General features: G+C 38.8%; 1 protein-coding gene across 1 annotated transcript; it reads right to left on the reverse strand.

The window, feature by feature from the left end:
- Window positions 1–32,009: 32,009 nt before the first annotated feature.
- Window positions 32,010–46,271, reverse strand: LOC115419931 (extensin-like). Its single transcript, XM_030135003.1, has 4 exons — window positions 46,263–46,271; window positions 33,500–33,997; window positions 32,722–33,433; window positions 32,010–32,341 (listed from the first exon to the last, which is right to left on the reverse strand). Exons 1-4 carry the CDS (start codon window positions 46,269–46,271, stop codon window positions 32,010–32,012), a joined length of 1,551 nt encoding a protein of 516 aa, XP_029990863.1.
- Between the last annotated feature and the right edge of the window lie 25,818 nt (window positions 46,272–72,089).

The following is a 72,089-nucleotide window of genomic DNA, read 5'->3' on the forward strand; positions in this document are numbered from 1 at the left end:
TGAGGACAACAATAATCCAGCGCTGCACTTCTGCAGAAACGAGCCTTAGAAGCAGCTCTAATGATGAGGCAGCCGTACAGCAACAGGTGAGTGATGTGAATGTGACAGGAGGGGGAGGGGTCAGAGGCCACGCCAAAGCAGACCATGACAGTGTGCTCGTTCATATTACACATTAAATGCGACTTCTATCAGTTTTGAGTATAAACTGAATGCGACCCTGAAGTGACCTGCATGCGCAAAAAAAGTCCTGATGTAATCCGTGACCATGCCGGCACGCACTGTGTTTACAGTACATATGTTTGTCCTGCCGCTCCTCCTCCTGGGACACAGAATTGTGTCATTTGTCGCATTTAAATGACATAAAGGTCGGATAAATGGGACCTGGCCTGAAGTGAAGTCGCATTACAAAATATCAGATATGTATAGATATTGAAAATATCGTATTTGTGGTGTTCAAACTGTCTGTAACAGATTGGATACAGGTCACATATGGGTTAAAAAATCAGATTTGGGCCATATTTGCCTGCAGTCTGAACATAGCCTTAGTCACAGGTAGTCAGAGTTTACCAACTCTTCCATCATCAAAACAATGTGTCCTGAAGTCTCTGTTTTTATCAGTTCACCCTCATTTTTGTTTCATCTTTTTACCCATCCTAATACACACAGAACCTACACAGAGTGAGCTGCCATTGAAGGTGCTCAGGGATCAACTCCAGGGCCCAGTCCCAATTCATCCCTCGGCCCGATCCCTTGAAATGGAGTTATAAGGGGTAGGGGTTGAAATATTCTACGAAATGAGACAACCCTTTGAGACCTGTTTCATCATCAGCGGTCATGATGCTTCTCTATAAAGATGCAACAACTTTGTTTGCTAAATAATTCCCCATGCCGTCAGCAGCTGTAACTGTCTCTGTTTCATGGGCTTTGGGCATCTTTTTGCGGCTATCAACCACAAACAGCAGAAATGTAATCTATAACACATTGAAACAGCATTAAACGAAAACCAAACCACAGAAAATGCGTACATTTGTGTGTTTCTTTCTTTCATCACATTGCTGCACTTTATTTTGCTGTTTTTACCTCCATCTTGCCGATGATTCAAACAGAATTATGGGAGATTTCTCACACCCCTCCATTTGTAGTGTGGTCCTGAAAAATTTCAGTTTTGAGGGCCAAACAGTCCTCCTCCTTAGCCCTTCCCCTCCAGCTCATCAAGAATTGGGACAACCCTACTCCTTCATGTGAACACGCAAAATGGAGGGGGAGGGGTAAGGGGGAGGGCCAAGGGGTGAATTGGGATTCAGCCCAGGTCTTCATCAGCCTGGTGGTCCAGGACTACAGGAGAACCTGGAGGATATGCTGACTGAATGGAACATGGACTCTTGTGGCTGTGATTATCTCCACAGACACACTGTAAAAATGCCTCTAGTTTGAGTAGTTAAGGATCACTCTAGCCAATCTGTTTCAGAATAAACAGGAAGCTTTAATCAAGTAACAACAGCTGCTGTTCATAAGAGAGAAAATGCACACTGAACCTTTATTTCTACTGGATTTCTTACCCTTCGACTGTGCGATTGTGTATTATCCACAGCTGTCATGTTGTCTGGAGGAGGAACGGTCTCAGCAGTACAAGTGACTTCTCTTGTTAGCGGGAAAAACTTTCCGTTTGGTTGAAAAACAGCTCCTCTTCAAGGCATAGGGTTAGGGGTCTCATCCAACATATGATGTAACTAGCACAGGTTCTAGATCCTGGACTTCATCATTGTCAATACTGAGGGTGCGATGTGAAAATGGGGGGGTGTTTTAAAATCCACACTCCAAACCTGAGGGGCAACATCCTGGTCCCCCAGCATGGATATTTGTTGTGTATTCACACATGCTGTACCGCATTTGTCCAGCAGTCACCGCCAAAGCGTTCACATAATTCTGGCCATAGCAACGTGATTGTAAAGCTATTGTATTCCAAAATTACTAATATCTCCCAAAATATTGGTCCTATCAAATTGCCATTTTGCTAGTCTCTTCCTTGACCAAAAATACATAAGTATGCCAAACTGCAGCAGTCAGCTCTTTCTGGATTTTGTGTGATGCCTGAGAGACACACACACAAACACATAGAGTCCACTTCCCTTTTATAATATTGATTTAATGATACTACTTTTCTCAGCAATTTCGCCTAAACTGGTACAGCCCACACTTTACTGTACTTCATCAAATCACCAGAATCACATGATTGAAAACACCCCACTGATATTGAATCTCAGGTAATTATTGGCCTTTGCTTGTGCACCAGTTTTAATGCAAATTCCCATCTGTACATGGTCCAACCATGGACACTGATATTCACTACTTGGTCTCATTTTATCTTTCCTTTCACTATAAAGGGGCTTTTCTGTAGCATCCTTACATGCACCTTAAAAAGACTGAATTCTTTTTCTTTCCTTTATCAGGCAAGTGAGTATTTTTGGTAATTTCTGACTACATTACAAGACAGTGACAGCAACAGTTCCAGTGAGGACAGTGAGTCAACAGTCTCAGGTCCAGTGTGGTCTCCAGGGTCTGTAAGGTCCACCTCTGCATGAACAGTGAGTGGACCTGCTTTGTTAGCAGAGGCGATTTCTCATAGACTGTGAGGGAAGCTCGGCTTCCCCTAAAATTATGAAAATTAAATGGTCAAATATGTACAGTTGTGTTGACATTTCACTGACTACAAATGTGTTAGAACATGTTCTTCTCACAGACGAATTCGTTCAGAATCAGCTTTATCACAAGTCAACGGACTTGATGTTGTTCACTTCTCATACATTCCCGTTGCGCTGTTTTCTCATACGATCTCTGCTCAGTGTATTTGCCCGTAGACGCTCAGCATCCATACACTTCAATGGGACTGAGTGGAACAGTTTTTTTCATTGCCTCAAAACTGGACAGTAATTGGATAAAAACCACGATGTTGTCCCGCCCCCGGACCCTCGGCGTCTCTGGAGGTGAATGGAGCTGTGGGCGGAGCTCGGCCGGGCTGGATGCCAAGCTTCCACGTCCTGATTGGAGGATCAGTTGAAAGGCTGAATCCCGTTTGATTGACAGCTATTTTCAGATCTACTCCTTCACTTGACAGAGTTCAGTTTAATACTGTCGCGCATTCTGCTGTAAAATCAAGAGAGAAACCACTACGAAATTACTTGTTCATTTCTTGCACTGTAAATAAAACACACTCATTGTACTTCCTTGTTTCATTCATTCATTCATTTTCTGAACCCGATTTATCCTCACTAGGGTCACGGGGGTCGCTTGGAGCCTATCCCAGCTACTTTTTTTTAACGTTTTCTTGTTTACTTGGTACGATAAGGTCAGACCATTTCCTTAAAAAGGAACGGAGGGCCGAATTTATGTTTAAATAACTTGACAATTTTTTTTTTTTTTTTTTAATGTAAGTCGACAATGAGCTTCCCCTCTCTGAAAGACGAGCAGCTGCCACTGTTCATTAGGTACCATGAAGTAATGATACTAATGTAAGGAATGATGTTCAAAGGGATAATGTGGATGTGGACAGGGGTCTGGATCAGCACTTACGTTGGTCTAATGTTAGAAAAGACATGTTCCTATCACCTTACATGTGTTTTTCTTGTATTTTTTTTTAGATGTAGTTCTTGGATTTTTATTTATTTATTTATTTGCTACTTATGGGTAAGGAACCAAATATGGTAACTTCATTGACCTTGATTTTCTACATAACAATAAAAAACTAGAAGCACTCGGAGAGTGCAGACCTCCGCCAAGGCTGATCAGTGGGCCCCCCCATGGGCCCCCCCACCCCCGATCACCACCAAAATTTAATCATTTCTTCCTTATCCCATTTCCAACAAACCCTGAAAATTTCATCCAAATCTGTCCATAACTTTTTGAGTTATGTTGCACACTAACGGACAGACAAACAAACAAACAAACAAACAAACAAACAAACAAACAAACAAACCCTGGCAAAAACATAACCTCCCTGGCGGAGGTAAAAATCGAAACATTTCACAAAAGTAATAACGTCTTGATATGTCCTCTAATAACACATTAAGGTTGAAATGTTGAATTTCAGGGTATTTCTATGAGTGAACTATAAACGGTTAAGATGCTCCAGAATGGTTTTCTCTGATATATTTTACGTCATGCTCTCCTCTTGTAGTAACATGTGAGGTAGAGCTGCAGTGTCAATGGCAGATGTAAGACATAAGGGAGGATATGGAGAATGTTCGACTCTATTTTCTGTTTTTTCTATTTTATAGTATTTTTTGTTGTTCTTTTTTGAAAGTAGAAGCAATAAAAAGTCCTCATCCTCATTTAAATGCTTAAATGTGTCATGTTAGTTTAGGGTGAGAACAAAAAGTACAAGCTGAAAACAACTGCAGTACAACAATACAGTAGTTAAGCCACATTATCTACTCCACATTCTTGTCATTTGTGATAGTAACATAAAGCACTATAATTGTTTATTGCTTTTTTTCTTCAGTCTCGAAGTCAGTTTACCAGCATATAACAAAGAGGCATTTTTCATAACTATTTGCACAACCTGAGGATGATGGGCTGTGTCTGTGAGTGCCTTTGAGGACTGTCCTTTTCATTTGGATGCATCAAATATGATCATCAGAAATGATGCAATGCATGAGCAACGTTGTGATGGAGGAGCTGTCATTGATTGTGAACAGAGTATTCCCTAAAAGACAGGTGACCGTACTTGATCAGCGAGGGTTACATTATTATGCCTGTAGGATTTCAGAGTGTGAAATATATCGAGCATGTCATCCAATCACGTCAGTGCTCCGACACTGTGCCATTCTACAATGAAAAGGAAAATATTCCCATTTAGCTGCACCTTTCAGGAGCCTGCTCTGCTCATCTTTATTATTTTTTCCTTTTATTAGTATAATTCATGTTTTTTATAATCTTTTATTGTTCTAAGTGTTTTATCTTATTATTATATTCTTACTTTTTTAATTGTTTTGACTCACATACAGATACAGAGGGAATTCATTGTTTTTCGAGAAAAAAATAAAAGAGAGCAAAATAAAATTTTAACAAATAATGGATCGTTTACAGAATTTTTAGCCCATCTTCAGTCTGTCTTTCACTGATGGAGGATCTTCTGTAAGGCTTAATCCTGCATCTTAACCATGATATGAGTCCTGTATTCATTTATTTATTTTTTCTAACTTTTAACATCAGTCAACATCTGGTGTCAAACATCATCTGAATCAGTTTTTATTCATTCTTTTTTTTTTTCTTTTTTTTTTTTTTTTTACCTAAATCTAATCTTTCTAACCTTTAAATATTTTATTGTCTCACTCTGGAGCCACTGAATGTCCAAATAAGACATGCAGCAATGTAAGCCTGAAATTTGTATTTACTAAAATGCTTTAATTACGATGTACTTTAATGATTTAATTTTTATTACATTACTATAAAATGTTAAGTTTATTCTACTAATTTGTAGACATAGTTGAAAGTACAAAAAAGTCATGATCACATCTTTTTGTCTCCACAGTGCATTGTGGGTATTCGGCATGTTGAAAATGTGTTATTTTTCTGTGCAGGGGTTCAGCGGGGTTGCGCTGTTAGTGTTAATTTTGACTTAATGTGTGTATGTCAGTGGTTATTGGCCTTTTTGTGTTTGTTTTTATATTTTTGTAGAGCTGCACCATGAGTGAGGGCCATACGCCAAACAATGGCTTTCCTGTTCATCTAAGGTTACTCTTGTACAATGGAAATCCTAATTTCTTTCCAAACTAAAAGCTCTTCCTGTACTGGCAAATTACAATGATCTGATTTCCTGCCCAACTTTTGCCCATACCACAATATATAAAGTTGAATAATTATACAAAGCACTGTATATTACAAAAGATTTTTATTTAAATCAACTTGGAATTGAGTCCAATGAACTGATGATATTATGTCTAATGATTATACAAAGCAACTGACATTGCAACAAATTTTAAGTTAAATTAACTTAAAATTTAGTGTGTTGTACTTAAAATAGCAATTCCATTCAAATCAAGCATTTAAGTTTAATACACTCAAGTTTTCATTACTCATTACTTAATTTTTTTAAGGCAACAAGTTACCTGAGATTTTTTAAGTCAACTCAACTTATCCGGTCTTACAGTGAGGATCACTGGACAAGAAACTGAGAAACTCCATGTTACTTGACTTTTTAAAAGAGTATTAGTTGGATTATTGATTCATTGATTCATTACTAGAACCTCTTGGTCCTCAAGAGGGTTGTGGGGGTGTTGAGCCAAATGAAGGCTACAGTTACCCCGTCAGCTGAAAAACTGTCCACCCGTCTTCATTTTTATTGATTGGATGGCCGGGTTAATTATTTTCTTAATAGTTTGTAGTTGTGTGTAATATTTTATCTTTGCATAGTTTTTTTTGTGGCTATAACATCTGTAAAACCTTTCATTTTGTGCAGGACATTGGGCTTCCACCTAGAATACAGTGCACTTAAAAATGTGCATGAAACATAATGTATTTTAGTAAATTGAACCCAGGTTGAGTTGAAATTGCTGAGGAAAATTTAATTCTGCTTAATTTAGTTGAGTTTTACCAACATACCAAATTCATCTGAAATTATTTACTAAAATAAGTACAACAAACCAAATAAATATATCTGGATTGAGAGAAGTTTATTTCAAGCAACAGCTTGACATAATTAAATTAAGTAGATACAACATAACATTTTTTTAGCGCAGGAACAACAGGAGACATCCTCAACTTGGACCTGTAGTTTTAAATAGAAGTCAGTTAAATGTGTATCAGCTGTATTTATGTCAGCTGAGTGTTCATGCAAATGTATGATTAAACTACAATTCGATTCACTCAACATAACGTCATATGTTAGGAGATGATGTTGGGGTGTAATTCTTTATTTAACCCTTTCATGCATGAATTGTGAGAACCTGAGTCAAGATTTATTTTTTGAGTGTTTTTATTCCTCCTTAGCCATGAAAAAAACAATGTGATTGAGTTTTTTTTTTTCTATGGAGTTACAAAAATATCCATGCATTTCATTTTTGAAGTAAAGAAACATGTGTTTAAAACCAAATATCAGAAAGTGATATGAAAACAATGAAATAAAAACATTTTTAATCCTGCTAATCTGATGTCTTCTCACATTTTAACATATTCTAATGCTAGTAATTACTCACTTCATGGAGATAATATGCAAAAAAAATCCTTTTTGTCTAACAAATAATTGATTTACACTCAAACGTGTTTGTGCAGATCAAGTTTATCAAGAACAGCACAGTTACAGTAATGGTCTGAATGTCAGTGTATGGGATGATGCATAAGTGTCCACTGTGTTGGCTGATATGGAACTAAAACAACAAAACCCATTAATATACAAGAGAACAGCTGTAGAATAACTGTCCACTGTAGTGACCTATGCATGAAAGGGTTACCATATGTTTGACCGGGGGTGTCCTATCCTGGTCCTCGAGGGCCGGTATCCTGCACGTTTTAGATGTATCCCTCTTCCAGCACACCTGACGGTCGTTATCAGGCTTCTGCAGAGCTTGGTGATAGGCTTATCATTTGAATCAGGTGTGTTGGAAGAGGGATACATCTGAAACATGCGGGATATCAGCCCTCGAGGACCAGGATTAGACACCCCTGTGTTAGACTGTTGCCTCACAGCAAGAAGGTCCTGGGCTCGTTTCCAACCAGGGACCTTTCTGTGTGGAGTTTGCATGTTCTCCCCATGTCTGCATGGGTTCTCTCCAGGTACTCCGGCTTCCTCCTTTGGTGGTTCCCAATGTTTTTTGGCTCGTGACCCCATTTTAACATTACTAATTAATGTGTTTTTGATCATGTCATAGTTTGCTATACTATGTTGCAAATAAAGGGTAATTTTAGACGACTTTCAGTCTATATAATGTATATTATTATGGACGGAGGCAGAAAAGCCAGGTGTAGATTACTGCACAAAGGGAGAATTTTATCTTCTTTGATCAGGATATGTGCAGTCAGTCCAGCTTGGATTTACAAGGCTGACAATTAATACTGAACAAACAAGAACTCAAACTATGAATTATGAAAGAGCTGCAGCATCTGAAACTGACCACAATGAACATTTGAAAGATAAACAGTACCACAGTGCTTCAGTTTCAGCTTCACAGTTTGTCATGTCTTTTATGGATTGTGATTCTCTCTCAACTCACCATATATTTTTTATTAGTATGTTTGTTTTTTTTTTGTTTTTTTGTTTTAATCAATTACTAGAAATTTCAGGTGACCCCATTTGAATTCCAGGTGACCCCAAGGCTGAAAAAAAAAGGGTTAATTGGTTAATCTAAATTGTCCATAGGTGTGAATGTGAGAGTGACTGGCTGTTTGTCTCTATATGTCAGTCCTGTGATGAATTGGTGACTCATCCAGGGTGAACCCCACATTTGCCCATAGGTACGTAGCTGGGATAGGCTCCAGCACCCCCCATGATACTAATGAGAATAAAGTGGGTTCAGAAGATGAATGAATGACTGTTAGATTGATCATGCATGTGCTGTTCATTTTAAATGAATACGACGTCTTCATATGAAAGAAAACGTTCATTTTTTTACCCATAAAGACCCAATCACCCACTGCCAATCAAAATAATTTACTGATAAAAAAAGTTAAATAACTGTTGATCCATTAATCCTATCACTATATGTAAATAATTTATGTAAAACACAGTTTGTCATCTTTTCATGGTCATCAGATATGACCCATCTGGACGTTCAGAGGCTCTGTAGTAAACATGGAAACATCGTCATCTTCTACAACACAGGTGTCAAACATACGGCCCAGGGGCCAAATCTGGCCCCCCAAAGGGTCCAGTCTGGCCCGTGGGATGAATTTGTGAAATGCAAAAATTACACTAAGATATTAACAATCGTTTTAGTTCAGGTTCCACATTCAGACCAATTCAATCTCAAATGGGTCAAACCAGTAAAATACTATCATAATAACATGTAAATAATGATGACAACTCCAAATTGTTCTCTTTGTAAATGTAAATATTCTCATGTATTTACACTAAAACAAAGTATAATTTCGCAAAAAAAATGTGAATCACCTGAACAAATATGAACAACCTGAAATGTCTTAAGAGAAGTAAGTGCAATTTTAACAATATTCTGCCTGTTACTAAATGTTTTGTGTGTTTGCAGATCCACTGTGATCTGTAAGTTATACATGTGTAAATGATAAACTGAGGCAGAATATTGTTAAAGTTATACTTATTTTTTCAGTTTGTTCATGTTATTCACATCTCTTGAGAGGACAGTTTGTAGATGTAAACCTTTTCATAACATAAATTTACTTTTTTTGGCTCTAAAACATACAGAAAAGTTTGGAGTTGACATTATTTATATATTATTATGTTATTATTTTACTGGTTTGGACCACTTCAGATCAAATTCAGCTGAATGTGGCCCCTGAACTAAAATGAGTTTGGCACCCCTATTCTACAACATTGATTCACCAGTAAAACCCATGGAGTTTGATAAATGACAGTGGATGGAGACATTTGTTTTTATGTTTAGTTAATGATATATTTTACTGAAAAAGTCACTTTTTCCTCCAATTTCTCTGTTTTTGATATAATAACCCTCAACTTTAATTTGAGCTTTTAGAGATATCAATCATGATCAGTAAATTAAATGTAGAAAAATACCAGATTTTCACCTAAGAATGCAAAATACTGACCATATTATTAGAATAAATGGAGATAAATTACTGAAGAAAAGAGAAAAAAATCATTTGGGAACGGCCACAAAAGTAGCACTGGGTCTTTATGGGTTAATGTCCAGCTCCTGCTTTGGGTTCTGTTTCTGTCCACATGTGTGTCCTCAGTCATAGCTCCTACAAACAGCCTCCTTGGTTCATGATCCTCAATCTGCATTTCAGAGAACTGAGACATCCTTCAAAATGGTGCACCAGCAAACCTGCTTCATGTCTCTGCAACACAACAGTCTTTGTTTGAAGGTCTTTAAAACTGTTAGCTGAATCCATTTACAAAGGCAAAGAATGAAGCTCACAGACAAACCTTTACCACTCACTTCTTTCAAATATAGACCTCTGCAACAATAATTTAGTGTCAGACCGATTTTGTATATAGAGAAGCTGTAGAGTAGGTAACTGAGTCACTGGTGAAGATACTGCTGCAGTGAGAGGTGATAGGAAAAGTTTGAGACCATGACAAGATGTGAGGGCAGTGAATGATTCCACATATGGACTCCCATTATACTCACAACTCCCCAAATCTAACATAAGGTAATGAATTATATGCATACGATTCTGGTGTGAGGCTTCAGGAGGTGGAGAATTAGGGAAATTGAGATTTTTTTTTTTTTTTTTTTTTTTTAAGTACAGTACATTACCAAGAAAAAAGAAGTACATTTAAAGAATAAAACATGATGCCAGTGCACATTTTTCTTTGTTATGCCAATGACATGGACCTAGATTACACAGAGGCGTTTGAAGACATGCCAAAGAAGTGCAAAGGTACAAAGGAGCCAGATTTTCATTCACACACATATGCGCAGATTCACACAGAAAATTGTTGGCAGTCACTCATTTTGGCTTGGATCCTCTTATAGGAGAGGAAATAAGCCAAACCTTTCATCTCAGTAAACATTTGCTATTTTAGAAGTCAGTTATTTGCATACTATGTGTGTGTACGTGTGTGTGTGTGTTAGAGAGCATATTGTGTCAGGAGGTTTAAAGAGAATGATATTCGGGGTGGAAAAGTTAATCCCAACCTCAACTACATTAGTCACACTCTTTGCATTTTACACAAATACACACACACACACACACACACACACACACACACACTGCTCAGGTGACTCTTGGTTGCCCCCTCCTGCTCAGTTCAGTGTTAATTTTACTCCACTGACATTATTATTATTATTATTATTATTATATTTTTATTTTTTGTCCGATTTTGTATTATTAGCTTATATTAAATATCATTCACAGACATTGTCATGATAATAACTGTATGAGCCAAATTATCATGGGACCTACAGCATAATGATAAATAATAATAAATTAAGTTCTAGAGATGATTTGAATTTTATTTTTGGTTGAATCTTCTACAATAAATAAAGGCATTTAGATTGAGCAATTATGAATGAATGAATGAATGAATGAAGTATCTGACCATATATGAAAACAATCCAAAAATGCAAATTCATAAATAATCCCAATTACAAGGACTACATAAAAATATAAAATAAAATACATAAAAATAAATCTGCCAAGGTAGTTTTTTTTCTGACACTTTTAGGTCCTGTTCTAAGTTATTCTAGGAAAAATGTATTGTGTATTTAAACGTTATTCTCCCCAATCTTTTATGTGGTGCTTGTGATTTGTATATAAAATTGTTTTTGACTTTTATACATGTATATACAAAAATATAATAGAAGGACCCCAAGGACGTAATTATACTTACACCAACTGTTTTAAGAGTTTGCAAACAGCGTCCATCAAAAAGACCTAATTAAAAGGACATGTTCTGGTATTTTATCTGTTTTACCCACTTTGGATTTATTTTAAAAATCGGTGTGTCTGGCTCAGTAAAATGCATAATTATGTCTAGAAAATTATTTTGGACCATGTTCACTGATGCATGACTCCGTTGCTGAAGCAAAACAGTATATCAAGCATCTTCAATATAATCCCTTTTAGCGTGATAACATCTGTAATACTAAGAAATAAGACCATGTATGGGAACAAAAAGTAGATGTTATATTTAAGAAACACATACTTATGATGAAAATAACAGACATTTGTAAATCAGACATGTTTAGGTGATCATTTGGGATGTTCCATTCACTTCTGCATGGAATAGATAATGTTTAAACCTTTTTAGTTTGCCTTCAAATTGAACATCTTGCCCTCCTTGTAGATTCTAAAGCTTGATATATTTTATGTATAAATATAGTGTGCTTAACAAATTTCAAGCAATAGAATCTACAATGTGGGCAAGAATGTTATTTTAGATTTTAAGTCAAACCTAATGATTTTGCTGTATTTTCCAACACGATATTCAAATGAGTTCAGGTCAAAGGTCATGCTTGGTCATCATAAGGAGCTGGATACATATTAAAGGCACTACTTAAGTATTATTTGCATGAATGATATGTAAGGTGATAAAACTGCATAAGAGCTTTGATGTGATTTTTAGGAAATATTGCTGGTGCAAGGTGATAGCAAATGGCATCATAAGATGGATCCTTCTAATAGTCAAAAATAGGACCAATGGCCCTGTAACTTACCGGCCAAATTAAAAGCTTTGGGAAATGTATCCAGATCCCATTTATTATCACCCAGTTATGTGTATTTATTATATTACAGAAATAGCCCATGTTTTGGTCATATTCCAATCAGATCTGTAAAAAATTCAAATTCCAAATTGATATCATTGATACTTACTGATTTATTGGATCAATCCACTTCCTATCTGTTATAATGGGGAAATTTCTCAAAGTCGCACCAAATCCAGAAACAGTTCTGGATTGAAATAATTTCAATACCTTGTGTTGACATCATCATAAAGAAGCTGTATGCCAAGTTTGAAGTCAATCAGAACTGCAGTTTTGGAGAAGAAGACGATTGAAATTTTTTCCCCATAAGAGCCCATGTTAAATTTTCCGTAAATTCCCGGATCCAGAAGAAGATCCTGATCAGCATGTGGCCATTATGTTTTGGTCATCTCCCCATCAGGGCTGGACTGTAGAAATTTACACTTGATATCATTTATATTTACTGAGTTATTGCATCGATCCACTTCCTATCTCTTATAATGGGGACATTTTTCAAAGTCGCACCAAATCCAGATTGAAATAATTTCACTGATTTGTTGACATCATCATAAAGAAGCTGCATACCAAGTTTGAAGTCAATCGGAGTTGTAGTTTTGGAGAACAAGACGATTGAAATTTTTGTAATGGACAACAGACGATGCCGGACGCCGCATGACGACAATAGCTTATGGCCTGTCGGCTGGTAAGCTAATAAGAATCCAGCTATTTCTGAGTAAGTCTATGAAAGTGGGCCAGGTAGGGCCAGAAAGGAGACAAACCCTTAGAAATTGTTAAGGCACAACACTCGGCGTGGACCAAAATGCGACGGGACTCTTGGTTCAGTGGTCAAAGGGATTTATTTAACAAAAAATTCAAAGTACAAAAATGGTTGAACAAAAAGAGGAAGTACAACATGCTCTACAAAAAAACTAAAAAAAAGCCTATGAACTAAAAGAGAAAGTGCAAAGTACTCAATAAAGAACTAAAAAGCCTGAGGTAGGTAACACATGGTTCAAGATACTTATCTCTAGAAGGTCTTCACAAGAACACAGAAACAGCGCACTGACAACAGACAAAGGGAGAGGGGAAGAATAGGGGAAGGTAGGGATCACAAACAGGTGTGGGCAATAAAGGAGGAACACCAGGTGCAGGCAATGATGGGATTGGGGAAGACAGAGACAAGACTGACAGCGCAGAAAAAACAGGAAGGAGACCACCATCACCAAAATAAAACCAAAACTCCTAAACTAAATCAACATCAGTATCGACACATGACAGAAATACTGGCATTCATTCATTTTCTGAACCCGCTTTATCCTCACTAGGGTCACGGGGGTCGCTTGGAGCCTATCCAAGCTACACAGGGGCGAAGGCGGGGCACACCCTGGACAAGTCGCCAGTTCATCACAGGGCTGAACATATAGAGACAAACAGTCACTCTCACATTCACACCTATGGGAAATTTAGATTAACCAGTTAACCTATCAGTGCATGTCTTTGGATGGTGGGAGGAAGCCGGAGTACCCGGAGAGAACCCACGCAGACACGGGGAGAACATGCAAACTCCACACAGGAAGGTCCCACCCCCTGTCGACTGGTGTTGGAATCAAACCCAGGACCTTCTTGCTGTGAGGTACGAGTGCTAACCACTGCACCACTGTGTCACCCAAAATATTGGCATTATGTAAGTAATATTCTTTGATATAGCTTGTCTCTTAGTTTTAAGAGGACAAAGTTGTTTTTTTGTTTTTTTTTTACCAACTTATGCTCTTTTTTATTATTTATTTTGTCATGCCACAGGTCATACGTAATACTTGTTTAGATTTGCTTTGCATGACAATGACACATACAAAGATGGAGGAGAGTGAATGTAACACAGAACAGTTATTCCTAACAGGAGGACAGAGCCAAGACCTCAAAGATGGATTTACTTCTGTCACAAAGATTTGGTTTAAGTCTTGAAACCATATTTTGAAAATCATGCATAGATATACAGTAATAATCATAATAGCAACAATGATGAATCACATTGTTACTGGTTCTGAAACATGGCAAATCACCCAACAAAGTAGCTTTCTGTAAAACAGGTAAAGAGTAGTAATGAAGAAATGGAGCACTCAGTTCTCAGTCCAGATCATGTTTGATGAAGAGCAGAGACATACCCCTAAGGAAACAGGAGTTCAAATGTTCAAGTGCCATAGGGTCTGTTAAGACATTACAGGTTGTTCATATTTGTTCAGGTTATTCACATTTTTACAAAGTAGACACACTAAAACAAGAGAGAAAAACCAGGAATTGTCATTATTTATAGCAGGAGTCTCAACTCATTTTCTTTCAGGGGCCACATCCAGCCTGATTTGATCTCCAGTGGGCCGAACAAGTCAAATAATAGCAGAATAACCTTTAAATAATGACAACTCCAAATTTCTGTCTTTTTTTAATGCAAAAAGCACCATTAAATTATAAAAATACTTACTTTTATAAACTATCCAAACACAAAAGATGTGAATAACCTAAAAAAACTGAAATTTATTAAGAAAAATAAGTGCAATTTTAACAATATTATGCCTCAACTTATCATTTATACATGTGTATTATGATCAAATCTACAAAGACACAACACTTTTCTTTAGACCTTTCAGGTTGTTCATATTTATTCAGGTTATTCACATTTTATTTTTACAGGATAGTTTGTAAATGTAAATATTTTAATAATTTAATGTTATTTTTTGCACTAAAACAAAGGCAAAAATTTGAAGTTGTCATTATTTATAGACATAATGTAATATTTTTTTCACATCAAACTGAGAAGAAAATATGGAGTCATTCTTTTTTGTAGGTTTTTATGCTGTTATTATTTGACAGTAGATCATACTGGTCTGTGTGTGGAACTGCAACTAAAATGAGTTCCACAGCTTTGACAGTGGAATTTTTGCACTTTGTAAATTCATCCCATGGGCTGGATTGGAACCTTTGGCAGGCCACATTTGGGCCCCGGGCCGCATGTTTGAGACCCCTGATTTATAGGTTATTATGATTGTATTGTACTGGTTGGACTAACTTGAGATTGAACTGGACTGGATGTGGTCCCTGGACTAAACTAATTCTGACAGTTTACTGTTAATATCTTCATTTCACTAATTCATCTCACAGACCAGCTGATTTTGGTTCATGGTCCATATGTTTGACACCCCTGATGTAGGGTGTGTAGTGGAGACAGTGCCCTCTTCCTGTATTTACATTTTTTCTGTACTTGCCAAATTTTAGATGAAATCAGTGTTTACCTGCTACCTATCATACCACTGTGTAAATAGGACATGATGCAACTGCAGCAGATCCACAGACATCCTCCTTCTGCTTACTGTGCAAATATTTACGTCACATACTAGCGTTTTTTCCATTGACCCTCAAATTGCACAAATATAACTTGTGCTTAAAATTTGTCTAATGGAAAAAAGACAATTTTGCCACAACTCACATTTTTTGATGAAAAGTTTTTGCACTTGCAGGAGGTGTTTTTTTTTTTTTTTTTGGGGGGGGGGGGGGGCTTGCAAAATTGGTATATCGTACAAATCTGCAATGGAAAGACCTTTTTTGTGCAACTACAGTCACAAGAACAAAAAAATCTGATGTTGATGGATGTTACAACAAGCGAAGAACAGTTTTAAAACAAACATGGTGCGGTATGTGTGGACACACAAGGAAAGTGAATTTAGTCATTTAATGTAGAACAGGATAGAGGGGTAATGAGCATTCTAGATTCAAAACAACAGATATTTGTTTGTCGCCATGTTTATGGAATAACTTCTCCTGACATCTCGTGATAATAAATAAACCATTGCATGTTAGAACTCCTTGACATACGAAATGGTGAACTCAAATGCACAACTCCCAAAAACGGAAGGTTTTAACAAAAGTATTTTAATAATGAAAAAGTGATGAACAACAAGTGCTCACAAGGAGGATATATAAAACTACAAACAAATCTTCTTTGATGAACAAAAAACTCTTACAGAAAAAACTTGAAGCACAAAACAGACAAACATCAGGAAAAAACCTAGTTGGCCGTTTGACGTGAACACAGCGACAGATTCAGACGAACTGGCACAAAACAAAGGGAGACAGGACTATTTATACATGAGGTAGGGGAACATAGGTGACAACAATCAGGGGTGGGGCTAACAGTCACACTGGTGGGAAAACGCACAAAGGGAGGAAGTCAGAGTCTGAAACGAGAGGGAAGAGATGTGTACCAAATATAACAGGAAGTGCAAGACAGGACCAAACATGAACGATTCTAACTTAACATAAAGTGACTAATCAAACAAAGACAAATCACTGAAAACCAAAGACGAGACATGAAACGCTAAACATTAACATCATTAACAGATCTGACGAGACATGACATTGCATTTGTGATTTAATGGAAAAACCGACATTATGCACTTCAACATTTAGAAAATATCGGTAAAGTTTTGTACATATGTCCAATGGAAAAGCGACTACTGTATCAGAGAAAAATCTCAGAGCAAAGCACACATACACACAGCTAGACCTGCCAGCCACTGCAAACAAGTCAGTATTCATTCAGAATCTTCCCTTATGGTTGTGCAAAGGTGTGGAAGTATTAACTGTACCTGACTGTTTGACTGCTGAGATACAATCAGAAAATAATTATCATTTATTTAAATTGCATTGATGGTTTTTCCTCCCTAATGCTGCTCACCCTCCTGATTCACGCTAATGCTCGCTTGCCCACCACTCTCTCTTACTTGTTCGTTGTGTTGGGTTTACCACACACACACACACACACACACACACATACACATACATATATACACACATACACAAGAAAAACAAAATCACACAAATGAGAAAAAAACCCCAAAACACATACACAATGAAAAGAAAAACAAGAAAAAGGTCCTGCTGTGACCAGGATCTGGATGCTTGGATTGTCTTTCTGACAGGAAGAGGGACAGTGCTTTTGTCCAATCAGCAATCAGATCCTGGTCACAGCAGGTACCTACCTTTTCTGTTAGGCCCTTTTTCTTGTTTTTCTCGTCCTTGTGTTTTTTTTTCTTGTTTGTGTGCTTTTCTTTTTCTTGTGTGCTTTGCGATTTGGCGTTGTGTTTTGCCCTTCAGGGCCGCCGTAGATTACAGAGCAAAAGCACGAAATGTCAACTTTTTTACCTGTAATATCACATCTTGATTAAGTCATATCCATCTGAAGCAAAAGATCAGACATCACAACATCATGTAAACCAGCTGAATCATACAGACACATCAGATTCTAATCAACAAACCAAAGTAAACAGACATCTGCAATGTGGGAAGCTGCATAAGGAGTGGGCGAGGTGCCTCTGTAATGAAATATTCTTGCGACACAACGTGATGAACCACATTGCACTTCCAGTAACTGATTGGTGTCTTGGCCTTGTGTTTGACACCTTTTTTCCTCCCAGGTGTGGTCTGCTCAGAGTGATGGATGAAGCCGCATGCCAGCTTCAGCCTCAGGGCACATGCTTTATAAAGTCCTTGGAAATAAGACTCCTCAGCGACCCTTGGTTTTGGGCTGCTGAGTTCTCCTGCTGCTGAAGTGTTTTGGTTGGTGACAAAGTGCCGGTGACGCAGATGTGGTACATGTGTGGTGGCAGTGTATTATTTGTAGAACTGTTTTGATTAAGACTTTTACATTTTTACAAAAATGCTGGCATCATTGTACGTACAGATGGTACTATGAGCCCCAAAGAGCCACCTCTCCTCCCACCGTATCATTCTGCTTAAACAGAGAGCTGAAAGGACGGGCTTTGTGTTAGTCTCTACCCGGTAGCCTGATTCCATCTGTGATGTGTCCAGGGGCTACACTACAACACAGCGAAGGCCAAATCCTGTTTTCTTTTCTTTTTTTTTTTGTTTTGTGAGATGCTGCTGGCACATTGGAATTGATGGCACTGAGTTTTAGTTGGTCCTTTTTGTGAAGCAGCCTGGAGGAAAGTATTTTGCTTGTACTCCATGATGTCATTTTTAAAAAATGAAATTATGATGCGTGTGTAAATGTTTAATACACAAACTTCTGTTTCATCTATTAGATGGATTCATTAACTCCTTTTAATATTTCACAAATTTCTCCAGTACATATGTGGTAGCAAACACTCCTCTAGGCTTAAGGAGAGTAAATGGTGTAACACGGTTTAACAGGCCCAGGTTCATTTATACAAGGAAGTGGACATTTTACAATGTCATTCTACAGTAGTTAAGCAGTTTCTTCACTGCTTAAGCCAGTGGTTTTCAACCTTGGGGTCACAACCCCATGCAGGGTCTCCTGCATTTCAAATGAGGTTGTCTGAAATTTTGAGTAATTGATAATTTTTTATTATTTTTTAAAATACTATTAGAACATATTTTTTAATGATTCAATATATAAACTGAAGATCAAAAGAAATGTATCACATATTCTATGTGATGCCATTTCACACCATTTTATTAAATATGAAAACAAATTCTTGTTCTTCAAAAACATTTGGTCAAATGGTCAAAAGGTGCACAGCCCGTGTTAGGGCTCAGGGAGGACAGACCCAGTACTGAGGACATAGATCTGGACCATTTGGTCAATCTTTGACTTGCTGTGGATGTTGCTTGTTGCTAAATGTCAACTTTGTTGAACTACCCTTTGTCATATTTTACATTATCCTCTGGATACTCATCCACTGTTTTGTTGTTTGTTGTATTTTGTTTGTTAATGAAATGTTTTTTAAGAACAAGAAAGAATTTGTTTTCATATTTAACTAGAAGCACTCGGAGAGGAACAAGTGATTAAATTTTGGTGGTGATGGTGGGGGGGGGAACACGGGGCCCCTCACCCCCAATCACCACCAAAATTTAATCATCATTGTTCCTTGTGCCAGTATCAACATTTCCTGAAATTTTCATCCAAATCTGTCCATAACTTTTTGAGTTATCTTGCACACAAACAGACAGACAGACAAACCAACGCCGACAAAAACATAACCTGGTGGAGGTAATAAAATGGTGTGAAATGGCACCACATAGAATATGTGATAAGTTTCTTTTGATGTTCAGTTTATTTCATTATAATAACCCCACACACTTTTCCTAATAAAAATCAAGTTCAAATAAAATGCAGGATATAATATCTGAAAGGGCATATCTTGATTGACCTGACTATGTGACCGTGTGCATTAGTACGCTTCAACCTATGCTTCACCACCTGACCCCACTAAAACATCTCCAAGAGAAACTGAGAAGCAGACACCAAAAAGGTGCATTATATACATTATATAACCTAATGCTGTCTAAAATTAACGTTTATTTGCAACACAGTATAGCAAACTATTACATGATCAAAAACAAATTAATTTTCGCAAAAAATGTCTTTGTTTTGAACATCTGGGGTCACCAGAAATTTTTGATATTAAAATGAGGTCACGAGCCAAAAACGGTTGGGAACCACTGGGTCTAGCTCTTTACTTTGTACCTTGTGCTGCAGGATGTGGCAGTGAAACACTGGAGTCATCCACTATATGGACAAAAGTATGTGGACATGTTGAATTCAGGTGTTTCTTTGCTAACAGGGGTCTGGGATACAAAATAATGATAAATTTCATAAGATATTTTTATATTGGGATAAATATCATATTTATCATTAAAATTGATGTTTCTATGTGAAATCATCATAAACAGGACATCTTACAGCTGCAGACATGATGTGTCCCTGTATTTATGTCCATATATTTTAGAAACATTAATATTTGTGTAAAGTTTAATGGGAGAGTTTTCTTCCTCAGTGAGATGTGAAGAAAGTAGATGGTTAGTTGTGGTTGAAAATTATTATTTACAGTCAGAACACGAAAAACATTTTTTGAAATTTAAGGGCAGAACATTCAAAATCATAGTTTTGGATTAAAAAAAGTCAGTGTTGGGAGAAATCAAGTAAAATCCATCACTTAAGGCATTATGAAAGCAAAGATAACAATTTAAACCAAACTAACCAATGCAATGATATTCAAAACATTATAAAACTATAAAATGACATTTGTCATTATTGTTTTGTATCCCAGACACTTGTTAGAAAAGAAACACCTGAATTCCACCTGTCCACAAACTTGTGTCCATATTGTGTATGAGTTAGGCAATTATGTCATGAGGATAATGATATGGAAGTGGTGATTGGGGTAACGACCTTTCACAAACGTTATTTATCAGTGGTATTGAGCCTGGTCAGTTTGTTTCCATCTGCTACAGTTTTAACTACTACTTTATATTTAAAATTGTATGTTTGTTCGCTGGTTTCAGTGTTTCATTTTGTATCAGTTATTTTTTGTAAGACAATTTTCATAATTTGTGCCACCCACCTGGGATGTTTGTCACCACTTTGTAGTTCTTCAACAATCGCACATTTCATTTGCTATGAGTTTAGCTTCTCGTAGTGCTTTTTCCACCAAAATGGAACCCATGCCGATCTGGTTCACCAACGCAATTTTGAAACATGTTGACGGTTTCAACCTACACCTATATTCTTCCTGGGTCATAGATTGTACTGTATATAATTAGAGAATGCAGAGGAGCCATGACATCACTCATTACTTTCTGAATTACTGATTTGAAAAGACAAGTATAGGTGCCATGTTTGGGGCTAGAAGTGACTGTAGCTGTATACCCAGAGAATAGCAAGACCTCCTCGGCCTGAAAACCAGGCAAAGATTACAACTTGGAATGAAGCTGTGAAGAGTTGATTTTCATGAATTTTGCCTGAATATAAGTTAGAAAACAGGTAAAGATCACCCATTTCCAAACTTATCTCAGATCTGTATAAGAATCGTGTGATTCTGTAACAGAATATTATACGGTTTCCAACCTCCCATACAACCATCCTTTCTTCCATTCACATCTATTCCTGTCCAGTGTGTTGATCTATTTTGCACATGAAAATGAAGTATAATGTTCAGTCCCAGATTTATTCCATGTGAGCAGTTTCAATATTTATCATCAGTTCTGTAATATAAAGTTATTTGGCATCCCCCTGAGTAGTGATGGCTAAGTGAAGCTTTTCTGAAGCAATGAACCTTTTAAGACAACTGTATCGACAAAGGTTCACTACTCGAAGCTTGTTTAGATCACTTGACCCATGACGTCCAAAGCTTCAGTGACACATACACCATGTGACTGGTTTGATTCAATGGTAGCGGTCCACGCTTCACTGCTGATAAATCTGTACGGGTGATTTGATGAGAACATGAATAAACAAAAACAATTTAATAAATGAATAAATTATTGAATGATTAATGAATCAAGTAACCTGAACAAAACCTGTTTAAAGGTGCTCCCACCAGTGTCTTAGGATGCCCTCACACAAGTCTGTGCCATACTTAGCTACGTTCACACCCTTCCCGCAGATGTTGCGTTCACACACACTTACCGCAGCCCGTGCCCAAATACGAATGGGTGTTACAGCGCTGAAACAGTAGGTGGCAGTGTGGAGGGAATTCTGTCGCTATCCTACAAACGCGGAAGTCAGAAGAAGACAAACTCTTACCTATATGTTAGCCTGTTTGAGGCAAAGAGCAGCAGAGTGACCTCTGTTGTCCATGATAGATCACAGAGTGGTTCGGTTGATAAGGTGAACCCGGGCCAAGTGGATCCGAGGCTTTTTCAGGGGACAACAGGAGCGCCGTTTATGGTCTCGTGGTGCTTAACCCACTTCCGTTATCGGAATAGTGATTAGGTCACTTCTGGACTTGGGCACGGATCGCATTCACATGGTAATGTATCGTGCTGGAGACAGTCCGTACCTAGGACCACCTTCTCAACTGGACTCGGGTACGGTACTCGAGCATGAAACGGTTGCATTCACGTGGAGAAAATTAAGCGGACTTTGGGGTCCAGCGTACTCGGATAAAGACTTGAGTACGCTGTGTAAAAATGCCCTTAGGCAGCTAGCCATGCATGGGGGGGGGGCAGAAGACTCATGATGCTATTGTGCTATGTGTATCACTTTTACGCCTGCCGTAATAGTAGACACCCTGTTTTTTTTTTGTTTACACACCCTGTTTCTCAATTTCTGCCTAATACACTGGCTCTCACTCATCCCATTCCCAAGAATGTGATGCCAAACCAAGGTTACAAGTCACAACAAAGTAGCAGTTTATTTTTTCTTCAGAAAAGAGAAAATTCCCCCCGAAAAATGAGCTGTCACTGCCCTACCTTTACCTAACAGCAACACAAAATAGAAAACTAAAGAGAAGCGGTGTGACCTAACTCCTCAACAGAAAAAAAAAAAAAAAAATCAGGAGAAAATGTAACTGGGAAACAAAAAAGGGGCTTCTCCATGGGGGGGGGTGCACAGCCATCAGCTTCCCCCAGTCACACAGCTGGTCGACACATAACCACAGTAATTGGAGGCACTGAAGAGAGGGAAAGAGAGAGAGAGCGCTATCAATTAAAAGGAAAAAAAAAAGGCAGACATCCATGACCCATCTAGACCACATGGGTCATGCCACTCCTCTTTTCCCTCCTGCTCTGATGTGAATCACATGACTGCTTTAACTATTCACATTCCTCAAAAACTATATCAATGGCAAAATGACAACATAATGATATCACATTAATGGGAAACATTGATCATTGTAGAGGAGAACAGGCTGATGCACAGCTGGTGTGAACACATGTATGAGAGCAACATGCACAAGTGGAGAAAGACACCAGAACACAGAAGGCAGCATGTTCTGCCTGGTATTATCTACATATGACTAACTGGGACATCCATAATAGTAAAACCAAAAAGAGTCCGCCACTAAAACAACTATAAACACCTACTAACATGAAATGAAGATACTTAGGAGTCTGACTACAATATACACTGCAAAACCAATGAGCAATGAGACTGCACTGATGATTATCATAAGGCCAATTAGATTTCACCCCTAAAATACTGAATTATAATGTAAAATCAAATTAAAATTGGTTGAAGGTTTTCATTATTGCAATAGTTACAATTATTACATTGATAACACGGTCATCATTTTAAAATATCCCATTTTCCGCTAGGGTTTTGAATGATTAAACCCAATATTTGTATTTAAAAGGAGAAAAAGAGAATCTTGTTATAAATACCCTCATGCTTCACCTTGAAAACGGTCTTATTCAAGCTAACCTTCCCCAACAACAATCTCTGCTTGACCTGATCACTTGGCAGTCATATTAATCAGTACCGCTGCTATCTCCGGGTTGGTGACAAACACTTCAAGTACTGATAAATTTTTTTTTTTTACGGAAACAAAAAGGGACACATTGGTGAATTGAAACAATGGCTCGCAGCTCCATCAGGTCTTTGGGGTTCATATGAGGATGCTGATTTCACAACAACGTCTGTGATCTGCAGCTTTGTCTGATATGCATAGTCCTGCCAACATGTTTACAGAACAAGTGGTACACTGATAAACTGTTTCCAAAGGCTCTGAAAAGAGGTCATTTTTCACAGTGATGCTAAGACAACAAATACAACTAATTTTTTTGTTTAGTCTTGAGCTGGAGGTTTATGTATTAAAATTGTGATTTAACCCATGAAGACCCAGTGCTACTTTGGTGGCAGTTCCCAAGTAAATTTAAAGTGATTTATCACCATTTATTATAATATTAACCTTTGTATTTTTTTTTTTTTTTTTTTTTTCCAGGGAAAATCAGGTATGTTCCTATATATAATTAGTGCATTGACAGGTTGTAGATGTGGTAGTTTTTATGCTGGGGAAAGCTGACATTTGGAAAAAAGATGTTAATCTATATTTTACAAGTACTGACATAAAAATTGTTTGGTAAATCATTCTTCAAAATTTATATACAACAATTAATATATTAATACCTATCTAGGGACTGAAGATAGTAAATGTGTCATTCCTGTTTTTAACTTAATTTCCCATCATGCAGTGTGGCACTTCTTGTCAACCATCATGGGCATAGCAATGTGACTGTAAGGCTATTGTATTCCAAAATTACTAATATCTCACAAAATATTGGTCTTATCAACTTGCCGTTTTTCCTAGTCTCTTACTTGATCAAAAATACATAAGAATACCAAACTGCAGCAGTTAGCTCTGTTCGGATTTTGTGTGATGCCTAAGACACACATACATAAACACACACACAAATAGAGTACACTCCCCTTTTATAATATAGATTTGCTGATCATGGAGATGTTCTTTAAGGCTCACATTAACTCTTTCGGTGTCAGACAGTTAAGGGGCTAATAAGCCTTAAAAGCCTTAAAAGTGCCACAGAATTTTTCAGTATTTCGCGTCGTTCTTATAATATTCGAAGAATCCTGCAGGAAACCGCTCGGTAACATCCGGCGTGTTCTCCAAAGCCGATCTGATCGGCCCGCGGCACTTTAAAGGTTGTATTCGTAAAGCCGATTTAATCGGCCCATGGCACTGAAAGAGTTAAAGTTGTGGGTTATTATATCAGAAACATAAAAACCTGAAGGAAACATGCCTTTTTCAGCAAAATCTGTAATTCATTCATTTTCTGAACCCGCTTTATCCTCACTAGGGTCATGGGGGTCGCTTGGAGCCTATCCCAGCTACATAGGGGCGAAGGCGGGGTACACCCTGGACAAGTCGCCAGTTCATCACAGGGCTGACATATAGAGACAAACAATCACTCTCACATTCACACCTATGGACAATTTAGATTAACCAGTTAACCTATTAGTGCATGTCTTTGGATGGTGGGAGGAAGCCGGAGTACCCGGAGAGAACCCATGCAGACACGGGGAGAACATGCAAACTCCACACAGAAAGGTCCCACCCCCCGTCGACTGGTGTTGGAATCGAACCCAGGACCTTCTTGCTGTGAGGCACGAGTGCTAACCACTGCACCACCATGTCACCCATTAATCTATAATTAATGAACATAAATAAACAAAAAACATAAATAAAAGTGTTTCCATCCACTGCCATTGATCCAACTCCAGTAAGTTTTACTGGTGAATCAATGTTGTAGAAGATGACAGTGTTTCCATATTCACTACAGAGCCTCTGGATATCTAAATGGTTCATATCTGGTGATGATTTACACGTATTGATAGGATAAGTGGATCAGCAGGTATTAAACAGTTTACATCAGTACATGCTTTAAGTCAATGGTGGCTGTTTGGGTCTTTATGGGTTAAGTCAAAACCTTGAAGTGTTTTAGGAATGAGAAAACACATTTATAAAGTTGAAATTCTGAAATGCTTCAGATAGACATTTACCATTGTTCCTCAATACCACTAACAGTTTTTCCAAATCACTGACTGGACTATGTGAATTAAACTGCATATACTTTAGTAGAGCTTTGATACAAAAGGCAGTCAATCATTAGTTCTTCCATAATTCATGAATCTCCCTCAGTCAGTGTTCAGCAACCCACACATTTTGTAGACATTTATGTAGCTTGCCTAAAATTGCTAACTTTGAGTTCAAAATCAAACAAAATGTGGATTTGTGTAGATGGAAGACGCATTTTGACATGCAGCTGAAATAGATGTTTAGATCTGATTTGGGGCTGTTGAGTTTTTTTGGCAGGCTTCTCACCACTGGGCCGTTTCTCACTCCCACATCACCACATTCTGCTGCTTTCAACACATCAGCTTCAATGATAACTTTTGACATCACATACAAGTCAGTAATGACACAAGATGATGACATGTGTCAGGTGACAGTAAGTAAACTAAACACTGCAGGAGACCAATTGGGGTGGTTATGGGAGAATATCAATGTTTGTGGATTTGTACAAACTGTTCCATTTCATTCTTTCTACCTCTGTCTTTGACATTTTAGCCACGTCACTGACTCCACCCAAACTTTTTTTACACCTGAGCCTACAGTAACATAACATAACATAACATAACATAACATAACATAACATAACATAACATAACATAACATAACATAACAGTTCTCTGGATCAAGGTTATAATAGTTTTGGATTTTTCATTATAGTTTAGTTTTATTTAGTTTTGACTTTTTTTTTTCTCTAATTCAGTTAGTGTTAATTAGTCTTTAGAGCAGGTTTGCTAGCTTTTATTAGTTTTCTTTTTTTTTTTTCTAAATGCTTAGTTTTAGTTTAGTTTTAGTATTAATTTTAGTTTTGTCGTATCTTTTATCTTCTTTGCTGTCGTATTCACATAAATCCCAGACAGGACTCTGCTGTTTTCTCCCAACTTTAGTCTCCATGTTTCCAGGTAGAGTGGGAACCAGAAGACGACTGTAAATGACAAGTGACGAGAAGTGACGGACTGTGAAGTGTCATATGGTGCTGCTAGCTAAAATTGCCAGAGCAAAATAAATCGCTTTTGTATCACTCCGATGTTGACAAAGACAAAAACGAAGGAAATTTTATCCATCATTTTTATACGTTTTAATTAGTTTTATAAGCACACAATAAAGTTTCAGTTAGTTATCGTTTTTTCTTTTAATTATAGTTTTTATTGATTTCAGTTAATGAAAATGTTTTTTCAATTCTAGTTTTCATCATTTCGTTAGTTTTCGTTAACGATAATATCCTTGGTCTGGATGTCTAAAAATGACAATCTAGGAGTCCACATGTGCAGTAAAATAGGGCCCGTGTTCTGATTTAACATCAGTATGTGATCTCAGTCTGTAACCTTACTCACTGACCAGAAGGTCAAAGATTTTACCATTGATCGTTGTTAGCATCCTCATCCTTTATTTACCAAAACATTAACTTTGGACAACACAGCTTGATCAGTGAAAGGATGTCCAAATAACTGGAGGAGGAGAAACTGGATTGTTCTGGTCACAACTTTGTGGATTTTTATGTTAAGTTTGGCTATAAAGTACTAGGCTGTATAGAGAGGAGAGTTTCAAATTTTCAAAAGGATTTATTTATTTATTCATTTAATTTTAAAGGACTAGTTCTGCTGCATGTGTAAAAACCTGACTCTTGTGATTCATTCCAAATTAAATATATTAGAAATACGTCCCAGTGATGAGGTGTGTGTCATACTACAGATAAATAACCCTTATTATCCCTGATAAAAATGAGTGACGGATATTGTTATAACCACTACTAATAATAATACTAATAATAATGACAATCATCATCATCATCATCATCATCATCATCATCAGAGGCTCCAGCACATCCAAAACAGCGCAGCCAGGATCCTGATGAGGGTGCGTAAACATGAGCACATCACTCCTGCCCTTCACTCACTATACTGGCGCCCTGTTCACCTCCGCATCGAATATAAGATCCTCCTTCACACCCATCACTGTCTCCCCAGTTCATCCTTTAGCCCTACTTCAAAACGAGGTGGGTAGCATGCACCTGAAACCTTAGCTTTGCGTACAGGACACACAGAAGCTTTATGGCCTGGCTGCTGACAATAAAAACAGACAAAGTGCTTACCAGAAGCTCGTTGGTTTGGGGCAGTACTGGTGTCCCCTGATGGCCCTGGGTTGGTCTCTCCTCTCCCCAGCCCCGCCTGGGGTCACTGGAACACAGGTCAGTGTGATGTGTTGATGCTGCGTGGAGCTGGTCCTCCTCTGCGTGTGTTCAGGTATTGTAGGGCCAGCTTGGCAGCTGCATGACCCTCTTCTGGCTCATGTTCTTTTACCCAGGTCTTCACATCCGCTGGAAGCACTCGGAGCAGCTGTTCCAGGATGATGGCCTCCCCAGTCTCCTCCTTGGTGTGCTGCTCGGGTCGGATCCAGCGTCGGTAGAGTCCTTTCAGATGATGGTCGGCCTCAGTGGGATTCTCACCAGGTGGGACAGTGGTGGCTCGGAACTGCTGTCAGTATATCCCAGGTGCGACGTCAAACTTTATAAGTAGAGCAGCCCTCAGATCTGCATAAAAGTGGGCTCTTACACCTCACCAGTCAATAATGGAACCAGCCCACTCACTTTCAGGCCATTTCCAGGTTTTAACAATACACTCAAACCTGAGCAAATAATTTTCAATGTCCTCACCCATCTGGGAATGGGGAATCTTTGGGTCTTGGTAGGGCCTCCATTCAGATCCGAGCTGGTCAGGTCTGGTATCACCATCCTTGGTGCTGGAAGGACGCAACCTCTGGTGTGCGCTCCTGATGTCCTCGCCGGGGTTCTGGTGTAGGCAAATCAAGCCTCGGACTGCTTGCAGTGACGGTGGTTGGGGTTGCAGGGGCATGGCGGGGTCAGGGCACAGGTGGCGGGAGCTGCCCAGTCTGTGGAAGAGAAGCTCTTAGGCCTCGAAGTTCTGCAAATAGTCCTTCCGCTCTCTGTTGTTGTGCCACCAGGAAATCCCTCATAAGGTCTACCAGTTCTCCCCTGATTCACCTTTGGCTGCTGGGGCTTTGGAAGAAGCTGCATGGCGGCTGGGCCCGGGCCGTGGCTCCTGCTCCTCATCCTCTGATGATGTCTGCTCCGTCACAGCCATGCAGGGCGACGTCACGGCCCTTTGTTCTTGATTCTTCATAGGGGATTTTGAACTGCTCTTAGTCTGGCCCATCACCCAGGCCCTGTTTGCCATGGGAGACCCTACCAGGGGCATAAAGCCCCCGACAACATAGCTCCTGGGATCATTTGGGCACTCAAACTCCCCCACCACGGTAAGGTGGCAGTTCAAGGGGGAGGTTTTTTTTTTTTTTTTTTTTTTTAACTTATTTAAAAAAAAACAAAAACAGCTTATACTTTGCTGACATTTCCTGGGAGGTTAAAGGTGTGGGAGACTTTGGTCACCAATTTTTCATCAAATCTGTCAAACCCCATTCATATCCTCAGTATCACGAATCCGTAAGTCTTTCTGTGATTACTCACCTGAATCTCTTGCATCATGGTGAACAATTTCGAAGTGCCATCCACCATAAACAAACCATTTGTTTACAATTAGAGCCAGGAGGTAACTCAGGCATCTTTGGAATTGTGTCGTGACGTGCATTGTGGGAAGCAAAGGTTCGCGCAGCCACCTGGCAGCGGCGGTGCAACCGCTGAAATGTGTAAATGGCTGGAGGGAAGCAGAGCAATTGGAGCTCCGCCTGACTGCGGCAGCTGCAACAAACACAACAAACAGCTGGATCTCTGCTTCCCTCCAGCCGTTTCCACGTTTCTGCGGTTGCACTGCTGCTGCCAGGCGGCTGCGTGAACCTTCACTTCCTGCAATGCGTGTCGTGACAAAATTCCGAACATGCCCGAGTTACCTCCTGGTTCTGATTGTAAACAAACGTTTATGGTGGATGGCACTTTGAAACTGTTCACCGTGATGCAAGAGATTCAAGTGAGTAATCACAGAGAGACTTACAGATTTGTGATACTGAGGATATGAATGGGGTTTGACAGATCTGATGAAAAGTTGGTGACGAAAGTCTCCCGCAGATTTAAGCCAAATAAATTCAAATCAAATCAGATCAAATCAACTCACTTTCCAATTTGAGCTGGTCTAAACCAGATTCTAAAGCCAAATCAAATCAAACCAAATCAGATCAAATCGCTTTAAATTGTGAGCTGGTCTAAACCAGACTCTTGAGCCAATTTACAGAAACCCAACAGAATCCTCCAGGAGCAAACACTTTGTGTGACTGTGGCGAGATAAAAAAACTCCCTTTTAAGTGGAAGAAAAACCTCGAGCAGACCCAGACTCCTGGAGGATGGTCGTCTGCCGTGACCAGTTGGGGGGGGGGGGGGGGGGGGTCCGAGAGGGAGAGATAGACAGGGGAGGGGGGGGCAGAGAGAGAGAGAGAGAGAGAGAGAGACGGGCAGAGAGGGGGGGGGGCAGAGAGAGAGAGAGAGAGAGAGAGAGACGGGGGAAGGGCGGGGGGGGGGGGGGGGGGGGCAGAGAGAGAGGGAGGGATGGGGGGGCAGAGAAAGAGAGGGAGAGAGGAGGGAGAGGGACAAAAGGAGAGAGGGAGAGAGAGAGAAAGAGTGAGGGGGTAAGAAAGAGAAAGATCGAGAGAGAGAAAGAGAGAGAGAGATGAGCAAGAGAGAGAGAGAGGGAGGGAGAGAGAGAAAGGGGGAGAGAGAGGAGAGACAGTGAGAGGGAGACAGAGAGAAGCAGAGAGAGGAAGAGAGAGAGAAGGAGAGGGAGGAGTCAGAGAGAGGGGAAGGGAGAGGTAGAGAGAGAAGGAGAGAGTCAGAGAGAGGTAGACGGAGGGAGAGAAGGGGGCAGAGACAGAAAGGGAGAGGCAGACAGAGAGGGGGGAGAGAGAGAGAGGAGAGAGAGAGATGGAGGGAGCGAGAGAGAGAGATACGCTCGGACCAGAGGCAGAGAGAGAGGGAGAGAGAGAGAAACAGAGAGGGAGAGAGAGAGGGAGAGAGTAAGATCTCTCTCTTCCTCTATCTCTCTCTCTCATTGGAGGCAGAGAGGGAAAGAGAGAGAGGGAGGGAGGTGAGACAGAGGTGAGAGAGAGGGAGAGACAAGGAGAGAGGAGAGCGTGAGAGGGCGTGAGAAGGAGAGGAGAGAGGGAGACAGCATCCCCGCTCCCCACAGGTACCACCTGACAGCAAGAGTGTGAGGGCAGGTCAGGGGTCTTCGGGTAGATGGGGGCAGAGGGCGTGGGGGTAGCCCTCCACTACGGCCGGTCGGGGGTCCCCCTACAGCCAGAGGAAGAGGATGGAGGGGTGGCCCTCTGCTCCGGCTGGTTAGGGTCTCCCAAACGCCGGAGGCGGAGGGCCAAAAGTTGGAGGCGGTGGGTGGAGGGGCGGGCCTCCGCTCCGGCCATTTGGGGGTCACCAAACAGCCGGGAGCGGAGGGCCAAAAGCTGGAGGCGGATGGCGGAGGGGTGGCCCTCCAATCCGGCCTGTTGGCGGTCACCAAACAGCCGGAGGCGGAGGGCCGAAAGCCGGAGGCGGATGGTGGAGAGGTGGCCCTCCATTTCGGCCAGTCGGTGGTCACCAAACAGCCGGAGGCGGAGAGCCGAAAGCTGGAGGGCAGAGGGGTGGCCCTCTGCTCCGGCAAGTCGGGGGGCCCTGAACAGCCGGAGGCGCAGGGCTGAAAGCAAGAGGCGGAGGGCGGCGGGATTGCCCTCCGCTCTGGCAAGGCGGGGGTCCCCGAACAGCCGGAAGATGCGGGCCAAAAGCTGGAGGCGGAGGGCAGAGGGGTGGCCCTCCTCTCCGTCCAGGTGGGGCTCGCCGAACAGCTGGAGGATGAGGGCCGAAAGCCGGAGGCGGAGGGTGGAGGGGTTGCCCTCTGTTCTAGCCAGTCGGGGGTCACCAAAAACCTGGAGGCGGGGGGCCGAAGGCTGGAGGGCAGAAGGGTGGCCCTCCGTTTCAGCAAGTTGGGGGTCACCAAGAACCCGGGGGCGGGGGGCCGAAGGCTGGAGGGTGGAGGGGTGGCCCTCTGTTCCAGCAAGTTGGGGGTCCCCGAACAGCCGGAGGCGGAGGGCCGAAAACCAGAGGCGGAGGGCGGCAGAATGGTCCTCCACTCTGGTAAGTCGGGGGTCCCTCAATAGTCCGAGGATGAGGGCCGAAAGCCGGAGGCGGAGGGCGGAGGGGTGGTCTTCCGCTCCAGCCAGTCGGGGGTCACCGAACAGCCGGAGACGGAGGGCCGAAAGCCGGGGATGAAGGGCAGAGGAGTGGCCCTCTGCTCCGGCCAGTCGGGGGTCACCGAACAGCCGGAGTCGGGGGGTCGAAAGTCGGAGGGTGGAAGTGTGGCCCTCCATTCCCGTAGGTTGAGGGTCACTGAACACCCGGAGGCGGTGGGCCGAAAGCTGGAGGGTGGATGGGTGGTCCTCCGCTCCGGCAAGTTGGGGGGCCCTGAACAGCCGTTGGCGGAGGACCAAAAGCTGGAGGCGGAGGGCCGAAAGCTGGAGGCGGAGGGCCGAAAGCTGGAGGCGGAGGGCCGAAAGCCAGAGATGGAGAGCGGCAGGATGGCCCTCCGCTCTGGCCAGTCGGGGGTCCCTTAACAGCCGGAGGAGAAGAGCCAAAAGCCGGAGGCGGATGGGTGACCCGCTGCACCGGCCAGCTGGGGGTTCCTGGGCAGCCGGAGGTAAGGGGGCTGCATCTCTGGCCTCAGGAATATGGAAGGAAGGTGGGAGAGAGAGAAAGAAAGAGTAGAAGAGACCAAGAGAGATAGGGAAAGGGAAAGGGAAAGCGGGAGAGAGAGAGGCGATGAGAGAGAAGACAAGAGAGGGAGAGAAAGACAGAGTGAAAGAGAGACAGAGGGAGAGAGAGAGAGTCAAAGGGACGGGAGAGAGAGGGAGAGACAAGGAGAGAGTGAGAGCGCGAGAGGGTATGAGAGAGAGAGGATAGAGGGAGACAGAGAGAGGGACAGAGAGAGAGAGTGAAACAGGGAGGGGGAGAGAGAGAGGGAGAGAGAATAAAGAAGGAGAGATAAAGAGGTAGACAGAGAAAGCAGGGCAAGGGAGTGGTCTTGGGCTGCAGCTCCAGCCCGGGCGGTCAGAGGCCACCAGAGAGCTGGAGGAAGACGGCAGGGGGCTTCCGCTACGGTCCGGGCAGTCAGAGGCCACCTGAAAGCAAGACGCAGAGGGCAGGAGGCTGCCGCTCTGGTCTCCGTCTGCATCTCCGTCGGTCCGGGGCCACCAGAAAGCCAGAGGCAGAGGGCAGGGAGCTGCATACCTAGAGGTGGAAGGCAGAGGGCTGCCGCTCCAGTCTGGGCAGTCACGGGCCACCTGAGAGCCGGAGCTGGAGGGGAGGGCTCTGTGTCTCCGGCCCTGGTGGTCAGGGGCCACCTGAGAGCCGGAGGCAGTGGGCAGGGGACTGCTGCTGCGGACTGGGCAGTCAGGGGCCACCTGAGAGCCAGAGGTGACAGGCAGGGGGCTGCCGCTCAAATCCGGGATGTCACGGGCCACCTGAGAGCCGTCGTTGGAGGGCAGGGCTCTGGGTGTCCGGCCCTGGCGATCAGGGGCCACCAGAGAGCCGAAGAGACGATGCAGGGTTCTGCGTCTCTGCCTTGAACAGTCAAGGGCCATCTGAGCATCAGAGGCAGAGGACAAGGAGCTGCCTCCCTGCTCCCCATCAGGTACCACCTCGCAACTGGAGATGGTGGGAAGGGGACTGCTGCTGTGGCCCGGGCGGTCAGGGACCACCTGAGAGCCAGAGGGCAGGAGGCTGCCACTCTGGTCGGGGCAGTCAGGGTCCACCTGAGAGGAAACACAGCAACATAAAGAAGATACACATGCTCTCCACATCGACCGTGCGGAGCGTACGCGCTCTGTGGCCTCCTGAGGGTAAGAGACGGAGGACAGGGGTCTGCGTCTCCGTCTCCAGGCCCAGCTGTCAGGGTTAACCAGAGAGCTGGTTTCAGGGGCCACCTCACAGTTGAAGGTGGCGGGCAGGGGGATGCCGCTACGGTCAGGAGGGTCAGGGGCCTCCTGAGAGCTGGAGGAAGATGGCATGGGGCTGCTGCTCTGGCCCTGTTGGTCAGGGGCCTCCTGAAAGCCGGAGGCAGAGGGCATGGGGCTGCATCTCCGTCGGTTACGGGCCACCAGAGAGCTGAAGATGGAGAGCATGGGTCTGGGTCTCCGGCCCAGACGGTCAGGGGCCACCTGAGACCCGGAGGCAGAGGGCAGGGCGCTGTGTTCCTGCTCCGGGCAGTCAGGGGCCACCTGAGAGCCAGCGATGGAGGACTGGCGGTTGTGTACCCACTCCGGAGGGTCAGGGGTCACCTGACATCCGGCAATGGGGGGCTGGAAGCGGTTTCCTTGCTGCAAAGAAAGAAAAGAAAAGAAGTATTAAGGATTGATTACTAGTATTATTATTATTATTATTATTATTATTATTTTAAGTCCTGATAAAAAAATAACAATAATAAGTCACGTGCTTTGAGTGGAGTTGGAGGTTTCAGCAGTATCTGCTCAATTAGGGTTTTCCTAAGTTTTCAAACAAACATGTCAATTTTGTCTTTTACTTTGAACAAACCTGGACTAACACCAAACATTTGTTTAGATATAATTATCCATGTGCACCACAGCAAGCAAATAATTTGACAGCAAAAGAAAACTTGTTTAACCATAATCAATATTTGAAGGATTTCAGTAAAGCAGTAGATAGTCGGAATTATATTGAACAATCTGAGCTGGTTTACATCAGCTTTAATCATTTCTACTCCGACTTTAAGGGTTATTTAGATAAATTGACTAGTTTTAATTCAGTTCTTCTTCTACATCAGTCTTAGATTTAAGTAGAACATGTCAGATTACTGAACTCATTTCACTTTTTTGTCAGTTTAACTCATCTTTTGAGTATTATTTAGATCAACTGAGTGATTTTGAAAGTGTTACTTTTTACTTATATACATTACATCTATCTATCCATCTATCTATCTATCTATCTATCTATCTATCTGTCTGTCTATCTGTCTATCTATCAAGACAAAGTTTACGTGAGTTTTTCATCACCTTTAGTCCTACTTTAACCCATTAAGACCCAAACACCCTCTGGCGACCAACATCATTTACAGATATAAAAACTTAAATAACAGTTGATCCACTAATGTAATAAATACATATAAACAATTAGTGTAAAATACAGTTTTTCTCCTTTTCATGGTCATCAGATATGACCCATTTGGACGTTCAGTCTCCATAGTTACCATGGAAACACCTTCATCTTCTACAACATTGATTCACCAGTAAAACCCATGGAGTTGGATCAACGACAGTGGATAGACACACTTGTTTTTATGTTCAGTTAATGATCTATTTTACTGAAAAAGTCACTTTTTCCTTCGTTTTCTTTCTTTTTGATGTAATACCCCTCAATTTAAATTTGAGCTTTAATGGACATCAATCATGATCAGTGAATTAAATGTAGAAAAAAAACAAAACTGATTTTCACTAAAGAATGCAAAATACTGAACATATTCGAATAAATGGAGAGAAATCACTTAAAGGAGTGATATTTTGCTTTTTAAAACAAAAATTATTATATTTATTTAAAAATTACTTAATTTTGCATGTGTGGCTACAGTAACTGTGTGTGTACAGTAACTTAGTGTGTGAAGTAACTGTATTAGGACACTAACTGTGTGAGTACAGTAAATGTGTGTGTACAGAAACTGTGTGAGTTCAGTAGCTATGTGTGTAGAGTAAATGTGTGTGTAGAGTAACTGTGAGTACAGTAACTGTGTGAGTAAAATAAATGTGTGACTACAGTAACTGTGTGACTAAATGTGTGACTACAGTGACTGAGTAGAGTAACTGAGAACAGTAACTGTGTGAGTACAGTAACTGTGTGTACAGTAACTGTGTGAGTAAAAGAAATGTGTGTGTACAGTAACTGTGTGACTACAGTAACTGTGTGAGTAATGTAACTGTGTGTAGAGTAAATGTGCGACTACAGTAACTGAGTAGAGTAACTGAGTACAGTAACTGTGTGAGTACAGTAACTGTGTGTACGGTAACTGAGTAAAAGAAATGTGTGTGTACAGTAACTGTGTTTATACAGTAACTGTGTGTACAGTAACATGTGAGTAAAGTTAATGTGTGAGAACCGTCACTTTGTGAGTACAGTAACTGTGTGAGTACATTAAAAATGTGAGCACAGTAACTACGTGTGTAAAGTAAATGTGTGAGTACAGTAATTGTGTGAATAAAGTAACTGTGACTAGAGTAACTGTGATCATACAGTAACTGTATGAGTACAGTAACTGTGTGAGTACAGTAAATGTGTGAGTACAGTAACTGTGTACGTATAGTAACTGTGTGAGTACAGTAACTGTGTGTAAAGTAACTGTGTAAAGTAACTGTATGAGTACAGTAACTGTGGGTGTACAGTAACTGTGTGAAGAAAGTAACAGTGTGTACAGTAACTGTTTGAGTACAGTAACTGTGTACGGTAACTGTGTGAGTACAGTAACTATGTGAATAAAGTAACTGTGAGAAAAGTAACTGTTTACACAGTAACTGTGTGAGTACAGTAACTGTGGGTGTACAGTAATTGTGTGAATAAAGTAACTGTGTGAGTACAGTAACTGTGTGTGTACAGTAACTGTGTTTCTACAGTAACTGTGAGTATCGTAATTGTGTGAATAAAGTAACTGTGTGAGTACAGTAAGTGTGGGTGTACAGTAATTGTGTGAATGAAGTAACTGTGTGTGTACAGTCACTGTGTTTATACAGTAACTATGTGAGTAAAGTAACTGAGTAACTGTGTGAATAAAGTAACTGAGTACAGTAACTGAGTGGGTATAGTAACTGTGTACAATAAAAGTGTGAGTAAAGTAACTGTAAAGTAACTAAGTACAGTAAAAGTGTGTGTATAGTAACTGTGAGTACAATAAATGTGAGTACAGTAAATTTTAATGTACATTAACAGTTTGAGTACAGTAACTGTGTGTGGAAAGTAACTGTAAAGTAACTGTGAGTACAGTAAAAGTGTGTGTACAGTAACTGTGAGTACAGTAAATGTGAGTACAGTAAATTTTAATGTATATTAACAGTTTGAGTACAGTAACTGTGTGTGTAAAGTAACTGTATGAGTACAATAACTGTATGTGCCCAGTAACTGTGAGAACAGTAACTGTGTGAGAAAAATAAATGTGTGTGTACAGCAACTGAGTGAGTGCAGTCACTTTGAGTCACTTTGTGAATACAGTAAATGTGGGTGTAAAGTAACTGTATGAGTACAGTAACTTTGAGGACAGTAACTGAGTGAAGTAACTGTGTACAGTATCATGTGAGTGAAGTAAATGTGTGAGTATAGTAACTGTGCGAATACAGTAAATGAGTGAGTACAGTCACTTTGTGAGTACAGTAACTGTGTGAGTAAAATGAATGTGTGTGTAAAGTAACTGTGGGTGTACAGTAATTTTTTGAATAAAGTAACTGTGTACAGTAACTGAGTACAGTAACTGGGTGTATAGTAATAGTGTGAATAAAGTAACTGAGTACAGCAACTGTGGGTGTACAGTAACTTTGTGAATAAAGTAACTGTGAGTACAGTAACTGTGGGTGTACAGTAGTTGTGTGAATAAAGTAACTGTGTGAGAACAGTAACTGTGTGTGTAAACTAAATGTCTGTGTAGAGTGACTGTGAGTACAGTAACTGTGTGAGTACAGTAACTGTGTGTGTAAAGTAACTGTGTGTGTAAAGTAACTGTGAGTACAGTAACTGTGTGAGTAGAGTAACTGTGTGTGTACAGTAAATGTGTGAGTACAGTTACTATGTGTGTATAGTAAATGTGTGAGTACAGTAATTGTGTGAATAAAGTAACTGTGTGAGTACAGTAACTGTGGGTGTACAGTAGTTGTGTGAATAAAGTAACTGTGTGAGTACAGTAACTGTGTGTGTACAGCAACTGTGTGTGTACAGTAACTGTGCAAGTAGAGTAAATGTATGAGTACAGTAACTATGTGAATAAAATAACTGTGCGTAAAGTAACTGTTTACACAGTAACTGTGTGAGTAAAGTAATTGTGTGAATAAAGTAACTGAGTACAGTAACTGTGTGTGTACAGTAACTGTGTGAATAAAGTAACTGTGTGAATACAGTAACTGTGTGTACAGTAACTGTGTGAGTACAGTAACTGTGTGTGTGCAGTAACTGTAAGTAGACTAAATGTGTAAGTAACTGTGTGAATAAAGTAACTGAGTAAAGTAACTGTGTCTACACAGTAATTGTGTGAGTAGAGTAACTGTGTGAATAAAGTAAGTGTGAGTACAGTAACTGTGGGTGTACAGTAACTGTGGGTGTACAGTAACTGTGGATGTACAGTAATTGTGTGAATAAACTAACTGTGAGTACAGTAACTGTGTGAGTAGAGTAAATGTGTGAGTACAGTATCTATGTCAGTACAGTAAGTGTTTGTACAGTAACTGTGTGTAAAATAACTGTGTGAGTACAGTAACTTTATGAGTACAGTAACTGTTTGTATAGTAACTGTGTGAGTACAGTAAATGTATGAGTACAGTCACTTTGTGTGTACAGTAGCTGTGTGAGTAATGTAAATGTATGTGTACAGTAAATGGATGAGTACAGTAAAAGTGTGAGTACAGTAAATGTATGAGTACAGTAACTGTGTGAGTGCAGTAACTGTGTGTATACAGTAACTGTGTGAGTATAGTAAATGTGTGAGTACAGAAAATTTATGAGTACAGTAAATGTATGAGTACAGTAAAAGTGTGAGTACAGTAAATGTATGAGTACAGTAACTGTGAGTACAGTAACTGTGTGAGTACAGTAAATGTATGAGTACAGTAAATGTATGAGTACAGTAAAAGTGTGAGTACAGTAAATGTGTGAGTAAAGGAAATGTATGAGTACAGTAACTAGGGCTGCACGATTAATCGATTTTAAATCAAAATCGGATTTTTTAATTAGGACGATTTTTAAAAAAGTGAAATCGTAAAATCGATTTCATCTGTCTCGTGCCTCCAGGCCGCGTGCTTGCGGGCTCCCGTAGGCTCCTCCTCCTGTCAGTGACAGTGGTCTGTCACAGAAGTCCGTGTAATGACCAGACTTTAAATGTGTTAATGAGCCCACAGAACTTATAGTAATGTAAGCCGTGGCTTCACGCACGGATCCTGCAACTGAAATAGAACTGCACGCGGATCACTCATCTTACGTTGTCCCGGATCCGTACCGAACCTGGCCCAGGTCTCGGGGTCATCAGCCTCAGCAGAGGAGCCCAGACAGCCCTGTGCCCACACACATCCACCAGCTCCAGGGATAGAATCCCTCCAGCGTGTCCTGGGTCGGTCTGTTCCACGCACGGACTCCCCAGTTTAAATAGAACCGCATGGGGATCACTCGTATTCTGTGGTCCACGCACGCACGACTGATGCCTGTCACTGACTTACATTGGTATCACTTCTGTGGGCCCAGATACCCAGAAAAGAAAAAAAAAGTTTTGTTTTTTTTAAAATAATTAATATAGTCCTCTTACTTGCTAAATTTTTCATTCACAAAGGTAAGTTCTGTAACACAAAACCAAATATTATTTATTTTTGTAAAGATGTTGAACTTTATTTAAAGCTGTTTGATAAATCTAGAAACAAAAAGGCTGTAAAAACCATCAGTATTTGCTCTGATTTGGACATTGTATTGTAGCTTATTCCCCCTGGCAAACTTTCGTCATTTTCTTGTTGCAGACATTGTTTGTATACTCTACTTCATTCAATAAAGATTTAATTAAGAAAAAATAAAACTTCTGTGGGTTCATCACATGATACCATCACAGATTTCAGGTCAGAGCAGTGCCTTGCATTGTGGGCTGCTCACGAAAGCGACATGCTGACTTTTGTTGCCTTTAGTAGTTTTACCCAAAAAATCGAAATTGAAATCGAAAATCGAGTTTTTAGAGGAAAAAAAAAAAAAAATCGGGATTTTTTTTTTTTTTCCGAAATCGTGCAGCCCTAAAAGTAACTGTGTGTACTGTAAAAGTATGAGTACAGTAAATGTGTTAGTAAAGTAACTGTGTGTGTACAGTAACTGTGAGTACAGTAAATGTTGAGTACAGTAAATGTGAGTAACGTAAATGTATGAGTATAGTAAATGTAACAGTACAGTAACTGTGTAAGTATAGTAACTGTCTGAGTACAGTAAATGTGTGAGTACAGTAAATGTGAGTACAGTAAATGTATGACTATAGTAAATGTAACAGTACAGTAACTGTGTAAGTATAGTAACTGTGAGTACAGTAAATGTGTGAGTACAGTACCTGTGTGTGTACAGTAAATGTGTGAGTACAATAAATGTATGAGTACAGTAACTGTAAGTATAGTAAATGTGTGAGTACAGTAACTATGTGAATAAAGTAACTGAGAAAAATAACTGTTTATACAGTAACTGTGTGAGGAGAGTAACTGTCTGTGAAGAGTAATAGTGTCAGTACACTAAAAGAGTGAGCACAGGAATTGTGAGAATAAAGAAACTGTGTGAGTACAGTAACTGTTTGTGTACAGTAATTGTGTGAATAAAGTAATTGTGTGAGTACAGTAACTGTGTATAGATTAACTGTGTGTACAGTAACTGTGTGAGTAGAGTAAATGTGTGAGTACAGTAAATATGTGAATAAAGTAACTGTGAGTAAAGTAACGATTTACACAGTAACTGTGTGAGTAAAGTAATTGTGGGTGTACAGTAACTGTGTTTGTTCAGTAATTGTGTGAACAAGTAACTGAGTACAGTAACTGTGTGTGTACAGTAACTGTGAGTAGAGTAAATCTGTGAGTGCAGTAACTATGTGAGTAAAGTAACTGTTTGTACAGTAACTGTGTGTAAAGTAACTGTGAGTACAGTAACTGTATGAGTACAGTAACTGTAAAGTAAGTGAGTGAGTACAGTAAATGTATGAGTACAGTCACTTTGTGTGTACAGTAGCTGTGTGAGTAACGTAAATGTATGAGTATAGTAACTGTGTGTGTACAGTAAATGTATGAGTACAGTAAATGTGTTTGTACAGTAAATGTATGAGTACAGTAACTGTGAGTACAGTAACTGTGTGAGTGAAGCAACTGGGTGTGTATTGTAAACTTGTGAGTACAGTAACTGTAAATATAGTAAATGTATGAGTACAGTAACTGTATGTGTACAGTAAATGTGTGAGTACAGTAACTGTGTGAGTACAGTAACTGTGTAAGTATAGTAAATGTGTAAGTACAGTAACTGTGTGAGTACAGTAAATGTATGAGTACAGTCACTTTGTGTGTACAGTAACTGTGTGAGTACAGTAACTGTGTGTGTACAGTAACTGTGTGAGTAGAGTAAATGTATGAGTACAGTCACTTTGTGTGTACAGTAGCTGTGTGTGTAACGTAAATGTATGAGTATAGTAACTGTGTGTGTACAGTAAATGTATGAGTACAGTAAATGTGCGAGTACAGTAAATGTGTTGTACAGTAAATGTATGAGTACAGTAACTGTGTGAGTACAGTAACTGTGTGAGTACAGCAACTGGGTGTGTTTTGTAAACTTGTGAGTACAGTAACTGTAAATATAGTAAATGTATGAGTACAGTAAATATATGAGTACAGTAACTGTATGTGTACAGTAAATGTGTGAGTACAGTAACTGTGTGAGTAAAGTAACTGTCTACGCAGTAATTGTGTGAGTAGAGTAACTGTGTGAATAAAGTAACTGTGTGAGTACAGTAACTGTAGGTGTACAGTAACTGTGGGTGTACAGTAATTGTGTGAATAAAGTAACTGTGAGTACAGTACCTGTGTGTGTAAAGTAAATGTGTGAGTAAAGTAAATTGTGAGTACAATAACTGTGTGTACAGTAAATGTGTGAGTACAATAAATGTATGAGTACAGTATCTGTGTAAGTATAGAAAATGTGTGAATACAGTAACTATGTGAATAAAGTAACTGAGAAAAATAACTTTTTATACAGTAACTCTGTGAATAGAGTAACTGTGTGAGGAGAGTAACTGTGTGTGTAAAGTAACTGTGTGAGTACACTAAAAGAGTGAGCACAGTAATTGTGTGAATAAAGTAACTGTGTGAGTACAGTAACTGTGTGTGTACAGTAAGTGTGTGAGTAGAGTAAATGTGTGAGTACAGTAATTGAGTGAGCAGAGTAAATGTGTGAGTACAGTAACTACGTGAATAAAGTAACTGAGTAAAGTAACTGTCTACACAGTAATTGTGTGAGTAGAGTAACTGTGCGAATAAAGTAACTGTGTGAGTACAGTAACTGTGGGTGTACAGTAACTGTGTTTGTTCAGTAATTGTGTGAACAAGTAACTGAGTAAAGTAACTGTGTGTGTACAGTAACTGTGAGTAGAGTAAATCTGTGAGTGCAGTAACTATGTGAGTAAAGTAACTGTTTGTACAGTAACTGTGTGTAAAGTAACTGTGAGTACAGTAACTGTATGAGTACAGTAACTGTTTGTAAAGTAAGTGAGTGAGTACAGTAAATGTATGAGTACAGTCACTTTGTGTGTACAGTAGCTGTGTGAGTAACGTAAATGTATGAGTATAGTAACTGTGTGTGTACAGTAAATGTATGAGTACAGTAAATGTGTTTGTACAGTAAATGTATGAGTACAGTAACTGTGTGAGTACAGTAACTGTGTGAGTACAGCAACTGGGTGTGTATTGTAAACTTGTGAGTACAGTAACTGTAAATATAGTAAATGTATGAGTACAGTAAATGTATGAGTACAGTAACTGTATGTGTACAGTAAATGTGTGAGTACAGTAACTGTGTGAGTACAGTAACTGTGTAAGTATAGTAAATGTGTGAGTACAGTAACTGTGTGAGTACAGTAAATGTGTGAGTACGGTAAAAGTGTAAGTACAGTAAATGTATGAGTACAGTCAATTTGTGTGTACAGTAACTGTGTGAGTACAGTAACTGTGTGTGTACAGTAACTGTGTGAGTAGAGTAAATGTGTGAGTAAAGTAACTATCTGAATAAAGTAACTGAGTAAAGTAACTGTGTCTACACAGTAATTGTGTGAGTAAAGTAAATGTGTGAATAAAGTAGCTGTGAGTACAGTAACTGTGGGTGTACAGTAATTGTGTGAATAAAGCAACTGTGAGTACAGTAACTGTGTGTGTACAGTAACTGTGTGAGTAGAGTAAATGTGTGAGTACAGTAACTATGTGAATACAGTAACTGTACAGTAACTGTGTGTAAAGTAACTGTATGAGTACAGTAACTGTGTGTACAGTAACATGTAAGTAAATGTGTGAGTACAGTAATTTTATGAGTACAGTAACTGTTTGTACAGTAACTGTGTGAGTACAGTAACTGTGTGAGTACAGTCACTTTGTGTGTACAGTATCTGTCTGAGTAATGTAAATGTATTAGTATAGTAACTGTGTGAGTACAGTAAATGTATGAGTATAGTAACTGTGTGAGTACAGTAACTGTGTGAGCACAATAACTGGGTGTGTACTGTAAAAGTGTGAGGACAGTAACATTATGTGTACCGTAAATGTGTGAGTATAGTAACTGTAAGTATAGTAAATGTGTGAGTACAGTAACTGTAAGTATAGTAAATATGTGAGTAAAGTAAATGTGTGTGTACAGTAACTGTGTGAGTACAGTAAATGTGTGAGTACAGTAACTGTGTAAGTACAGTAACTGTATGAGTACAGTAACTGTAAGTATAGTAAATGTGTGAGTACAGTAAGTGTGTGAACACAGTAACTGTATGTGTACAGTAAATGTGAGTACAGTAACTGTATGAGTACAGTAATTGTTTGTAAAGTAACTGAGTACAGTAAATTTATGAGTAGTCACTTTGTGTGTACAGTAGCTGTGTGGGTAACGTAAATGTATGAGTATAGTAACTCTGTGTGTACAGTAAATGTATGAGTACAGTAAAAGTGTGAGTACAGTAAATGTATGAGTACGGTAAATGTGCGAGTACAGTAACTGTGTGAGTACAGCAACTGGGTGTGTATTGTAAACTTGTGAGTACAGTAACTGTAAATATAGTAAATGTATGAGTACAGTAAATGTATGAGTACAGCAACTGTATGTGTACAGTAAATGTGTGAGTACAGTAACTGTGTGAGTACAGTAAATGTGTGAGTACAGTAAATGTGTGAGTACGGTAAATGTGTAAGTACACTAAATGTATGAGTAAAGTCACTTTGTGTGTACAGTAACTGTGTGAGTACAGTAACTGTATGTGTATAGTAACTGTGAGTAGAGTAAATGTGAGTAAAGTAACTATCTGAATAAAGTAACTGAGTAAAGTAACTGTGTCTACACAGTAATTGTGTGAGTAAAGTAACTGTGTGAATAAAGTAGCTGTGAGTACAGTAACTGTGGGTGTACAGTAATTGTGTGAATAAAGTAACTGTGACTACAGTAAGTGTGTGTACAGTAACTGTGAGTACAGTAAATGTGTGAGTACAGTAACTATGTGAGTACAGCAACTGTACAGTAACTGTGTGTAAAGTAACTGTATGAGTACAGTAACTGTGTGAGTGCAGTAACTGTGTGTACAGTAACATGTAAGCAAATGTGTGAGTACTGTAATTCTATGAGTACAGTAACTGTTTGTACAGTAACTGTGTGTGTACAGTAACTGTGTGAGTACAGTCACTTTGTGTGTACAGTAGCTGTGTGAGTAATGTAAATGTATTAGTATAGTAACTGTGTGAGTACAGTAAATGTATGAGTACAGTAACTGTCTGAGTACAGTAACTGTGTGAGCACAGTAACTGGGTGTGTACTGTAAAAGTGTGAGTACAGTAACATTATGTGTACCGTAAATGTGTGAGTATAGTAACTGTAAGTATAGTAAATGTGTGAGTACAGTAACTGTAAGTATAGTAAACGAGTGAGTACAGTAAATGTGTGAGTACAGTAACTGTGTGACTACAGTAAAAGTGTGAGTACAGTAACTGTGCAAGTACAGTAACTATATGAGTACAATAACTGTATGAGTACAGTACCTGTGTAAGTATAGTAAATGTGTGAGTACAGTAACTGTATGTGTACAGTAAATGTGAGTACAGTAACTATATGAGTACAGTAACTTTGTGTGTACAGTAGCTGTGTGAGTAACGTAAATGTATGAGTATAGTAACTCTGTGTGTACAGTAAATGTATGAGTACAGTAAATGTGCGAGTACAGTAACTGTGTGAGTACAGCAACTGGGTGTGTATTGTAAACTTGTGAGTACAGTAACTGTAAATATAGTAAATGTATGAGTACAGTAAATGTATAAGTACAGTGACTGTGTAAGTATAGTAAATGTGTGAGTACAGTAACTGTGTGAGTACAGTAAATGTGTAAGTACACCAAATGTATGAGTACAGTCACTTTGTGTGTACAGTAACTGTGTGTACAGTAACTGTGTGAGTAGAGTAAATGTGTGAGTAAAGTAACTATCTGAATAAAGTAACTGAGTAAAGTAACTGTGTCTACACAGTAATTGTGTGAGTAAAGTAACTGTGTCAATAAAGTAGCTGTGAGTACAGTAACTGTGGGTGTACAGTAATTGTGTGAATAAAGTAACTGTGAGTACAGTAACTGTGTGTGTACAGTAACTTTGTGAGTAGAGTAAATGTGTGAGTACAGTAACTATGTGAGTACAGTAACTGTACAGTAACTGTGTGTCAAGTAAATGTATGAGTCCAGTAACTGTGTGAGTGCAGTAACTGTGTGTACAGTAACATGTGAGTAAATGTGTGAGTACAGTAATTTTATGAGTACAGTAATTGTTTGGACAGTAACTGTGTGAGTACAGTCACTTTGTGTGTACAGAAGCTGTGTGAGTAACGTAAATGTATTAGTATAGTAACTGTGTAAGTACAGTAAATGTATGAGTACAGTAAAAGTGTGAGTACAGTAAATGTATGAGTAACTGTATGTGTACCATAAATGTGTGAGTACAGTAAATGTGTGAGTACAGTAACTGTGTAAGTACAGTAAATGTATGAGTACAGTAAGTGTGTGAGCACAGTAACTGTATGTGTACCGTAACTGTGTGATTACAGTAAATGTATTAAGTAAACAGTACAACAGTAAATCCACCTTTTAGTTTTATCTCAAACCTTTCAGATTATTCAATAAATCTCAGTTTCCATCAGTTTTACTTTTTTTGGTATTATTTAGATGAATTAAGCAACTTTTGATGAGTTGTGTTTGGTTTTTGTCTGAGTTTCATGTAAAACTAATAAATTTGTCCAAATGTAGCTTTTTTCCTTCAATATAATGTCTTAGTTTGAGTTGAATTCAATAATCTGACATGGTTTACATTAGTTTGTCATGTTTGAGTCCTGCTTGAACCTCCTCAGACCCAGGAAAAGGACACATTTGGCCTTTTTAAATTCAATAATTGCCTATATTGGAAACATCATGACACACCCATTATTTCAGGTGCATTATTTAAATGTTTTCTGCCCTTTGCAGTGGACAGTTTTTCTGTTGTAGTTTTTGTGTTTAAAGTTGTGAAACTCTTTCCCATAAACATGGACAGTAAACCCAGATGTGGGTCTGAGGAGGTTCACTGTCATTTACATCACATGAACAGACTGAAATTAGGAGCAGATTCTTACCTTCCGCATGGTGAAAAGAAGGCCGGTCCTAATACCGGTCCCGGTCGGTCCTGGTCCTGGTCCTGGTCCCGGTGCTGATCCTGGTCCTGGTGGGTTCTTCAGGTCCTGGGTCTCCGGTTCTTCTTTTCTTGCTGGTCTTTCGTTGGTTTTATTCACTATTTTTAATGCTTTTACTGAAATTAGCTTAGAGCTCTAGCACACTGCACTATTCTCTAAACGATCCAAAAGGGCAAAGTAACGGTTAACAGCCAGCCACTAGATTTATGCATTTCATAGTCCGGTAACCTAGCAACAGTACAATTCCAATTTTAACAGCTCCGAACCTTTTTAAAGCAGTAATTATTCAGAATGTGTTATTGAGCTTTTGCACCGACGTCACAGTTATCACGTGACTAGGGGTTCAGCCCATGGTGGACGGCAAAAGCAACACAACAAACAAACAAATGAGTGACGGATTCTGTCTACCAGCACTGAAAATAAAGTTTTGGAGTTGTCCTGCGAAGTGACTCACCTTACTGGACGGCACAAAGAACGCTATTTGGAGCAGCCAGCGATAGCAGGGCTAGCTACCGACCCTTCTCCCTCCTGATGTGTTTAGGGATCTGGCAAAATCCTCCAGTCTACCGGAGTTTAAAGCACACGGTCTGTACCATTCTGTTCTTAATAGAGTGTCCCCATACACAGGTACTGATCTAAAAACATACAAAAGTCTGGATGTTACCAGTTTTTAGTCTCAGGTTAGATTACAGAGTCGCTGTACTGCGCTCACGGCAGAGGAATGGATCCCATAATGGTAAAGGAAAGATACAGCTAACGTTTGCTAGCTAGCTGTGTATGTTTTTAACATGTTTTTCCCAGCCTGCCATTAAAACTCAAATGGACTGTAACCAAAAGCAGCTCTAATTAACTAACACGGTGTAATAATGTTAGTGTTTGTCATAAGTATCCTACAGTATTAGCTCTATTGTTGTTGAAGCGTCTGCCTTTCTACTGTCTACTCACAGTAATATGCACAGTTCCACCGCTAGAACATAAGACACAGCATAATGACAATAACAAAAAGGACTTATAAGTAGTGTAGCTGGTAAAAAAGGCAGCCACTACAACAGAGCTAATATTGAAGGCTGCTTATGACAGCCACTGGAACAGAGTGGCTCATAGCAGTTAACCCAGTCTACCACCTAGCTAGCATTTGGTGGAGCTAATATGCTATCACCAAAACCGAGCCTGCTCTATCTGTAATATCAGGTCCATCAGATCCAGGCTCTGTCTGGAACCAGCTGAAACCACGGGTGTCTGTGAAGAAGGATGGAACTGTTGTGTGCGACCACTGTAAGTGTAAAGCAGGGTTAAAAACGAACAAGAACGAGAAGGTTCAGACCAAATTGGATATTAGCTGTTTTGCCGTCCAGTGTGCAGTCTGGCACTTCCGCCGTCCGTCATGGCGCTCGTTTGTAGCACGAACAGAGCGTGACGTAACGTGTAAAGGGTCAATAATGCAGTGTGTCCTGTGGAATTGATCTGTTAGTGTGTTGTGTGTGTGTGTGTGTGTGTGTGTGTTGGGGGGGGGGGGGGGGGCTCGGCCGCACACGCGCAGTTGACCAGGGGGCGCGTGCCTTCCTTTCGGTTGGTAACCACGCATGCGTAGGACCTCCATAATACTGTGGGGGTATGGGGGGTGCAGTGGTGCATGGGTTTTGCCGTGGCACCTGTACCATAGGAAACACTGTAATGCACCACTGTTCAGCTGAAATGTTTCCAAAGTTTTATTTTTCATTTAAGCACAAATGGTTAATCAGACAAATAGACAAATAATTGGACGGACACATAGTAGAAGTATCCAGATAAGTGACAAAGTTGTGAAATATATGAGGTTTTATGCCCAGTTGGACCTGTACAATGGTCATTAATCACTACTGTGCTATAATATTGAATATTTTTGAATTAATTTGACGCCTGCAGTTGTATGTTTTAGTTTATTGTTGTGAGAGTGAGCTCAGTGAAGTAGTTTAGATACTATTGGGTTTAGTAGTTACCGTCCACCATTAGATCACAACATGCACCAAAAACGGCACAAACTAAAAGTCCTGATCATCTCAGTGACAGTATTTTCTTTTCCCTTTATTGAAGAGTTATCATGTTAACGTGTCACATATATAGTTTTTATTTTTATGTTTGATTTTTAATAAAATATATTCAGTCGCACAGTCGACTAAATCACACAGAAAGTGGCTGCACTCACAGAAGCTGAAAAAAAGAACAGACATATTATAACTCCACATGGACTACTGAAGTGTACAGTATATTTGACGTACAGTGGAACAGAAACATTTGGTGATCACATGATAACTCTTCAATAAAGGGAATAGAAAACACTGCCTCTGAAATGCTCACTGTTGGCTACATTTGATGTTTTAATCACCACTGACCATGTATGCTGTCATCAGACATGTGGGTCATTTCAGAATTAGGGGTACATTTCACATCTCCCAGGTACACCCATTGTTTTTCTCCCCAGACAAATCTTTATTGAATCAGTTTTTAATAATACTACTAATTGAATTGAACTTCAACAAATAATAATGCTTTTTGTTTATTTTTTGACAAAATGTATACAGAAAATATTAGCCTAAGGAGTCCCACCCCATCCAAAATTGACTGTCTTCGGTTCAGAATTCACACATTGAAGTTGAATTAAAATGAAATAATTTAATAGAATTTTAATTTTTTTTGTGCTCACTCTATTAACATCAATAAAATCAATTGCAGAGAATATCTATTTTCTGTATTATATGAAATTTCAGTATTAACTAAATATGTTTTTTGTCTGTCTATATATAGAAATCTTTAAATGTTATTGATTTTCTCCCGGAAAATTGTTATGACTACTTAAGTAACAAATCAGGTTCACATGAAGTGCCTTACTTCCTGTGAGTTCAAAGTAATAGCTACTCAAAAGAAAAGCATTTCTTGTCAAACATATAATCCCATTTAGAGGGTGAGTTGACACATGCTTGTAAATATTGTAAACAGTGTATTTCAACATATTGTGAACATATCACTAAGTGATATTATTAACATATCACTTATTTAAGTGTCTCAATTACACTATCATTTTCAAGAAACAATTCATTTGATGATTCATCTGATTGGTATATTTTTTTCTTTTTGGTATTAGCTACATGATCAAGTTCTGGAGATTCTGGGTCATAAATATTAAAAACTTGAATTACCATCATAAATGAGTGGAATGTGACTGTGCTACACAATCAGAGAGATGCAAAGACTGCCGTCACTTTTGGCTGATTTTTTGGCTGATATTTCACCCTTAGCTCAAAGTGTTAAGGATATTTTGTGTGCTATGGTGGATTTCTTTGCTTATTTGTCATTCCTCTGGTTTATAACAGGGAGTCAAGTAACATTTGGCCAGAGAGAAGAAGATGTGCCACCAGATGTGCACCTTGGTGATGCATCACCACAGCAGAGCACTGATGCACCTCAACAAACCAAACGCCAAGCGTGGTCACCAAAAAAGGACAGAGGCAAGTTGTTTGAGGTTGTCTAATTTACAGCAATTAGGTATTTGCTATAAATAGGTAAAGGCTGTAAATAGGTATTACAGCAAAGAGGTGTTAGCTTTAATCCAGTCTCTCAAATAAGGGTACGTGCACCCCCAGGGGTACTTGAATATATTTATATATTTTAAATATATTAAATTAGTCATCATAGACTGAATACAAAATAAACAAAGAGAATTAATGCTGAAATATAAAATACAATAAATGTATTAATATAATAAAATGGACACTCCTAGTTTTATTGTCAATGATCTTGTTTAAGCTTTAGTAACATTTTAAGAAAATTTCTATTTTATATTATTCAAGATGAGTTTATTTTAGTAAATAAGTCATTATTTTTTTAATGAAAGGTTAATATATTAATTTACCAATTAATTTATTTTTCTTAACAGTTAAAGAGGGCACTTTTCAATTTATATTTTGCACTCAAAATGTACTTGGGTCAGTGACAAAACATGGGTGACAAGGTTAGTAATTTAAAGATATGTTGAAAATTTAATTTCAGTGCTTGAGTCAAGTTTATTAGTGTGTTGATTTTTCCGTTTTGCTTGATTTATACATTTTGAGAAGGAATTTATACTTTTTTCCGTAAGTTTAAAAGTTACTGTCCATGAAAATGTCAAGTGGTGTAACCCAAATGGAATGAGAAATGTATTTAAATTTTGTCTACAAAATGAGTAGCTGAGGAAGCAGATTTAAATCATCATTTTGTTTTACATGTGCCCTTTAAAAGATTCTAAGACAGATAATATCTAAATCAGAAATGTGTGTCTTTTTGTGTCAGTGAGCAGACACACTTACCAAACAGCACATCTGTTTTTCCACAAAACCTTTGACCAAACTAGTTTAAAAAGCAGAAAATCTTTATTTGCCTTTCAATAGACATTTAAAACAAATCCTACAAATATTTACTTTGCATTTTTATATATTTTGGGTAAAATAGTGGTTACACCAAAACACATAAACCAGTTCCACCATAAGACAGTGCCATCCCATTAAACCAAAAGCAGTTATTAAAAACATTAATAATGAATATCCAAACATAAAAGTCCACAAAAGGAACTGAAATGTTTTTTTATAATTATCTTTAATGTATCCAAATCAAATATTGTCCATACCAGAACAAAATGTGACTGACAAACAGAGAACAATCATCTCTACGTATAAAACGAGGTAAATGTCAGTTAACAGTCCTCAAGATGAACAACTCATTGAGAAGTTCAGAAACAGAACACATAACACTAAGAACAAGTCTCTGCTTTTAAAGAATATGAGCTTGGAAATCTTTCCAGTTGTCAGACTTTAATTTTGAGTGGTGTGAGTTTAGGGGTTCCGGCTCAGACATGGTCAGCAGTCCATCAGATTCAACATAGAACTAGAAGTCAGGTGGATGAGGCCAGCTGAACTGGTTCCTCTCACCCAACTGCTGCATCAAACTCACCTTTATGGACCTGATTTACTGAACGGCCTGATCACAATCAAGGGTACCAGAAAGAGTGCATATATAGATAAAAAATGATAATGCTCTATCAAAAAATCAGACAGGCCATTTTATTTGTCTGATATTTCTCTTTTAAAGTCTAAAATATTTTTGTATTATGGTGTCTACTAAAAATTTCACAGGCTTGTACCCCTGTCAAATCAGAAGTTATTGGGTGTACGGACACTACAGCGTAATAGCCTCCATATTTAATGCCTACAAAGATATACAAATGTTTCAGCACTCAGGATAATCATGCATTGTTTATTGCATAGATGTCGTGTCCAAAGCATGCGTGCTGAAAAATTCCATATATTGACAGAAACAATAAAATTAGACCCACATATTTTGATATGGTGTACGGACACTACTTGGTGTACGGACTCTACAAGATTGGAATGGAAATCTGGTTTACCACATGGTGGCATGTCTGTTAGATCTGTAACTAAGTCTTCCTGGTACAGGAGGAAACAAACATTTGTGAACAAGTTATAACAATATATCTCTAAGGCATATACGTGATATTATTGATGGAAGTATATTGGTGTACGGACACTACATGAATTTTGGTGAACAATGCACCATTGAAAACATGCGGTTCAATGTAAACATCCGTTTGTCACATTGTTACCAAATTTTCTGCAGCCAGGGAGCAGACCAGAATCTGTCTAGTTGTGCATATTTAGTCATAATAATACTGAAATAACAGGTTCCCATTCTATTATTACAATTAAAGGGCTGTAAAAGAAGGGTTTTCAGAACAAAATGGTTGATTGTCTTAATACTGAAAATAAGAATTGATAATCAAACAGCTGTTCAACAAAAATGATCAATAAATGAAAAGAAATGTGATGTGTGTATTCTGGAATAAAAAAGACACAGGAGTTGAGTAGTAATTATTTATTGTGTTACAAAACATTATGTTCAATAATTTTGCTCTCTTATAACAATAAAATTGTGCACATGTTTTCACGCTCATTGGTCATTGCTCATTCATCAGTTTTTATCAGATTTTCTTCAAATTTGGAGGATTGTAAGATTTAGTAATAAGATGGCCAAAGAAACATTTTGGGAATGGTTTTGGGGGTATCTTTTTGCAATAGTGATTAATAACTGATGCAAATATACTTGTACACCTTGATTGTGATCAGGCCATGAAGGTTTGCATCCATTATTTGTGATCTTAGTAAATCAGGCTCTCTGTCTTTACCCTTTAACACCTGAGTGACTTGTCCCACTAAAGGCTTCTATCATACGTTACAAGAACTAATTTGACATTTAGCTTTTGCAGACATTTGGCAAAGGTGGAGGGAAGGCTTTCTGTTTGGATGCAGAAGTCAACTGTAAATGGGCTGGAACAGCGGCATACTTCAGACTTTGCACAAAAACATGAAACCTCTGTCCATCAGATCACAGATATCACTTGGTGAATGTGGAGTGTTCCTTTCACTGGTGGGATATTAGCTGGGACACAGTCATCATATTACAAAATGGACTCCTCTGAATTAAACAGACAGAAAAAGACAGAAAATAACAAATACTGAAGCATTTATTGATTGAAATAAATAAATAACACAAATGTCATTGATATTTCAATAAATGTAAAAATATATTTTTGGTTATAAAATAAATTAAATTTATTATTTATGTGAATTTAATCAGTCTAAAAGTATTGGTAAAAAAAGCCAAGTTTCATTTCTTTTGAAGCTGCCTGTTCACCTTTATCAATGAGTATCAATGCTAATAAAACTTTTTTTCTTTTTAAATCATAGATCTGTAATCAATAAATATACCATGTTGGCCTAAAATGGAAACATTCACTAAACGGATCAATAGATGTAACTAGTTACACCAATATTTCAATTTCAAATCATTTTTTCAGGCATTAATATGGACACATATCATCAGCCTTAACCTTATTGTAAATATCTTAAACAGATTTTTTCAAATTAATATATTTTTTTTTCTTTGGCCATTTCCATAGTCTTCCTTTGGTCATACCACTTAACATATAAATGTCAGAGCACAACATCGTGTCCTAAAAATGTCCAAATAACTCATGTTTTTAAGAGAGATAATGACCTTGACACAGGTGGAGTAGGATCAGTAAGTGTCCTTCTTGATGATGTAATTTCCTGTCACATGATCTTCTTTTGCAATATTAACAAAATGGCCCCTAAAGGTGGTTCCACCATCTTGACAATTCATTAAGTTTACTTGACTGTCAAGATTCCACAAATAAATATTGAAATTTAAATAATTATTTTTTAAAAATGCCTTCCATTCTTGTTACATGAATGTAATGAGAGATTATGCCAAACTATATTTGAGGCATTTTAATCCAAATTTTGCACTTTTTAATCAAGGTAAATTATTTGGTGCAAGGCTTTTATGGTTACACCAATTAGACATTTTCTTTTTTTTTTTGTAATTTTATTTTTATCCGGGAGGTCATACATAGTCCAGCATTTTACAAGATCTCTGTGATACACACTAGAAAGAAAAAACACAAGACATGTTTCAACAGCGATGATCTTCCAACCCCTGCTCTCCCTTACATTTTCCACCATATTTTAAACAGGTTTATATACTACTGAACAGTTGAACAATGGCTGTCATTTCCACTCATCCATCCTTAAAGATCCACATACAATACAATCCACATGATATTTCACTAAGTTATAGCAAATCTGGTCTCCTGGGTCTAATGTATCTAATCCATTTAGCCCACAGTCTCAAAAACTTTTCCATTTGCATTTTTAATGAGAATGTTAGTCTTTCCTTAAAATAAACATCATATATAATTTTATACCAATCATCCAATGTTGGAGCATCTGGTTTTAACCATTTCCTGGTCAGGGCCCTCTTCCCTCTGACCAGTAATATTCTCATGAGGTATTTGTCTGCTTCAGTTTGAACATTCATTCCCACCCCCAAATACATTGTCAAAAATTCAAATGTTACATTAATATGAAAAATAGTTTCTAAAATCTTATGAATTTCTCACCAAAAAAATATTATTTTGGGGCAGCTCCAGAATACATGGTGATGATTGGCTATAGTTGAACCACATGACCTCCAACAATTCACTCCCCAATTAGACATTTTCATGCAAAACAGCTAAATGCATACCCAAAATAGATTAAATCTTTATATTTTCCATTCAAGACTACATTTAAAAGATGTCTTTGAGCATTCTGTAAAGTTCTTTTAAACTTTTAAGTCCTTCAAATGTATATAAATGGCTGGGATAAAAAAAAAAAAAAATAGGCATCACGTCATTGACCCACTTCTAAAAATGTGTTATTTTTAATATATTACAGTTAAATGTATGTTGTTTCTTTACAAAGTTTTGAATATTAAAACAAACCCCTTTGACACAGGAACAAATTTTGCCTAATTTTTTAAATTAATAATACTGAAGTGAGACTTGGGGGTACTCGGCTAAAAACGTAGATTTCAAGGGGTACTCCACTGTAAAAAGTTTGAGAACCACTGCTCTAATGAGACATGGAGCTTCAATAGTATTTCAGTTGCTCATAGGTTTGGAAACAGAAATGATTATGTGGTTTTGTTTTTTGTGTTTTTTAGCAGCTCGGCAGCCTGTTAAAAAGAGGCTGTGGGAGAAAGATGAGGTCCTGGTTGTGGAGAAGCACATGATGTCCTTCATCACTACCTGCCATGTTTCAGGGAAAAATGACTACGATAAGTGCCTTGAACAGGAAAAAGTAGCCCTCAGAAACAGGAACTGGTTGGCTATCAAATTTTACATCAAGAATAGAATCACAGCTCTTAAGAGGAAAGTTTAGAACAGAGCTGTCAAACTCAGTTTAGTTCACGGGTCACATTCAACCATATTTGGTCTGCAGTGAGCCGGACCAGTAAAATAATTACATAATAATATATGAATAATGTCAACTCCAAACTTTCCTCTATGTTTTAGAGTGAAAAAGTAAAATTATATGATGAAAATGTTTACATCTACAAAGTGAATCATTAAAATAATGCAAGTAACATAAACAAACTAAAATTTCGGAAGAAAAATAGGTGCAATTTTACCAATATTCTGCCTCAGTTTATCATTTACATATGCTCATTATAACGTACTGATCAAAGTGGATCTACAAACACACAAATCATTTAATAACAGGTCGAATATTGTTAAAATTGCACTGAATTCTAGTAAGACATTTCAGGTTTTTCATATGTCTTCACATTTTTTGTGAAATTATAGTTTATTTTAGTATAAATACAGTAGAATTACATGAAAATGTTTGCATTTACAGAGAAATATTTTGAGTTGTCATTATTTATAGGTTATTATGACAGTATTTTACTGATCTGAACCACTTGAGATTGAATTGGTCTGACTGTGGAACCTTAACTAAAATGATTGGTAATATCTTTATGTAATTTTTGCATTTTGCATGGTTTAGAATGTTCATCTCAGATTCCTTTAATAGTCCTGTTTGTGAATGGTCAGTGCCAGATCTAAGTCTTATTGACATCTAAGAGTTTTTGAGTAAGTCTGTCAGTCATCTGGAACATGTTGAATAAAAGTGTTCAGCTTTTAAAATGCACCCATTGATCCAAGTCTCATGTTTGGAACAGCCTACAACAATTTATAAACATTTAAATGGGAAAATGAAAAATATACGGATTTACTGCCATTAACAGCAGACGTAGTTGATATGAAGTGTTTCACCCATGATGCCATTATGTTAGAGACTTGATGTGGCGCCTTATCTGAGTGACAGTATATCATTATTCTCATGGAGACTTTTAGAATCCCAATCTTATTTATCTATATTCATGCAAGCACATATGTTACAAAAAGGAGATAGTTCTTGACTACTATAGCAGACATTCAATTATTATTTATTTGCACAGTGTACCACAAAACACAAAGCAGCATCATTATCAAAATGGTCCAAATCCAGCAGCACTGCACTGTGTTAAATGAAAAATAAAGTTCAGGCATCCAAGAGAAAGGGGTCCTTTGTTCGCTTCACTGGCTTCCAGTTTCTTTTAGAAATGATTTGAATATTTTCCTTTTTGTTTTTAAAGCTCCTAATTAGGTATTCCATTATCAATATTGCTTATCTATCCAATTCTTTATCAATTCTCATTGGGTGAGGGAATAAAAGAGTACAAACAGGTGTGTTTGCATTAACTGTCTTTTATATTTCCATCACTGCACAGAAAATATGCCATATACAGTATGTATAAATAATAATAACAGATGATGCCAGGCCCGGTTCGGGGGGTGGGGGGCGTACAGTGAAAGTGAAACTAAAGACACTTTACTAATTCCTCTATTGCCACATTTCTACTATGTGGAACCGGTTCAACTCAGCTCGGCTTGTCTCCCATTGTTGTGCACCTCATTTCCTTTCCCTTCTTACCTTTGGAAACTTGTATTTGAGGAGTTACAACGTTTGTTGCCCACACCGGAACTGGAACCGGCCCGGCGTTCACTCTGCTGCTACATTCACAAGCACCGCTAAGTAAAGTATCAAATACGTGACATTCCTGTAAATGATTCACATGCTGTGGACAAATGTTTGAGAATATTGGAGGGATTCCACCCTTTTGAAGACATGGAAGCTTTGACAGTGTTCCAAGTAAAGTGGAACTGGTGTCGTCTTTTTAGACCGTTTCTTCCTCAACACAATGTTGGCTATGTTCTGACCAAAACAATGCAGCGTACGTGTGACGTCATCGCACATGCACAATGAAGGCGGAATCGATAAGCAGAATTGTTAAGCAGGCAGGCAAATGATTCCAAGGAATCGAGCTACTGGAAACCGGTTCTCAAAAAAGAACCAGTTCTCGATTCCCATCCCTACTCTTAATGGCCTTGCCCCTCCGTATTTATGTGATCTTTTATCTGTATGAAACCCAAACGGGGCCTTAAGGTCAGCTGATCAGCTCTTACTGGAAGTGCCCAGAGCCCAGGCCAAACATTGGGGAGACCAGGCCTTCTCTGTGGCTGGGCCCAGGAGTTAGGGTTAGGGTTAGGGTTTAGGGTTAGGCTCTGGAACAAGCTTTCCCCAGACATGAGAACAATCACAGACTTTGGTCTTTTTAAATCCAGGCTAAAAATGCATTTATTCAAACAGACTTTTAATGTTCAGTAATGCCATGACACATTACTTGTATTTGTTTTTATTGTTGTTTGTTTTATTGTTCGGATTTTTTTTTTTTTATTATTGTTTTTGTATTGTTTTATTATTGATTTTTATTATTGATGCTTTGATTTTATTGGAAAGCACTCTGGTCACTTTAAGTGTTGTGAAGGGCTCATTGATTAAGTGGTCATGTCAGTGGTCCATCCTCCAGAGTTGGGGTCTACTCCAGGTGTACCTTCAGCTACATAGTACAGAGTATATGTTGGAGTTAAAGCAGCAGCAGTCACTTTTGTTTGAAGTGAGTTGATGTGGAGAGAGAAAGGCAGGTGATGACTGTTATTGGCAATTTTTAAAGGGATTTTTTTTTTTTTATGCCTTCAGGGAAATTAATCTATCTGCAGCTCTTAATACATAGCACATTGCATCCGAAACCATGATGAAATAAAATAAGTGTAATTAAATATGTTATTAATTAAGTAAAGTGGTAGTAGTTTTCCTGAGGGCTCTGCCCAAGGGATCAATAAAGTTCTATCTAATCTAATCTAATATAGCGGTGATAATATAGATAGGGGTGGTGAGTGGAGTAAAATATGCAGAACATTGATACTGAATGGTCCTATATGTTAAAACAACCCAGGGAAATATCCTAAGGAGACAAATCTCATTTGATATTTATCAAAGCTTTTTTCACCTATGCCATTTTTTCAAAGGAAAGAGAAAACAAAACTGTTACAGTCACTGGTATGAAAGAACAAATGATGTAAAGATCACCTCAGACTACCCCTGACATCACCATGTCCTCTACAGTAAAAGAAAAAAACAAACAAAAAAAACCCACTGAGTTATGACTCCACCATTACACACACACACACACACACACACACACACACACTTATTTACACAAACAGTGTTGACCGATGTAGGGTGTAAATAATTCTTTTCTTTGTTTAATTAACATACCATTAAATCGACACTATGGGGGCCCATTCATCTGTCACTGGCATTAAGTTATATGTGTGTGTGTGTGTGTGTGTGTGTGTGTGTGTTATCAGTTGGCCTGGCCTTGCTGCAGGCTGACAGAAAGAAAAATATTCTTCTGTTGTCTGTGCTTTTAAATCCACTGTGTCCAGATGATGTTACTGCTGTGTGTGTAAAGCATTTCTTAAATGGTTATGAGACAACATCTTAGCGCTGTATAGACCATTTAGATCACAGGTGTCAAACATGCGGCCCAGGGGCCAGATCTGGCCCGCCAAAGGGTCCAGTCCAGCCCGCGGGATGAATTTGTGAAATGCAAAATTACACTGAAGATATTAACAATTAGTGGTGTCAAAATCATTTTAATTCAGGCTCCACATACAGACACATACAGTCCAGTTAGATTTCAAATGGGTCAGACCAGTAAAATATTCTCATAATAACCTATAAATAATGACAACCCCACATTTTCTCTTTGTTTTTTTGGTGTAAAAAAGTAAAATTACATGAAAATGTTTACATTATCAAACTATACTTTTACAAAAAAAATGTGAATGAGATGAACAAATATAAACAAATGGAAATGTCTTAAGAAAAGTGAATGCAATTTTACCAACATTCTGCCTGTTACTAAATGTTTTGTGTAATTGTAATGCACATGTGTAAATGATAAACTGATAAACCAAGGCAGAATACTGGTAAAATTACACTTGTTTTTCTTAAGACAATTCAAGTTGTTCGTGTAATTCAGATTTTTAAGGAAACTTTATAGATATAAACCTGATAATAATATAATTTTACTTTTTTCACTGTTATTATTTTACTGGTCCGGCCCACTTGAGATCAAATTGGACTGAATGTGGCCCCTGAACTAAAATGAGTTTGACACCCCTGATTTAGATGTTGGTAAACAGTGATGACGTATTTTGTGGGTGGGGCCTAACTGGTGGCAGAAAGTCACAGTTGTGGTATGAACAGGAACACGAAACGCGAAAATCAGGACAGAAAACGAGGAATGGAAGATACAGAGGCCTTCTCCGATCATTTTAATGATCTGTCAACCAGAGACAAGGTGTCAGATAAGCTGAGCATTAACAGCGGGGTGTGGTGGTTTCCTGATCCAGACTCACTGTCGGCTCAGTGGGTCACAGAGCTGACCAAATGGACCAAGCTACAGTGGACGGACATGTGTTTATATGTGGGTGAAAAACCCAGCGTTTACACTAAAGAAAAGCTCAAGGCAGACAAACCCCTTCATGTCTACACCTGTGGACTATACAGTCATGTCCAGGATATTGAATACTGAGTGCTGCACCGGACATTTAAAGGGTAGGAATACCGCGGTACCTCACACAATTTACTGGAGAAAAATCACATTCACGGCTATTTGTAACGTTGAGTCTGTGTTTTTATTAGTGAACATCCTGTTTGACCCTTCAGTTTAAGAGCATAAAGAACACATAAGAGGTTGAATACAGAACACCCATTTTAGTTTGATAGTTGTGGTGTGTTGAGGACCGACGTGCTGCCAAATCAGAGACAAGGACATATTAAAGCCGCAAGCGGCATCTAAAGGCCCTCACCAAGGGCACGTCCAGTTGAAGTATGCTCATCGTTCAGCAGGTGGCGCTGTAGCCCCAAATTTTGTGTCTTCTAATGAATGGGTTTAGGCCTGGGACATTGACAATTGATTTGAGACAAATCAGTGTTCGTATGTCCGAACTGAACAAAATTTTGTATATATAAATCTGTAGGGGGCGCTATGAGCAAAAATTCAATTTGTTCCACTGAATGGGTGTAGGCCTGTGAGATGTACCACTGAGTCAAATTTGAGCCAAATCGGTGTTCGTATGTCTGAACTGATGCAATTTTCATGAAGGTAAATTTGTAGGGGGCGCTACTGAGCGAAGTGGCAATTTCTTTTGATAAATGGGTGTAGGCCTGGGAGATTGACAACTGATTCAAATTTGAGCCAAATTGGTGTTCGCATGTCTAACGTGAAGTAATTTTCGTAAAGGTAACATTGTATGGAGTGCTATGGCGCCGAATTTAAAATTTTTCTGATAAATGGGTGTAGGCCTGGGATATAGACGTCTGAGTCAAATTTGAGCCAAATTGGTGTTCGTATGTCCAAACTGAAGCAATTTTAATAAAAAATATTTAAAAATTTTGTAGGGGGCGCTGTAGTGCAAAATTTCAGTTTCTTTTGATAAATAGGTGTAGGCCTTTGAGACAGATGTCTGAGTCAAATTTGAGCCAAATCGGTGTTCGTATGTCCAAACTGATGTCATTTTTGTAAATGTACATTTGTAGGGGGCGCTATTGTGCGAAATTTCAATTTCTTTTAATAAATGGGTGTAGGCCTGGGAGATGGACGTCTGAGTCAAATTTCAGCCAAATTGCTGTTCGTATGTCTGAGCTGAAGCAATTTTTATGATGGTAAATTTTCAAAAAAACTTTGCAAAGTTTGCAACCTTGTCACACAAAAACGGTGATGCCGATTCAAAAATTTTGGCTAACTTTTGATGCCCCACTTCTCTAGATACTGTACACCGATTTTGAGCTCATTTGGCCAAACGGCTTAGTAGGAGATAGTTAAAATACAACTTCAGTGAAAACGCTGACTCAGCATTTTGGAAATTTCAATCCAATATGGCCGATTAAGGGTTGGTTTAGGGGCGTGGCCATAATAATATTTTTTGTTTGTCTCCTCATGATGAATCTGTCTACCGATTTTCGTGGCTCTACGACAAACTTTATGTTGGACGTGCTCCCATTGGCGCAATGCATTTCCACTTTTCAAGGGGGCGCTGCCGCAACATTTCTTTACCGACATCTACGAAACCTATATGTAAATTCAATTTCTCACACTTCTGAATTTTAGGCAAAATTTGGTGAGTTTTCGTAAATGTTCAGAGGGTCAAAATTGAGCTCAAAGCGCAGGAGAAAGAAAAAATAAATAAATAAAAAATAAAAATAATAATAATCTGAGCAAGAACAATATAGCCGTTTCTATGGCAACCACGTATTTGCCCTTTTTTGAAAGTTCTCGAGGCCCCCCACATGTGTGTGGGGTCAGATGTCACCTATCGTGCACTTACACACGTGACTGACCCCGAGTGGGCGTGTCCCATTGACTCCCATTCATTCTGAGCAGGTGTAAATATGCAATTTGTGCACATGTCATATACATCGTCTGAAAGGTCTCAGTGCCGTGAATGTGAATATATGTGAGAGTGGCGACAGTGGCGAAAGGCGACCACGTCACTGGCGATTTTGTCCCCATGCGCCCACTGCAGACTCAATAGGCCCTGCGCCGGCTTTACTCGGCTCGGGCCTAAAAACACAGTTTGACCAAACGTGGGCGATCATGGACAAGTGGACCAACTATTGGCAGCAAAGTGCACTTGTATGGCTGGGTAAGTGTTGTTTAATGTACATTAAAAAAAATATAAATCACTGCTGATTCAGTCAGTTTCATCAGTCCAGTCTGTCCGTTTAAAGGTTCAACTGTAAGTGTCTACGGTTTGACTCAAATGGCGTCTTCAACCATGGTATTTGGTAAAAGTGAAGGTTGTTTTTTTTTTCAGCATTTCTATTTGACAGCCTACAGCACAGCAAGACATTTCTCCTCCTCTTTTCCCTCTGTTCTCTCCGATCTCTCCATTTAACTCTGTTGATATACAGTGTTTTTCTGCCACCAAACTGCGTGAGCAGTTGCGGTGACATAGACTGTGACATCGACTCTGAAGTGGTCTATTGGTACAATAACACAACGGACACTTTACAAAACATGGGTGACATTTTGCTTTCACTTTCTGAAATGATGAGATCATTGCACGGTCGTCCTGTGAGGTGACACAGTTTTATAGCATGAGTTGCACACATTCATTAGGCCCTGAGCATGAACTGTTCACACAGTGTTTTCAAACTGTAAATAGACCTTACCTCAGTTCAGTTTGATCAGAACAAGACCAGGTCTTTCACCTCTAGTTCAGATCAAACTGGAAAGTGCAGGCCAAACAACCTATGCATAAATGTTGTATGTCTAATGTTGAATGTCTAATGTGAAGTTTAGGGTTATTATAGTAAAAACAGAGAAAACTGAAGAAAATGTGACTTTTTCTGCAAAATATCAATAACTGAACATAAACTTAGTGTCCCCATGTCATTGATCCAACTCCATGGGCTTTACTGATGAATCAGTGTTGTAGAAGATGACGGTGTTTCCGTGTTCACTACGGAGCCTCTGAATGTCCAAATGGGTCATATCTGATGACCATGAAAAAATGATAAACTGCATTTTACAAATATTATTTACATGTATTGATAGGATTAGTGGATCAACAGGTATTAAACAGTTTACATTAATAGATGGTTTTGATCGCTGGTGGATGTTTGGGTCTTTATGGGTTAAACATGAAGTCAAATATCATTTACAAAACTCCTTCTATCCATCAAGCCATTTTAGTACTTTCAGGGACTTTGAGTTCCTTGCCAAATTCCTCACCCTATCTCTAAGGGAGAGTTTTTTCACTGCTCATGGCTTGTGATAAGCAGGGTACAATTTGTCTCTGGTTTTTACATCCCTACTTCGGCTCAATGAATTTCATCCTTGGGGGGGGCAACCAATTAAATTCTAGGCAGGTTGTGACAGTTTTCTAACACCTATATCCTATATACCTGAACCGAACTGTTGACAGTCTCAGACTTCATGGACATCCCCTTTCACTGGGGTGCCGTAAAGGTGGGGGGGTATAAACATGACAAATTCATGGGGTTCAGCATTTGTGGGGGGGCCATAGAGCAGTGGAGGGGGTCCAGTGGTTACAGGTTAGAAGTTGTGAAAATTTCGTGTAAGATCTGTATAATAGAGGAATAGAACCCGAGAGTTGGACGTTGAAAGTATGTAAAGTTTAACTTTATTTCACGCCAGCGTTAGTTACGTTAGTTATGGACTGCACCCCCACGTATATATTGTTTATTATATAGGTTTTATTTGGTTAACTCTGAAACCTCGAGTACCAAATTTCGTGCCATCTCATGTGTACGTGTGTTGGCATGACAATAAATTTCCTTCAATCCTTGACTTCAGTCCAAGTTGTGTGACTTAAGCTGTCCACCGCTGAATGATCATCATCTCTAAAACAACATACGCTAAATGATTTTATCTGTCATCGTAAATGCCAGCTGGACCAGACTGTCTGATACTCAAATTACAAAAATTATATGTGTGCCCCACTAATACTGGCAGCAAGAAATATGAATCAGGAAAATAAAATAAAAATCACATTTGAGAAAATGCTGTTGTAAATGTCTGGGTAAGTTAAGGCACCAAAACAACTTGGTTTGGGGAAATATAATGGTTGACATTAAAATATGAAAGCTTATCATCAAATATGTAGTTACTCAACTCAGTCAACAAAAAAAGAAAGAAAGAAAAGAACAGAGTTTGGTTATATTTTCACGTTTCTGCAGACTTTTTCATCACTTAACCAAAAATGTTTGCTATATCAAACCAAGTCACTAAACCTATCCATGAATATCTGTTTGGTAATTACATGTAAAATGTGAGTACATGTTCATAGAATTGGTGTGCATGAGTTATAAAACCATTATGGATTTAAAAAAAAACAAAAGAGCAGGTTTGAATGGTTTGACACAGGAAATGAACAACAACCTCTGTTTTTACAGTGCAAAGTTTTCTACCTCCCCTCACCCTCCAGTGACCACATGTCCTCCTTTGGAATTAAGTCATTATGAGCCCTGAAATAGACACTTAGACTTCAGACATTTCACCCATCACTTCCTCCGCATGCTACCATAATCAACAATCATCCACTTCCTCCAAAGGCCTACAATAAGCGGGCAGCAACATCAATTAGCCCCCGTTTAGCACTGTGACCGTCTGGGACATGAACAATGGCCAGTGTAGGGAGATTAAAGCTTTTCCAGCTTAGCTTTCCCTGTTAACCCTGTGAGGGAAATACCAAGTGGATGTTTAACAGACAGCTCACCCCAGATGACTGATCATGGGAGGGTGATGCAAGCCCCATTACAGTAATCCAAAGGCTGAGACCATTGTGGTGGTACAGGGAAGAGCAGGTCATTAGAGAGGAAGTGAGTGTGAGAAGAGAAGGACACACCATGAGGGAGGAAAAAGATGAAAAGAAGGAGAGACAGAAACACATGTTAGAACATATATTTTCCACAATAAAAGCTGTGTAACCTTGTCAGAATTGTTGTTTGACTTATTCTTTTTCTGTTTTTCGGATGATAGATGACTGGAGATAAACCCTATAAAGTTTGTGGGCAGGTTCACAGACTGGTCTTCCTTTGGATAATGAGGCTTTCATTGTTGGGGACCAACAACAAGGGTATATCCCCGAAATTCCCCAAATCCTCTGCTAGAAAATTGTAAAAAAAAAAAAAAAACAAAAAAAAACAAAAAACCCTAATTTTTCAAAAGAAGCGCCCCCATTTGGACAAGTGATAATATTCATGGAACACCCAAAATCACTTCAGTTCTTCTCCAAGGGTCACCTGTGTTGGTGTTAAAGGGGGATAGTTATCACACTCACATGAAGGATATCCAGTCTGAATAATGTCAGAAAATTATTTGCTGAATAATGTAAATACTCAAAATAAACAAAACTGAATGAATGAAATGAATGAATGAATGTCAGAAAAGACATTTCTCCTCCTCTTTTGTTCAATCAATATGAACCCAGTTTGAGCTTGTTTGGGTGACTATTAATTATATATTATATATTATATTAATAATGTCCAAAAAATGGATTCTCCAACAGATGCTCCCCCAACCCGTTGGAAAAAACACACCACCTGGCGTTAAAATATGACATCATGTAAACTCAAGATAGTGGCATGAAGAAAGAGAATTGTTAGACAATCGATATGAACTCAGTTTGAGCTACATGGACCTGATGGTGGCAGAATAATGGCCAGAGAAATAATTTTTCCTGCAAAACTCCACCTAGTGAAAGAAAATGACACCATATGAACTCTGGATGGTAGTGAGAAAATGGACATTTGTAAGGCGATCAATATGAACCAAATTTGATCTCAATCGTCCGATTATTGCTTGATTTATGTCCAAAAAAAACAGATTTTCAACTAAAGCTCCCCCATTTGGATGACTTATAATACTAATAGAGAAGCTGAAATCCATAGGGTTCTTCCACTGGGTCCACTATGATGGTTATCAAGGGAGAAGAATTCCAACCAAATCTGTCCTAGTTATTGCGTTCACACCAAGGAGATCTGGCGGTGCTGGATCCGCTGGCATTTGGGGTAAAACCATTATATCCCCGAAACTCCATTTCTTGGATATAATTACTGCAGTGAATAGCATGTTTCAGATACATGTTCTTTAACCCTTTAACTGATGCAGTGAAACAACCTCAGTTTGATAGGGAGCATAAAGGTGGGATTATGTTTCAATGGATAAAGCTCATGTGGTCTGATGAGTCCAGATTGACTTCATTCCAGAGTGATGGCCCATTAGGGTGAGAAGAGAGGTGGATGAAGTGATTACCCATCATGCCAAGTACCTACAGTACAAAACTCTGTGGGCAGTGTTATGATCTGGAGCTGTTAAATGAGTTCAGCTGAACCTGAATAAACTGAATGACCAGGTCTGAACATCAGTGGATTTTTACCTCTGCCAAGGAGGTTATGTTTTTGTCGGCGTTGGTTTTGTCTGTCTGTCTGTCTGTCTGTCTGTCTGTGTGCAAAAAGTTATAGACAGGTTTGGATGAAAATTTCAGGAAATGTTGATACTGACACAACAAACAAATGATTAAATTTTGGCCTCCGCCAAGGCAGATCAGTGGCCCCCCACCCCCAATCACCACCAAAATGTAATCTTTTGTTCCTTGTGCCAGTATCAACATTTCCTGAAATTTTCATCCAAATCCGTCCATAACTTTTTGAGTTATCTTGCAGACAGACAGACATCCGGGGGGGGGGGGGGGGGGGGGGGCAGTGCTTCTAGTTTTTTTCTTTTTTTTTGTTTTTACATTCATATTCAAAATACTTCTTAAATTCAACTTCACAAATACTTAAATCAATCAAATAATCAATCAGTCAATCAATTGATCTATCAATCAGTCAATCAATCACCCATCATCTAAACCAAATCTTAGTGAAAAATTAAAGTTCTGGTGGAATATAAACGTCAAAACATTTGTTGTGACATTACACAAGCATGAAAAATGCCAACATGAATAAGTTTTGTAATTAAAGCTTAAGTGTGTGTGTGTTTTCTTTTTTTTTTTTTTTTTTTTGTACAGAGGCCACTGTTACTACACACCACTTCCTACAGTAGTGTGCACCGCAGTATGCTGTACATGAAATTTAATGCAGTGCACTATGCAGTCACATGACCACCCAGCTTATCAACAGAGAAACAATCAACTGGGAACTGGGAGCAGTCGGTGAACATTTAGAGAAGGTTATATGTGTTTTTACAAATCTTTGAAAATTATTTGGTATAAATGAGACTGTATCAGATACGAATCGAGTTAGTAAAACAATCAGACTTCCCATCACTTTTGCACATTGAACCACCTGACGAGGGTAAGAGGACTGTACTAACACAGACTCAGTGTGTTCCTGTAAAATGACAAACAGAATGTTTCTCTCTGAACAAACGGCCACACAGACCTGACAGAGGCAGCACTGGGAGTTTTCTGTGGTTGAAGTGAAATGGTAAGTAAATGAAAGTAACTTAGCCTGAAATTGTTTCTCTAAACTACTTTAAAACTGCAATGTCCAACTGTTTGCAAGCGAAGCAGATACAGGAAGTGAAGCAAGTCTGAAAGAGGAAATTAAATAGCCTGGCCAGCCATCCGTCTTTCTCAATGAGAAATCTGTCTGGAATCTTTGGGCTTGAATCCAAATATGAAGGCGGGACTAACAGGCGCAGAGTAAACCAATCACAGATAAGACAGATGTGACACTTCTGTCAGAGAAACTTAAAGGTGGGGTCTGAGATCTTAGAAAAACGGTTCAAGCAAGCTACATTTTGAAAATACTCAATTCAAAAGTCCAAACCCCTTTCTTCAGACGTCCCTCCGAAGCCACGCCTCCAGAGTAGTGACACATGCGATGCTTGTTCCCGAGGGTTCACGAGCGCTGCACAGTGCACAGCAACAATTCACAGGCTGAGGCTCATTGTTATATTTATAATTTTGTTACGTTGTTGCTTTTTTGTTATTTTGCACTAGTGATTTTTTGTCATGTCTCATCAAATTTGTTAATTATGTTAACGTTTAATGTTTCATGTCTCGTCTTTGGTGTTCAGTGTTTTGTCTTTGTTCGATTAGTCACTTTATGTTAAGTTAGAGTTTCACATTTGGTCCTGTCTTGCACTTCCTGTTTTATTTTGTACACATTTCTTCCCTCTTGTTTCAGACCCTGACTTCCTCCCTTTGTGTGTTTCCCCGCCAGTGTGATTGTTAGCCCCACCCCTGATTATTGTCACCTGTGTTCCCCTACCTCATGTATAAATAGTCCTGTCTCCCTTTGTCTTGTGCCAGTTCGTCTGATTCTGTCATTGTGTTTCACGTTAAGATGCCTACCAGGTTTTTCCATGTTTGTCAAGTTTTATGCTTCAGGTTTTCCTGTAAGAGTTTTGTTCGTCATAGAGATTTGTTTGTAGTTTTTTATATCCTCCTTGTGAGCGCTTTTTGTCAATCACTTTTTCATAATTAAAATACTTTTGTTAAAATCTTCAGTTTTTGTGAGTTGTGCATTTGAGTCCTCCATTCCATATGTCAAGGAGTTCTAACATTTTTTTCTTAAAAGTGTGTAGTAAAAATGTGTAGTAAAAGGTAAAAGGGGAATTATTTAATTTTTCTAATACAGTTAAGTTGTTTTAAATTGTAGTTAGTTAATAAAAAAAGCATGTTTATTTGCCTAAAATCTTTGTCCTGTGTTTTATCATAATCATAATCAACTAACTAAAGGCAAAATCACAAAATTATTCAATGATCATGACATTTCATGTAAAAAGTATCAGTATCGACGATACTAGCCCTGAATTTACTTGGTATTGGATCGATACCAAAATTCCCAGTATCGCCCACCCTTAGAATACAGGGTGTAATCTGCAATTCAATCCTTATTTTTGAATCAAGTAAACAACTGACAGACTGTTTTCTTAATATTGAACACACTGAGAAAACCGAATGGCTGGCCAGGCTAGAAATTAAAGACCACAAATCCACAAAATAGATGCATGAAGAAATGACATTTGCATATATGTGTGTGTGTATACATATACATATATATACATACATATATGTATATATATATATATATATATATATATATATATATATATATATATATATATATATATATATACTGGGGTGCTGTAAAGGGGGGTAAACATGACAAATTCATGGGCCCCAGCATTTGCAGGGGGCCCAGTGGATATAGGTTAGAAGTTGTGAAAATTTCATGTAAGCTCCGCAGTAAAAGAGAGGGAGCCGTGAGTCGGACGTTCAAAGTTAAGTTTCACTTTTGTTTTTCACATCCGTTGTGGTCCTAATGGCACTTATGAAACACACCCCTATACCTGCAGTTGTTACATTACCTTTATACCCCCCTCAGACAACATATATACAGAAAATTTCTTTTATGAAGGGCCCACAATGTTTACCTTCGATGGGGTAAATAATATATATACACAACAAACAAAAAGTTAAGGACATTTTTAATTTTCTGCCTTTTTTTCAGTTGGGATTCTTGTACAGCGCTTTTTAGTTTTTGTGTGTGAATTGAATTGAAAGAGATTTTTTTAATGACCAGACATAGCTTTATTTACAAATGGCAAAAATGACCCAAAAAATTACCCAAAAAAAACAGAAAGAAAAAGAAATATCCTTAACTTTTTGTTTGTAGTGTATGTATGTATGTATGGATCAGGGTTAAATGGATCAAGACATGCTTCTTTTCTTCAGTGTGTAATACCACAGTTAACTGCAAATAGACAGCTGCAAACCTTAGTAAACCACATTGTGCACTGACCTCCTACTATTAGGCCAGATGCAGAAGATACCAATGCCGTCCTAGAACTATCTTTGAGCTGCTTCTCCTCAATAAACATTAACGTATTAGTATATAAATGGGTTTGTGCTGGAACGCACTATTATTATTGGTAAATGTAGGCTTAAGTATTTTCTACTATACTGTATGTGTCTACTTAGGCAGTGTATGACAACCTAAGCCTTTTCTTATGTCATTCAGAGTGAACTGAGCTGCTCAATACCGTGTGACTAAAGCTGAAAGGGGTGAATAGAGGGAAAGAAAGGAGAAAACGAGGCGATTTTCTTGTCAGGATAAAAATGTACGTTCCACCGATTAGACGCAGACAGATGTGAACAATCAGTGAGACGAATCGGGGAAAATCTGCCCCCAGGAGCTATCTGCTGTTACCACACACACACACACACACACACATATTTTATCACTCAGATGTGTTCTCTAATTCCCTAACACAAAAGTGGACCAACACAGAGGCACACAAACCTAATCTTCTTTCTCTCTCTTAGCCTTTTATTTTCGTGCAATCTCTTTTCAATTTAATGTTGTTCATTTAGACATTAGCCATTGCAGATTTAGATACAGCACTTCACACTGACTGACTGCGAATAAGTTGTTTGTTGTTGCAGCTTGTTCAAGAATAAACAAGGCTTTAAATGCACATAATTGCAACTAAAGCATGTAACCTTCCAGATCTAAGAGGGTTATTAAATTTCAACATGAAAGAATAAACGGGCATTCTGATATTTGAAAGACAGCTAATTATTTAAAGCTTTCACCAGAGTGAACGCCGTCATCTGTGTGTGGGATAAATATAAACAAAAAAGAAAAGAAGCAAAGCAAACTGAACATGCCCATATGTTCCCTTCTCATCCTAATCAACTTCCTAGCTCTGCTTGACTTCACCAAAAATGAGTCGAACAGAATGCAGATGCTTGTTTTTTCAAAGACAAAACAGTGAAACGTTTGGCAGTGCAAAGCTCAAAAGTCCCATTATTTTGTGGGAATTTTTATACAGAGAGGATTGTGAGGATTATTTCACAGCTTACACAGATAGAAAAGAAAAATCATATAAATCACATCTAAGTAAATTCAACAAATTATCATTATAACAGTCTGCATCATTCAGTCTGTTTCAGATGGTGCTTGACTGTGTATCTCTATTTGCAAAGGACAGCAGTGTTTACATGTAACTTCACTGATGCCCTGTGTGGTCTAATGCATTTAGATTTTAGAAAACAAAGATTTTTGTCGACATTCGGGTCTCTTGTCCACCAGTAAATTGTGTTTTAGGTCACAACAGCTGAGACTTTTGAAAATCCTTTCCAAAGATTATTAAAACAAATCTCTGATTTGTGCGTATCCAGGTGGACAGACAAAATGGACAGACTGGAAAACAATGATGTGATCGTTAGAAAAAAACAGAAAAGGAAAACAATGATATCATTCTGTGTATGTACAGTATGTTACTGCTTTGTGGAATGAATGAATGAAATCCAAGTGTATAAATCATTGTATGTATGTGTGTGTGTGTGTATATATATAAAACTGTAATAATCAGATCTTATTTACATGCACTTAAGAAATGCAATAATCGTACATACGTACATACATAGTGATGTTAAAGTCAAACTTCCTGTTATTGAGCCTGTTTACCCTCACATCAATACTCCAATCATTATCCAGTTTCTGGAGTTATCAGATTATTCAAGTGATCATGTAATCAGAATAATCTGATAGGCTTTATTGGATAATGGCAGTTATTAGATAATGAGAAATTGGATAAACACACCTAGATTTCTCCCCAATACTCCAATGTCTTCATGCATGTATACAGGTTAATCTAATTTCATTTGGGGTTTTTTCCATCTGCGCATGTGTAACAAAAAAAAAAAAAAAAAAAAAAAAAAAAAAAATCTATATAAACAGAAGTTACACAGCGACAATGTGAGCCTATAGAAAAAGGTAAACAAACAATGAAATGAAATGAAGGATAGCGGTTTCAGTACATGTTTTGTTTGTAAAGACAGCAGTTTTTTTTCTCCCAAAATAATATTTGTAAAAATACTGAATTTACAGTAAAAGCAAATTGTGTTACGGTATTGTATGTGTGTCAGAGTCCTGCACCGGGTCAGGTATCCGCGGATAGTACATATATGTATATATATATATATGTATATATATATATATATATATATATATATATATATATATTTTTTTTTTTTTTTTTTTTTTTTTTTTCTCAGCAGGTACTATGTCAATTGTTTTGAAACCAAACATATATTGATGTCATAATCATACCTAACACTATTATCCATACCTTTTCAGAAACTTTTGCCCATATGAGTAATCAGGAAAGCAAAAGTCAAAGAGTGTGTGATTTGCTGAATGCACTCGTCACACCAAAGGAGATTTCAAAAATAGTTGGAGTGTCCATAAAGACTGTTTATAATGTAAAGAAGAGAATGACTATGAGCAAAACTATTACGAGAAAGTCTGGAAGATACTATTAAAGAAGAATGGGAGAAGTTGTCACCCCAATATTTGAGGAACACTTGTGCAAGTTTCAGGAAGCGTGTGAAGGCAGTTA

The sequence above is a fragment of the Sphaeramia orbicularis genome, chromosome 5, assembly GCF_902148855.1.
Source record: "Sphaeramia orbicularis chromosome 5, fSphaOr1.1, whole genome shotgun sequence".
In the NCBI taxonomy this organism is placed as follows: Eukaryota; Metazoa; Chordata; class Actinopteri; order Kurtiformes; family Apogonidae; genus Sphaeramia; species Sphaeramia orbicularis.

What these genes read in the sequence shown, in the direction of transcription:
- LOC115419931 (XM_030135003.1), bottom strand. An exon ending in CTCAGGAGGCCACAGAGCGC is followed by an intron (nt 33,434 to 33,499) that starts GTACGCTCCGCA and finishes GTTTCCTCTCAG; the next exon opens with GTGGACCCTGACTGCCCCGA. An exon ending in GGTGGCCTCTGACCGCCCGG is followed by an intron (nt 32,342 to 32,721) that starts GCTGGAGCTGCA and finishes CATATTCCTGAG; the next exon opens with GCCAGAGATGCAGCCCCCTT.